The sequence below is a fragment of the Coffea arabica genome, chromosome 10e, assembly GCF_036785885.1.
Source record: "Coffea arabica cultivar ET-39 chromosome 10e, Coffea Arabica ET-39 HiFi, whole genome shotgun sequence".
NCBI classification, from domain to species: Eukaryota; Viridiplantae; Streptophyta; class Magnoliopsida; order Gentianales; family Rubiaceae; genus Coffea; species Coffea arabica.
The window spans coordinates 44,899,931-44,972,019 of record NC_092328.1 but is presented as its reverse complement, the minus strand read 5'-3'; the positions used below and the strand labels follow the sequence as shown (position 1 = coordinate 44,972,019).

Sequence of the window (72,089 nt, the reverse complement as noted above, 5' to 3'; positions counted from 1 at the left end):
TCAATAGGCCTGCAACAGCAACGTACCTCTTAACTTGCTCCACGTGCAAATTCTCCACTAGCATCCCCATTGCAACCTTCATTGCTTCTTTCTCATCCTTCAATCCCTTCAACTCTTCCTTCAACTTGTGCAGCACACTCAACCGTGTCTTTAATCCGCGATATGACTCAAGTAGGGTAGTAGCAGCCACTACCAAACCATAAATACCACACAAGACGGTACAATACGTAGCCGCCCGGTTGGAGAATATGAAATCATGTGCTGTCCAAAGTCACCAATAGATCTAAATCCATTTCAAAATCAATTATTACCTACATAACAAAAAAAATAAATTTTGTTTACCGGACTTCAACCACGTGGCTCTATTGCCATTGACTCCAGAATTTGATCCAGTGCTGCTAAAATGCCTTCTAGTAAAACGCCCACGCACACTTCAATCAAAGCATGAAGACATGCCATAAACGATTAATCCGTTTTTATACAAAGAAAAATGTTGATACATGTTAAGAAACTAATAAGCCGAGAAATGTCTTTTTTCCTTTTTCTAATCTAGTTCTTATTGCACATCATATCAAGCTTCAAGCTCTCAGCCTAAAGTCAACTTTAATTTGTTATTCAAGTGAAAAAACAGTGTTTGTGCATACTTACATTGAAAATGGAAAGATAAGTCCATATTTGAAAAGACAGACATAATAGATAAAGAGTTACAAAATACTCTTCTTTCTTCACCTTTTAAGCTGCAAAGACTTGTCCAAATTGAAAACCTGATGATAAAATGAGTGGTCTGAGTCTTTAGAGAACATGTCTATTACTCCACATAAGGAGCCATCCTAAGCCCTAAAAAGAATCTCTCATAGCAAATCTTGAACTCTCATTAGTCCCTAAAAAGAACCTTGAAGTGTTATTGATCAAATCAACCACGAAATTCACTATAGACACAAAAAAATCTTTAAAGTTAATGATTCTGTCCTAAGCTTGCTCCTTTCTTTTTTGAAACAATTTATAATGAAAAAACTTACATACACGTGGGGTTTAATAAAATTTACTGACCAACCAAGTGCTGGTTATGACATAAATGGAGTAACAAATTCTCATTACAAAAGTGGAAGGGGTGTTGGCTTTGGTTGGACACTAGTAGCATTCAGAAACTTCTTCAAAAGTGCCGCCAATGAATTTATCATTTGACCATTCGAGGGCGGAGTAGGTGAACAGACATTTTAATAGAGGGAAGAGGACTCTTGTCTTCAACATTATGAACTCCCGAATTTGCATCTCAAACTCCCAGCAATTAAAAAGATTGCTTTGTGAACTTTAATTTTTATTTGCTTGGCAGTTATGTATTCAAAAACATTCTTGTCAACTTTGGGATTGTTGTAGTACTGTCTTAATGTACGCCATGTTGCATTAATGTGGCATCTTTCTTGTTTTTTTTTATTTCTTTTATAATTCCCGCTGAACATGTAGTATTTGATTTCAAATAACAGGAAAAAGGAAAGAAGAAAAAAAAGATATCAAATGGAAGGAAAAGTTCTGTAAAGACAGAAGTCGAGGGGGTTAAGAAGGTTGGTTGATTTTGAAGACGATAAAGTTTTGTCCTCATTTTACTTATCGGGAATAAAACAATTTTTGATCTCATCCCAATTTTATATATAGGTGGATGTTTGGTATATGCCATACTTTTACATATGTTATTCTCCAAGAGTTAAAGTAGCGAATTAGACTGATGTCCAATCCAGTTGGCCTAGAGCAAGTTAAAACATTTAGTCAAACAAGGATCAGATAAAATAATCCAATGAGAAAAGAAAGCGAGTTTGGGAAATCAGTTTAGAACCCGAACGGTTTAGACTCCGTTGCTTTGACTCTAAAGTTGCTTCAGATTGGTGTCATGGTTCAAAGACTCGGCCGAGACAGAGACGACTCGGCCGAGTCGTCACTGGAACAGGGCTTCCCAATCTGATACCGAGACGAGATGATTCCGAGATAATGGATCGCCGAAAACTCGACCGAGTCACCGAGAACTCAGCCGATCCGTCCCCGGGACGGATAAAAACAGCCGAGTCTCCCCGAGTCAGCTCGAATTTTTATTATTTTTGCTAATTTTTTAGTTATTTTTTATCATATTTTTTTAATAATTTTTAGAATATTAAGTATTCCAAAAATTTGCGTCTCGCCGAGACCACGTGGCATGTGCAGCAGTCCTGTGGCTTAAAAAAATAATTTCTTTTTGCAGCCGCATCTTCCTAAAAAAATGAAAAAGCCCCTCCCCCCCAATTCCCCTATTTGTGCAACTTTTTTTTTAATTCAAAGAAATTTGCCCTGATATCATAGAGATTTATTTTTGTGTTTATTTGAAAATGAGTGGCATGCCAATCTTAAAGTGAAACCAATTTGAGCTTCCAATGCAGATTTTGGTACAAACATATACATGTTACTAATTGTCAACGTCAATGTGGCAAATGATTCTAGAGGAACAATATAGGGGCAATTGGCAATTTAGTTCTCAGAATTGAGGATTAGATCACACAATAATTGATCTTAATTTAGTATATTTTTTAAGTTCTGTATTAGGTTCATTATATCAAAAATTCATAGTTTTTCTTTCTAATTGAAAAAAAAAATTGAAATTTCGCCTCTATAAAAATCTAAGTATTTGATCATTCCTTTTAGAACTTTTCCCCCCTATTAAAATGACCGTCCAACACATCCATCAATCATCCATAGATATTTGCCCCACCTAACTCTTGCAACCCAAGTCCTTTCACATGCTCTAATATATAAAGTGGATTGCTTCATTTCATTTCAAGTCAACGAAAGAAAATATGTTAATTAATACCAGCATGCATAGAAATTCCTATCTGGCTTATATGTGAAAATAAAATCCTTCGTTCTTTTTAACTCCAAAAAATTGCTTCTAGCCTAATTCTATCAAATGTAAACCATTCTTTTTGGTGAGTAAGTTGCAACTTATTAAAGTCCTTTAACAATTTAGGAAAGAAATCATATCAACTAAAACTATCAAATTAAAAGAATAATATGAAAAATATATCTCTATTTTAGAAACAACTTCATCAACAAAAAATGGTTTCCCTCAACCAGCGTTCGATTTGCAAAAAATCAGCTATAAGGAGGTAAAAAACTTCTATTTCTACTAGAACGTTAAAATTTGTGTTGATATTTCTAGATACCTGACTGTAATACTTTCTATCTACACATCATGTAAAAAATATGAATAATCATCTACAAAAATTATTAGCTGTAATTATTCAAATTAACCAATACATTTTGATGGGTCACTTCAGAAGTTCCTTCAGTGCCGCAATCTGCCTCTTCAGACTTTCTTTTAGAGCTTCATTCTCAGCTGGGAGGGTGTCCACGACATCCTCCATCCTCAATAGGCCTGCAACAGCAACGTACCTCTTAACTTGCTCCACGTGCAAATTCTCCACTAGCATCCCCATTGCAACCTTCATTGCTTCTTTCTCATCCTTCAATCCCTTCAACTCTTCCTTCAACTTGTGCAGCACACTCAACCGTGTCTTTAATCCGCGATATGACTCAAGTAGGGTAGTAGCAGCCACTACCAAACCATAAATACCACACAAGACGGTACAATACGTAGCCGCCCGGTTGGAGAATATGAAATCATGTGCTGTCCAAAGTCACCAATAGATCTAAATCCATTTCAAAATCAATTATTACCTACATAACAAAAAAAATAAATTTTGTTTACCGGACTTCAACCACGTGGCTCTATTGCCATTGACTCCAGAATTTGATCCAGTGCTGCTAAAATGCCTTCTAGTAAAACGCCCACGCACACTTCAATCAAAGCATGAAGACATGCCATAAACGATTAATCCGTTTTTATACAAAGAAAAATGTTGATACATGTTAAGAAACTAATAAGCCGAGAAATGTCTTTTTTCCTTTTTCTAATCTAGTTCTTATTGCACATCATATCAAGCTTCAAGCTCTCAGCCTAAAGTCAACTTTAATTTGTTATTCAAGTGAAAAAACAGTGTTTGTGCATACTTACATTGAAAATGGAAAGATAAGTCCATATTTGAAAAGACAGACATAATAGATAAAGAGTTACAAAATACTCTTCTTTCTTCACCTTTTAAGCTGCAAAGACTTGTCCAAATTGAAAACCTGATGATAAAATGAGTGGTCTGAGTCTTTAGAGAACATGTCTATTACTCCACATAAGGAGCCATCCTAAGCCCTAAAAAGAATCTCTCATAGCAAATCTTGAACTCTCATTAGTCCCTAAAAAGAACCTTGAAGTGTTATTGATCAAATCAACCACGAAATTCACTATAGACACAAAAAAATCTTTAAAGTTAATGATTCTGTCCTAAGCTTGCTCCTTTCTTTTTTGAAACAATTTATAATGAAAAAACTTACATACACGTGGGGTTTAATAAAATTTACTGACCAACCAAGTGCTGGTTATGACATAAATGGAGTAACAAATTCTCATTACAAAAGTGGAAGGGGTGTTGGCTTTGGTTGGACACTAGTAGCATTCAGAAACTTCTTCAAAAGTGCCGCCAATGAATTTATCATTTGACCATTCGAGGGCGGAGTAGGTGAACAGACATTTTAATAGAGGGAAGAGGACTCTTGTCTTCAACATTATGAACTCCCGAATTTGCATCTCAAACTCCCAGCAATTAAAAAGATTGCTTTGTGAACTTTAATTTTTATTTGCTTGGCAGTTATGTATTCAAAAACATTCTTGTCAACTTTGGGATTGTTGTAGTACTGTCTTAATGTACGCCATGTTGCATTAATGTGGCATCTTTCTTGTTTTTTTTTATTTCTTTTATAATTCCCGCTGAACATGTAGTATTTGATTTCAAATAACAGGAAAAAGGAAAGAAGAAAAAAAAGATATCAAATGGAAGGAAAAGTTCTGTAAAGACAGAAGTCGAGGGGGTTAAGAAGGTTGGTTGATTTTGAAGACGATAAAGTTTTGTCCTCATTTTACTTATCGGGAATAAAACAATTTTTGATCTCATCCCAATTTTATATATAGGTGGATGTTTGGTATATGCCATACTTTTACATATGTTATTCTCCAAGAGTTAAAGTAGCGAATTAGACTGATGTCCAATCCAGTTGGCCTAGAGCAAGTTAAAACATTTAGTCAAACAAGGATCAGATAAAATAATCCAATGAGAAAAGAAAGCGAGTTTGGGAAATCAGTTTAGAACCCGAACGGTTTAGACTCCGTTGCTTTGACTCTAAAGTTGCTTCAGATTGGTGTCATGGTTCAAAGACTCGGCCGAGACAGAGACGACTCGGCCGAGTCGTCACTGGAACAGGGCTTCCCAATCTGATACCGAGACGAGATGATTCCGAGATAATGGATCGCCGAAAACTCGACCGAGTCACCGAGAACTCAGCCGATCCGTCCCCGGGACGGATAAAAACAGCCGAGTCTCCCCGAGTCAGCTCGAATTTTTATTATTTTTGCTAATTTTTTAGTTATTTTTTATCATATTTTTTAAATAATTTTTAGAATATTAAGTATTCCAAAAATTTGCGTCTCGCCGAGACCACGTGGCATGTGCAGCAGTCCTGTGGCTTAAAAAAATAATTTCTTTTTGCAGCCGCATCTTCCTAAAAAAATGAAAAAGCCCCTCCCCCCCAATTCCCCTATTTGTGCAACTTTTTTTTTAATTCAAAGAAATTTGCCCTGATATCATAGAGATTTATTTTTGTGTTTATTTGAAAATGAGTGGCATGCCAATCTTAAAGTGAAACCAATTTGAGCTTCCAATGCAGATTTTGGTACAAACATATACATGTTACTAATTGTCAACGTCAATGTGGCAAATGATTCTAGAGGAACAATATAGGGGCAATTGGCAATTTAGTTCTCAGAATTGAGGATTAGATCACACAATAATTGATCTTAATTTAGTATATTTTTTAAGTTCTGTATTAGGTTCATTATATCAAAAATTCATAGTTTTTCTTTCTAATTGAAAAAAAAAATTGAAATTTCGCCTCTATAAAAATCTAAGTATTTGATCATTCCTTTTAGAACTTTTCCCCCCTATTAAAATGACCGTCCAACACATCCATCAATCATCCATAGATATTTGCCCCACCTAACTCTTGCAACCCAAGTCCTTTCACATGCTCTAATATATAAAGTGGATTGCTTCATTTCATTTGAAGTCAACGAAAGAAAATATGTTAATTAATACAAGCATGCATAGAAATTCCTATCTGGCTTATATGTGAAAATAAAATCCTTCGTTCTTTTTAACTCCAAAAAATTGCTTCTAGCCTAATTCTATCAAATGTAAACCATTCTTTTTGGTGAGTAAGTTGCAACTTATTAAAGTCCTTTAACAATTTAGGAAAGAAATCATATCAACTAAAACTATCAAATTAAAAGAATAATATGAAAAATATATCTCTATTTTAGAAACAACTTCATCAACAAAAAATGGTTTCCCTCAACCAGCGTTCGATTTGCAAAAAATCAGCTATAAGGAGGTAAAAAACTTCTATTTCTACTAGAACGTTAAAATTTGTGTTGATATTTCTAGATACCTGACTGTAATACTTTCTATCTACACATCATGTAAAAAATATGAATAATCATCTACAAAAATTATTAGCTGTAATTATTCAAATTAACCAATACATTTTGATGGGTCACTTCAGAAGTTCCTTCAGTGCCGCAATCTGCCTCTTCAGACTTTCTTTTAGAGCTTCATTCTCAGCTGGGAGGGTGTCCACGACATCCTCCATCCTCAATAGGCCTGCAACAGCAACGTACCTCTTAACTTGCTCCACGTGCAAATTCTCCACTAGCATCCCCATTGCAACCTTCATTGCTTCTTTCTCATCCTTCAATCCCTTCAACTCTTCGTTCAACTTGTGCAGCACACTCAACCGTGTCTTTAATCCGCGATATGACTCAAGTAGGGTAGTAGCAGCCACTACCAAACCATAAATACCACACAAGACGGTACAATACGTAGCCGCCCGGTTGGAGAATATGAAATCATGTGCTGTCCAAAGTCACCAATAGATCTAAATCCATTTCAAAATCAATTATTACCTACATAACAAAAAAAATAAATTTTGTTTACCGGACTTCAACCACGTGGCTCTATTGCCATTGACTCCAGAATTTGATCCAGTGCTGCTAAAATGCCTTCTAGTAAAACGCCCACGCACACTTCAATCAAAGCATGAAGACATGCCATAAACGATTAATCCGTTTTTATACAAAGAAAAATGTTGATACATGTTAAGAAACTAATAAGTCGAGAAATGTCTTTTTTCCTTTTTCTAATCTAGTTCTTATTGCACATCATATCAAGCTTCAAGCTCTCAGCCTAAAGTCAACTTTAATTTGTTATTCAAGTGAAAAAACAGTGTTTGTGCATACTTACATTGAAAATGGAAAGATAAGTCCATATTTGAAAAGACAGACATAATAGATAAAGAGTTACAAAATACTCTTCTTCCTTCACCTTTTAAGCTGCAAAGACTTGTCCAAATTGAAAACCTGATGATAAAATGAGTGGTCTGAATCTTTAGAGAACATGTCTATTACTCCACCTGAGGAGCCATCCTGAGCCCTAAAAAGAATCTCTCGTAGCAAATCTTGAACTCTCATTAGTCCCTAAAAAGAACCTTGAAGTGTTATTGATCAAATCAACCACGAAATTCACTATAGACACAAAAAAATCTTTAAAGTTAATGATTCTGTCCTAAGCTTGCTCCTTTCTTTTTTGAAACAATTTATAATGAAAAAACTTACATACACGTGGGGTTTAATAAAATTTACTGACCAACCAAGTGCTGGTTATGACATAAATGGAGTAACAAATTCTCATTACAAAAGTGGAAGGGGTGTTGGCTTTGGTTGGACACTAGTAGCATTCAGAAACTTCTTCAAAAGTGCCGCCAATGAATTTATCATTTGACCATTCGAGGGCGGAGTAGGTGAACAGACATTTTAATAGAGGGAAGAGGACTCTTGTCTTCAACATTATGAACTCCCGAATTTGCATCTCAAACTCCCAGCAATTAAAAAGATTGCTTTGTGAACTTTAATTTTTATTTGCTTGGCAGTTATGTATTCAAAAACATTCTTGTCAACTTTGGGATTGTTGTAGTACTGTCTTAATGTACGCCATGTTGCATTAATGTGGCATCTTTCTTGTTTTTTTTTATTTCTTTTATAATTCCCGCTGAACATGTAGTATTTGATTTCAAATAACAGGAAAAAGGAAAGAAGAAAAAAAAGATATCAAATGGAAGGAAAAGTTCTGTAAAGACAGAAGTCGAGGGGGTTAAGAAGGTTGGTTGATTTTGAAGACGATAAAGTTTTGTCCTCATTTTACTTATCGGGAATAAAACAATTTTTGATCTCATCCCAATTTTATATATAGGTGGATGTTTGGTATATGCCATACTTTTACATATGTTATTCTCCAAGAGTTAAAGTAGCGAATTAGACTGATGTCCAATCCAGTTGGCCTAGAGCAAGTTAAAACATTTAGTCAAACAAGGATCAGATAAAATAATCCAATGAGAAAAGAAAGCGAGTTTGGGAAATCAGTTTAGAACCCGAACGGTTTAGACTCCGTTGCTTTGACTCTAAAGTTGCTTCAGATTGGCGTCATGGTTCAAAGACTCGGCCGAGACAGAGACGACTCGGCCGAGTCGTCACTGGAACAGGGCTTCCCAATCTGATACCGAGACGAGATGATTCCGAGATAATGGATCGCCGAAAACTCGACCGAGTCACCGAGAACTCAGCCGATCCGTCCCCGGGACGGATAAAAACAGCCGAGTCTCCCCGAGTCAGCTCGAATTTTTATTATTTTTGCTAATTTTTTAGTTATTTTTTGTCATATTTTTTTAATAATTTTTAGAATATTAAGTATTCCAAAAATTTGCGTCTCGCCGAGACCACGTGGCATGTGCAGCAGTCCTGTGGCTTAAAAAAATAATTTCTTTTTGCAGCCGCATCTTCCTAAAAAAATGAAAAAGCCCCTCCCCCCCAATTCCCCTATTTGTGCAACTTTTTTTTTAATTCAAAGAAATTTGCCCTGATATCATAGAGATTTATTTTTGTGTTTATTTGAAAATGAGTGGCATGCCAATCTTAAAGTGAAACCAATTTGAGCTTCCAATGCAGATTTTGGTACAAACATATACATGTTACTAATTGTCAACGTCAATGTGGCAAATGATTCTAGAGGAACAATATAGGGGCAATTGGCAATTTAGTTCTCAGAATTGAGGATTAGATCACACAATAATTGATCTTAATTTAGTATATTTTTTAAGTTCTGTATTAGGTTCATTATATCAAAAATTCATAGTTTTTCTTTCTAATTGAAAAAAAAAATTGAAATTTCGCCTCTATAAAAATCTAAGTATTTGATCATTCCTTTTAGAACTTTTCCCCCCTATTAAAATGACCGTCCAACACATCCATCAATCATCCATAGATATTTGCCCCACCTAACTCTTGCAACCCAAGTCCTTTCACATGCTCTAATATATAAAGTGGATTGCTTCATTTCATTTCAAGTCAACGAAAGAAAATATGTTAATTAATACCAGCATGCATAGAAATTCCTATCTGGCTTATATGTGAAAATAAAATCCTTCGTTCTTTTTAACTCCAAAAAATTGCTTCTAGCCTAATTCTATCAAATGTAAACCATTCTTTTTGGTGAGTAAGTTGCAACTTATTAAAGTCCTTTAACAATTTAGGAAAGAAATCATATCAACTAAAACTATCAAATTAAAAGAATAATATGAAAAATATATCTCTATTTTAGAAACAACTTCATCAACAAAAAATGGTTTCCCTCAACCAGCGTTCGATTTGCAAAAAATCAGCTATAAGGAGGTAAAAAACTTCTATTTCTACTAGAACGTTAAAATTTGTGTTGATATTTCTAGATACCTGACTGTAATACTTTCTATCTACACATCATGTAAAAAATATGAATAATCATCTACAAAAATTATTAGCTGTAATTTTTCAAATTAACCAATACATTTTGATGGGTCACTTCAGAAGTTCCTTCAGTGCCGCAATCTGCCTCTTCAGACTTTCTTTTAGAGCTTCATTCTCAGCTGGGAGGGTGTCCACGACATCCTCCATCCTCAATAGGCCTGCAACAGCAACGTACCTCTTAACTTGCTCCACGTGCAAATTCTCCACTAGCATCCCCATTGCAACCTTCATTGCTTCTTTCTCATCCTTCAATCCCTTCAACTCTTCGTTCAACTTGTGCAGCACACTCAACCGTGTCTTTAATCCGCGATATGACTCAAGTAGGGTAGTAGCAGCCACTACCAAACCATAAATACCACACAAGACGGTACAATACGTAGCCGCCCGGTTGGAGAATATGAAATCATGTGCTGTCCAAAGTCACCAATAGATCTAAATCCATTTCAAAATCAATTATTACCTACATAACAAAAAAAATAAATTTTGTTTACCGGACTTCAACCACGTGGCTCTATTGCCATTGACTCCAGAATTTGATCCAGTGCTGCTAAAATGCCTTCTAGTAAAACGCCCACGCACACTTCAATCAAAGCATGAAGACATGCCATAAACGATTAATCCGTTTTTATACAAAGAAAAATGTTGATACATGTTAAGAAACTAATAAGCCGAGAAATGTCTTTTTTCCTTTTTCTAATCTAGTTCTTATTGCACATCATATCAAGCTTCAAGCTCTCAGCCTAAAGTCAACTTTAATTTGTTATTCAAGTGAAAAAACAGTGTTTGTGCATACTTACATTGAAAATGGAAAGATAAGTCCATATTTGAAAAGACAGACATAATAGATAAAGAGTTACAAAATACTCTTCTTTCTTCACCTTTTAAGCTGCAAAGACTTGTCCAAATTGAAAACCTGATGATAAAATGAGTGGTCTGAGTCTTTAGAGAACATGTCTATTACTCCACATAAGGAGCCATCCTAAGCCCTAAAAAGAATCTCTCATAGCAAATCTTGAACTCTCATTAGTCCCTAAAAAGAACCTTGAAGTGTTATTGATCAAATCAACCACGAAATTCACTATAGACACAAAAAAATCTTTAAAGTTAATGATTCTGTCCTAAGCTTGCTCCTTTCTTTTTTGAAACAATTTATAATGAAAAAACTTACATACACGTGGGGTTTAATAAAATTTACTGACCAACCAAGTGCTGGTTATGACATAAATGGAGTAACAAATTCTCATTACAAAAGTGGAAGGGGTGTTGGCTTTGGTTGGACACTAGTAGCATTCAGAAACTTCTTCAAAAGTGCCGCCAATGAATTTATCATTTGACCATTCGAGGGCGGAGTAGGTGAACAGACATTTTAATAGAGGGAAGAGGACTCTTGTCTTCAACATTATGAACTCCCGAATTTGCATCTCAAACTCCCAGCAATTAAAAAGATTGCTTTGTGAACTTTAATTTTTATTTGCTTGGCAGTTATGTATTCAAAAACATTCTTGTCAACTTTGGGATTGTTGTAGTACTGTCTTAATGTACGCCATGTTGCATTAATGTGGCATCTTTCTTGTTTTTTTTTATTTCTTTTATAATTCCCGCTGAACATGTAGTATTTGATTTCAAATAACAGGAAAAAGGAAAGAAGAAAAAAAAGATATCAAATGGAAGGAAAAGTTCTGTAAAGACAGAAGTCGAGGGGGTTAAGAAGGTTGGTTGATTTTGAAGACGATAAAGTTTTGTCCTCATTTTACTTATCGGGAATAAAACAATTTTTGATCTCATCCCAATTTTATATATAGGTGGATGTTTGGTATATGCCATACTTTTACATATGTTATTCTCCAAGAGTTAAAGTAGCGAATTAGACTGATGTCCAATCCAGTTGGCCTAGAGCAAGTTAAAACATTTAGTCAAACAAGGATCAGATAAAATAATCCAATGAGAAAAGAAAGCGAGTTTGGGAAATCAGTTTAGAACCCGAACGGTTTAGACTCCGTTGCTTTGACTCTAAAGTTGCTTCAGATTGGTGTCATGGTTCAAAGACTCGGCCGAGACAGAGACGACTCGGCCGAGTCGTCACTGGAACAGGGCTTCCCAATCTGATACCGAGACGAGATGATTCCGAGATAATGGATCGCCGAAAACTCGACCGAGTCACCGAGAACTCAGCCGATCCGTCCCCGGGACGGATAAAAACAGCCGAGTCTCCCCGAGTCAGCTCGAATTTTTATTATTTTTGCTAATTTTTTAGTTATTTTTTATCATATTTTTTTAATAATTTTTAGAATATTAAGTATTCCAAAAATTTGCGTCTCGCCGAGACCACGTGGCATGTGCAGCAGTCCTGTGGCTTAAAAAAATAATTTCTTTTTGCAGCCGCATCTTCCTAAAAAAATGAAAAAGCCCCTCCCCCCCAATTCCCCTATTTGTGCAACTTTTTTTTTAATTCAAAGAAATTTGCCCTGATATCATAGAGATTTATTTTTGTGTTTATTTGAAAATGAGTGGCATGCCAATCTTAAAGTGAAACCAATTTGAGCTTCCAATGCAGATTTTGGTACAAACATATACATGTTACTAATTGTCAACGTCAATGTGGCAAATGATTCTAGAGGAACAATATAGGGGCAATTGGCAATTTAGTTCTCAGAATTGAGGATTAGATCACACAATAATTGATCTTAATTTAGTATATTTTTTAAGTTCTGTATTAGGTTCATTATATCAAAAATTCATAGTTTTTCTTTCTAATTGAAAAAAAAAATTGAAATTTCGCCTCTATAAAAATCTAAGTATTTGATCATTCCTTTTAGAACTTTTCCCCCCTATTAAAATGACCGTCCAACACATCCATCAATCATCCATAGATATTTGCCCCACCTAACTCTTGCAACCCAAGTCCTTTCACATGCTCTAATATATAAAGTGGATTGCTTCATTTCATTTGAAGTCAACGAAAGAAAATATGTTAATTAATACAAGCATGCATAGAAATTCCTATCTGGCTTATATGTGAAAATAAAATCCTTCGTTCTTTTTAACTCCAAAAAATTGCTTCTAGCCTAATTCTATCAAATGTAAACCATTCTTTTTGGTGAGTAAGTTGCAACTTATTAAAGTCCTTTAACAATTTAGGAAAGAAATCATATCAACTAAAACTATCAAATTAAAAGAATAATATGAAAAATATATCTCTATTTTAGAAACAACTTCATCAACAAAAAATGGTTTCCCTCAACCAGCGTTCGATTTGCAAAAAATCAGCTATAAGGAGGTAAAAAACTTCTATTTCTACTAGAACGTTAAAATTTGTGTTGATATTTCTAGATACCTGACTGTAATACTTTCTATCTACACATCATGTAAAAAATATGAATAATCATCTACAAAAATTATTAGCTGTAATTATTCAAATTAACCAATACATTTTGATGGGTCACTTCAGAAGTTCCTTCAGTGCCGCAATCTGCCTCTTCAGACTTTCTTTTAGAGCTTCATTCTCAGCTGGGAGGGTGTCCACGACATCCTCCATCCTCAATAGGCCTGCAACAGCAACGTACCTCTTAACTTGCTCCACGTGCAAATTCTCCACTAGCATCCCCATTGCAACCTTCATTGCTTCTTTCTCATCCTTCAATCCCTTCAACTCTTCGTTCAACTTGTGCAGCACACTCAACCGTGTCTTTAATCCGCGATATGACTCAAGTAGGGTAGTAGCAGCCACTACCAAACCATAAATACCACACAAGACGGTACAATACGTAGCCGCCCGGTTGGAGAATATGAAATCATGTGCTGTCCAAAGTCACCAATAGATCTAAATCCATTTCAAAATCAATTATTACCTACATAACAAAAAAAATAAATTTTGTTTACCGGACTTCAACCACGTGGCTCTATTGCCATTGACTCCAGAATTTGATCCAGTGCTGCTAAAATGCCTTCTAGTAAAACGCCCACGCACACTTCAATCAAAGCATGAAGACATGCCATAAACGATTAATCCGTTTTTATACAAAGAAAAATGTTGATACATGTTAAGAAACTAATAAGTCGAGAAATGTCTTTTTTCCTTTTTCTAATCTAGTTCTTATTGCACATCATATCAAGCTTCAAGCTCTCAGCCTAAAGTCAACTTTAATTTGTTATTCAAGTGAAAAAACAGTGTTTGTGCATACTTACATTGAAAATGGAAAGATAAGTCCATATTTGAAAAGACAGACATAATAGATAAAGAGTTACAAAATACTCTTCTTCCTTCACCTTTTAAGCTGCAAAGACTTGTCCAAATTGAAAACCTGATGATAAAATGAGTGGTCTGAATCTTTAGAGAACATGTCTATTACTCCACCTGAGGAGCCATCCTGAGCCCTAAAAAGAATCTCTCGTAGCAAATCTTGAACTCTCATTAGTCCCTAAAAAGAACCTTGAAGTGTTATTGATCAAATCAACCACGAAATTCACTATAGACACAAAAAAATCTTTAAAGTTAATGATTCTGTCCTAAGCTTGCTCCTTTCTTTTTTGAAACAATTTATAATGAAAAAACTTACATACACGTGAGGTTTAATAAAATTTACTGACCAACCAAGTGCTGGTTATGACATAAATGGAGTAACAAATTCTCATTACAAAAGTGGAAGGGGTGTTGGCTTTGGTTGGACACTAGTAGCATTCAGAAACTTCTTCAAAAGTGCCGCCAATGAATTTATCATTTGACCATTCGAGGGCGGAGTAGGTGAACAGACATTTTAATAGAGGGAAGAGAACTCTTGTCTTCAACATTATGAACTCCCGAATTTGCATCTCAAACTCCCAGCAATTAAAAAGATTGCTTTGTGAACTTTAATTTTTATTTGCTTGGCAGTTATGTATTCAAAAACATTCTTGTCAACTTTGGGATTGTTGTAGTACTGTCTTAATGTACGCCATGTTGCATTAATGTGGCATCTTTCTTGTTTTTTTTTATTTCTTTTATAATTCCCGCTGAACATGTAGTATTTGATTTCAAATAACAGGAAAAAGGAAAGAAGAAAAAAAAGATATCAAATGGAAGGAAAAGTTCTGTAAAGACAGAAGTCGAGGGGGTTAAGAAGGTTGGTTGATTTTGAAGACGATAAAGTTTTGTCCTCATTTTACTTATCGGGAATAAAACAATTTTTGATCTCATCCCAATTTTATATATAGGTGGATGTTTGGTATATGCCATACTTTTACATATGTTATTCTCCAAGAGTTAAAGTAGCGAATTAGACTGATGTCCAATCAAGTTGGCCTAGAGCAAGTTAAAACATTTAGTCAAACAAGGATCAGATAAAATAATCCAATGAGAAAAGAAAGCGAGTTTGGGAAATCAGTTTAGAACCCGAACGGTTTAGACTCCGTTGCTTTGACTCTAAAGTTGCTTCAGATTGGTGTCATGGTTCAAAGACTCGGCCGAGACAGAGACGACTCGGCCGAGTCGTCACTGGAACAGGGCTTCCCAATCTGATACCGAGACGAGATGATTCCGAGATAATGGATCGCCGAAAACTCGACCGAGTCACCGAGAACTCAGCCGATCCGTCTCCGGGACGGATAAAAACAGCCGAGTCTCCCCGAGTCAGCTCGAATTTTTATTATTTTTGCTAATTTTTTAGTTATTTTTTATCATATTTTTTAAATAATTTTTAGAATATTAAGTATTCCAAAAATTTGCGTCTCGCCGAGACCACGTGGCATGTGCAGCAGTCCTGTGGCTTAAAAAAATAATTTCTTTTTGCAGCCGCATCTTCCTAAAAAAATGAAAAAGCCCCTCCCCCCCAATTCCCCTATTTGTGCAACTTTTTTTTTAATTCAAAGAAATTTGCCCTGATATCATAGAGATTTATTTTTGTGTTTATTTGAAAATGAGTGGCATGCCAATCTTAAAGTGAAACCAATTTGAGCTTCCAATGCAGATTTTGGTACAAACATATACATGTTACTAATTGTCAACGTCAATGTGGCAAATGATTCTAGAGGAACAATATAGGGGCAATTGGCAATTTAGTTCTCAGAATTGAGGATTAGATCACACAATAATTGATCTTAATTTAGTATATTTTTTAAGTTCTGTATTAGGTTCATTATATCAAAAATTCATAGTTTTTCTTTCTAATTGAAAAAAAAAATTGAAATTTCGCCTCTATAAAAATCTAAGTATTTGATCATTCCTTTTAGAACTTTTCCCCCCTATTAAAATGACCGTCCAACACATCCATCAATCATCCATAGATATTTGCCCCACCTAACTCTTGCAACCCAAGTCCTTTCACATGCTCTAATATATAAAGTGGATTGCTTCATTTCATTTGAAGTCAACGAAAGAAAATATGTTAATTAATACAAGCATGCATAGAAATTCCTATCTGGCTTATATGTGAAAATAAAATCCTTCGTTCTTTTTAACTCCAAAAAATTGCTTCTAGCCTAATTCTATCAAATGTAAACCATTCTTTTTGGTGAGTAAGTTGCAACTTATTAAAGTCCTTTAACAATTTAGGAAAGAAATCATATCAACTAAAACTATCAAATTAAAAGAATAATATGAAAAATATATCTCTATTTTAGAAACAACTTCATCAACAAAAAATGGTTTCCCTCAACCAGCGTTCGATTTGCAAAAAATCAGCTATAAGGAGGTAAAAAACTTCTATTTCTACTAGAACGTTAAAATTTGTGTTGATATTTCTAGATACCTGACTGTAATACTTTCTATCTACACATCATGTAAAAAATATGAATAATCATCTACAAAAATTATTAGCTGTAATTATTCAAATTAACCAATACATTTTGATGGGTCACTTCAGAAGTTCCTTCAGTGCCGCAATCTGCCTCTTCAGACTTTCTTTTAGAGCTTCATTCTCAGCTGGGAGGGTGTCCACGACATCCTCCATCCTCAATAGGCCTGCAACAGCAACGTACCTCTTAACTTGCTCCACGTGCAAATTCTCCACTAGCATCCCCATTGCAACCTTCATTGCTTCTTTCTCATCCTTCAATCCCTTCAACTCTTCGTTCAACTTGTGCAGCACACTCAACCGTGTCTTTAATCCGCGATATGACTCAAGTAGGGTAGTAGCAGCCACTACCAAACCATAAATACCACACAAGACGGTACAATACGTAGCCGCCCGGTTGGAGAATATGAAATCATGTGCTGTCCAAAGTCACCAATAGATCTAAATCCATTTCAAAATCAATTATTACCTACATAACAAAAAAAATAAATTTTGTTTACCGGACTTCAACCACGTGGCTCTATTGCCATTGACTCCAGAATTTGATCCAGTGCTGCTAAAATGCCTTCTAGTAAAACGCCCACGCACACTTCAATCAAAGCATGAAGACATGCCATAAACGATTAATCCGTTTTTATACAAAGAAAAATGTTGATACATGTTAAGAAACTAATAAGTCGAGAAATGTCTTTTTTCCTTTTTCTAATCTAGTTCTTATTGCACATCATATCAAGCTTCAAGCTCTCAGCCTAAAGTCAACTTTAATTTGTTATTCAAGTGAAAAAACAGTGTTTGTGCATACTTACATTGAAAATGGAAAGATAAGTCCATATTTGAAAAGACAGACATAATAGATAAAGAGTTACAAAATACTCTTCTTCCTTCACCTTTTAAGCTGCAAAGACTTGTCCAAATTGAAAACCTGATGATAAAATGAGTGGTCTGAATCTTTAGAGAACATGTCTATTACTCCACCTGAGGAGCCATCCTGAGCCCTAAAAAGAATCTCTCGTAGCAAATCTTGAACTCTCATTAGTCCCTAAAAAGAACCTTGAAGTGTTATTGATCAAATCAACCACGAAATTCACTATAGACACAAAAAAATCTTTAAAGTTAATGATTCTGTCCTAAGCTTGCTCCTTTCTTTTTTGAAACAATTTATAATGAAAAAACTTACATACACGTGGGGTTTAATAAAATTTACTGACCAACCAAGTGCTGGTTATGACATAAATGGAGTAACAAATTCTCATTACAAAAGTGGAAGGGGTGTTGGCTTTGGTTGGACACTAGTAGCATTCAGAAACTTCTTCAAAAGTGCCGCCAATGAATTTATCATTTGACCATTCGAGGGCGGAGTAGGTGAACAGACATTTTAATAGAGGGAAGAGGACTCTTGTCTTCAACATTATGAACTCCCGAATTTGCATCTCAAACTCCCAGCAATTAAAAAGATTGCTTTGTGAACTTTAATTTTTATTTGCTTGGCAGTTATGTATTCAAAAACATTCTTGTCAACTTTGGGATTGTTGTAGTACTGTCTTAATGTACGCCATGTTGCATTAATGTGGCATCTTTCTTGTTTTTTTTTATTTCTTTTATAATTCCCGCTGAACATGTAGTATTTGATTTCAAATAACAGGAAAAAGGAAAGAAGAAAAAAAAGATATCAAATGGAAGGAAAAGTTCTGTAAAGACAGAAGTCGAGGGGGTTAAGAAGGTTGGTTGATTTTGAAGACGATAAAGTTTTGTCCTCATTTTACTTATCGGGAATAAAACAATTTTTGATCTCATCCCAATTTTATATATAGGTGGATGTTTGGTATATGCCATACTTTTACATATGTTATTCTCCAAGAGTTAAAGTAGCGAATTAGACTGATGTCCAATCCAGTTGGCCTAGAGCAAGTTAAAACATTTAGTCAAACAAGGATCAGATAAAATAATCCAATGAGAAAAGAAAGCGAGTTTGGGAAATCAGTTTAGAACCCGAACGGTTTAGACTCCGTTGCTTTGACTCTAAAGTTGCTTCAGATTGGCGTCATGGTTCAAAGACTCGGCCGAGACAGAGACGACTCGGCCGAGTCGTCACTGGAACAGGGCTTCCCAATCTGATACCGAGACGAGATGATTCCGAGATAATGGATCGCCGAAAACTCGACCGAGTCACCGAGAACTCAGCCGATCCGTCCCCGGGACGGATAAAAACAGCCGAGTCTCCCCGAGTCAGCTCGAATTTTTATTATTTTTGCTAATTTTTTAGTTATTTTTTGTCATATTTTTTTAATAATTTTTAGAATATTAAGTATTCCAAAAATTTGCGTCTCGCCGAGACCACGTGGCATGTGCAGCAGTCCTGTGGCTTAAAAAAATAATTTCTTTTTGCAGCCGCATCTTCCTAAAAAAATGAAAAAGCCCCTCCCCCCCAATTCCCCTATTTGTGCAACTTTTTTTTTAATTCAAAGAAATTTGCCCTGATATCATAGAGATTTATTTTTGTGTTTATTTGAAAATGAGTGGCATGCCAATCTTAAAGTGAAACCAATTTGAGCTTCCAATGCAGATTTTGGTACAAACATATACATGTTACTAATTGTCAACGTCAATGTGGCAAATGATTCTAGAGGAACAATATAGGGGCAATTGGCAATTTAGTTCTCAGAATTGAGGATTAGATCACACAATAATTGATCTTAATTTAGTATATTTTTTAAGTTCTGTATTAGGTTCATTATATCAAAAATTCATAGTTTTTCTTTCTAATTGAAAAAAAAAATTGAAATTTCGCCTCTATAAAAATCTAAGTATTTGATCATTCCTTTTAGAACTTTTCCCCCCTATTAAAATGACCGTCCAACACATCCATCAATCATCCATAGATATTTGCCCCACCTAACTCTTGCAACCCAAGTCCTTTCACATGCTCTAATATATAAAGTGGATTGCTTCATTTCATTTCAAGTCAACGAAAGAAAATATGTTAATTAATACCAGCATGCATAGAAATTCCTATCTGGCTTATATGTGAAAATAAAATCCTTCGTTCTTTTTAACTCCAAAAAATTGCTTCTAGCCTAATTCTATCAAATGTAAACCATTCTTTTTGGTGAGTAAGTTGCAACTTATTAAAGTCCTTTAACAATTTAGGAAAGAAATCATATCAACTAAAACTATCAAATTAAAAGAATAATATGAAAAATATATCTCTATTTTAGAAACAACTTCATCAACAAAAAATGGTTTCCCTCAACCAGCGTTCGATTTGCAAAAAATCAGCTATAAGGAGGTAAAAAACTTCTATTTCTACTAGAACGTTAAAATTTGTGTTGATATTTCTAGATACCTGACTGTAATACTTTCTATCTACACATCATGTAAAAAATATGAATAATCATCTACAAAAATTATTAGCTGTAATTTTTCAAATTAACCAATACATTTTGATGGGTCACTTCAGAAGTTCCTTCAGTGCCGCAATCTGCCTCTTCAGACTTTCTTTTAGAGCTTCATTCTCAGCTGGGAGGGTGTCCACGACATCCTCCATCCTCAATAGGCCTGCAACAGCAACGTACCTCTTAACTTGCTCCACGTGCAAATTCTCCACTAGCATCCCCATTGCAACCTTCATTGCTTCTTTCTCATCCTTCAATCCCTTCAACTCTTCGTTCAACTTGTGCAGCACACTCAACCGTGTCTTTAATCCGCGATATGACTCAAGTAGGGTAGTAGCAGCCACTACCAAACCATAAATACCACACAAGACGGTACAATACGTAGCCGCCCGGTTGGAGAATATGAAATCATGTGCTGTCCAAAGTCACCAATAGATCTAAATCCATTTCAAAATCAATTATTACCTACATAACAAAAAAAATAAATTTTGTTTACCGGACTTCAACCACGTGGCTCTATTGCCATTGACTCCAGAATTTGATCCAGTGCTGCTAAAATGCCTTCTAGTAAAACGCCCACGCACACTTCAATCAAAGCATGAAGACATGCCATAAACGATTAATCCGTTTTTATACAAAGAAAAATGTTGATACATGTTAAGAAACTAATAAGCCGAGAAATGTCTTTTTTCCTTTTTCTAATCTAGTTCTTATTGCACATCATATCAAGCTTCAAGCTCTCAGCCTAAAGTCAACTTTAATTTGTTATTCAAGTGAAAAAACAGTGTTTGTGCATACTTACATTGAAAATGGAAAGATAAGTCCATATTTGAAAAGACAGACATAATAGATAAAGAGTTACAAAATACTCTTTTTTCTTCACCTTTTAAGCTGCAAAGACTTGTCCAAATTGAAAACCTGATGATAAAATGAGTGGTCTGAGTCTTTAGAGAACATGTCTATTACTCCACATAAGGAGCCATCCTAAGCCCTAAAAAGAATCTCTCATAGCAAATCTTGAACTCTCATTAGTCCCTAAAAAGAACCTTGAAGTGTTATTGATCAAATCAACCACGAAATTCACTATAGACACAAAAAAATCTTTAAAGTTAATGATTCTGTCCTAAGCTTGCTCCTTTCTTTTTTGAAACAATTTATAATGAAAAAACTTACATACACGTGGGGTTTAATAAAATTTACTGACCAACCAAGTGCTGGTTATGACATAAATGGAGTAACAAATTCTCATTACAAAAGTGGAAGGGGTGTTGGCTTTGGTTGGACACTAGTAGCATTCAGAAACTTCTTCAAAAGTGCCGCCAATGAATTTATCATTTGACCATTCGAGGGCGGAGTAGGTGAACAGACATTTTAATAGAGGGAAGAGGACTCTTGTCTTCAACATTATGAACTCCCGAATTTGCATCTCAAACTCCCAGCAATTAAAAAGATTGCTTTGTGAACTTTAATTTTTATTTGCTTGGCAGTTATGTATTCAAAAACATTCTTGTCAACTTTGGGATTGTTGTAGTACTCTCTTAATGTACGCCATGTTGCATTAATGTGGCATCTTTCTTGTTTTTTTTTATTTCTTTTATAATTCCCGCTGAACATGTAGTATTTGATTTCAAATAACAGGAAAAAGGAAAGAAGAAAAAAAAGATATCAAATGGAAGGAAAAGTTCTGTAAAGACAGAAGTCGAGGGGGTTAAGAAGGTTGGTTGATTTTGAAGACGATAAATTTTTGTCCTCATTTTACTTATCGGGAATAAAACAATTTTTGATCTCATCCCAATTTTATATATAGGTGGATGTTTGGTATATGCCATACTTTTACATATGTTATTCTCCAAGAGTTAAAGTAGCGAATTAGACTGATGTCCAATCAAGTTGGCCTAGAGCAAGTTAAAACATTTAGTCAAACAAGGATCAGATAAAATAATCCAATGAGAAAAGAAAGCGAGTTTGGGAAATCAGTTTAGAACCCGAACGGTTTAGACTCCGTTGCTTTGACTCTAAAGTTGCTTCAGATTGGTGTCATGGTTCAAAGACTCGGCCGAGACAGAGACGACTCGGCCGAGTCGTCACTGGAACAGGGCTTCCCAATCTGATACCGAGACGAGATGATTCCGAGATAATGGATCGCCGAAAACTCGACCGAGTCACCGAGAACTCAGCCGATCCGTCTCCGGGACGGATAAAAACAGCCGAGTCTCCCCGAGTCAGCTCGAATTTTTATTATTTTTGCTAATTTTTTAGTTATTTTTTATCATATTTTTTAAATAATTTTTAGAATATTAAGTATTCCAAAAATTTGCGTCTCGCCGAGACCACGTGGCATGTGCAGCAGTCCTGTGGCTTAAAAAAATAATTTCTTTTTGCAGCCGCATCTTCCTAAAAAAATGAAAAAGCCCCTCCCCCCCAATTCCCCTATTTGTGCAACTTTTTTTTTAATTCAAAGAAATTTGCCCTGATATCATAGAGATTTATTTTTGTGTTTATTTGAAAATGAGTGGCATGCCAATCTTAAAGTGAAACCAATTTGAGCTTCCAATGCAGATTTTGGTACAAACATATACATGTTACTAATTGTCAACGTCAATGTGGCAAATGATTCTAGAGGAACAATATAGGGGCAATTGGCAATTTAGTTCTCAGAATTGAGGATTAGATCACACAATAATTGATCTTAATTTAGTATATTTTTTAAGTTCTGTATTAGGTTCATTATATCAAAAATTCATAGTTTTTCTTTCTAATTGAAAAAAAAAATTGAAATTTCGCCTCTATAAAAATCTAAGTATTTGATCATTCCTTTTAGAACTTTTCCCCCCTATTAAAATGACCGTCCAACACATCCATCAATCATCCATAGATATTTGCCCCACCTAACTCTTGCAACCCAAGTCCTTTCACATGCTCTAATATATAAAGTGGATTGCTTCATTTCATTTGAAGTCAACGAAAGAAAATATGTTAATTAATACAAGCATGCATAGAAATTCCTATCTGGCTTATATGTGAAAATAAAATCCTTCGTTCTTTTTAACTCCAAAAAATTGCTTCTAGCCTAATTCTATCAAATGTAAACCATTCTTTTTGGTGAGTAAGTTGCAACTTATTAAAGTCCTTTAACAATTTAGGAAAGAAATCATATCAACTAAAACTATCAAATTAAAAGAATAATATGAAAAATATATCTCTATTTTAGAAACAACTTCATCAACAAAAAATGGTTTCCCTCAACCAGCGTTCGATTTGCAAAAAATCAGCTATAAGGAGGTAAAAAACTTCTATTTCTACTAGAACGTTAAAATTTGTGTTGATATTTCTAGATACCTGACTGTAATACTTTCTATCTACACATCATGTAAAAAATATGAATAATCATCTACAAAAATTATTAGCTGTAATTATTCAAATTAACCAATACATTTTGATGGGTCACTTCAGAAGTTCCTTCAGTGCCGCAATCTGCCTCTTCAGACTTTCTTTTAGAGCTTCATTCTCAGCTGGGAGGGTGTCCACGACATCCTCCATCCTCAATAGGCCTGCAACAGCAACGTACCTCTTAACTTGCTCCACGTGCAAATTCTCCACTAGCATCCCCATTGCAACCTTCATTGCTTCTTTCTCATCCTTCAATCCCTTCAACTCTTCGTTCAACTTGTGCAGCACACTCAACAGTGTCTTTAATCCGCGATATGACTCAAGTAGGGTAGTAGCAGCCACTACCAAACCATAAATACCACACAAGACGGTACAATACGTAGCCGCCCGGTTGGAGAATATGAAATCATGTGCTGTCCAAAGTCACCAATAGATCTAAATCCATTTCAAAATCAATTATTACCTACATAACAAAAAAAATAAATTTTGTTTACCGGACTTCAACCACGTGGCTCTATTGCCATTGACTCCAGAATTTGATCCAGTGCTGCTAAAATGCCTTCTAGTAAAACGCCCACGCACACTTCAATCAACGCATGAAGACATGCCATAAACGATTAATCCGTTTTTATACAAAGAAAAATGTTGATACATGTTAAGAAACTAATAAGTCGAGAAATGTCTTTTTTCCTTTTTCTAATCTAGTTCTTATTGCACATCATATCAAGCTTCAAGCTCTCAGCCTAAAGTCAACTTTAATTTGTTATTCAAGTGAAAAAACAGTGTTTGTGCATACTTACATTGAAAATGGAAAGATAAGTCCATATTTGAAAAGACAGACATAATAGATAAAGAGTTACAAAATACTCTTCTTCCTTCACCTTTTAAGCTGCAAAGACTTGTCCAAATTGAAAACCTGATGATAAAATGAGTGGTCTGAGTCTTTAGAGAACATGTCTATTACTCCACCTGAGGAGCCATCCTGAGCCCTAAAAAGAATCTCTCGTAGCAAATCTTGAACTCTCATTAGTCCCTAAAAAGAACCTTGAAGTGTTATTGATCAAATCAACCACGAAATTCACTATAGACACAAAAAAATCTTTAAAGTTAATGATTCTGTCCTAAGCTTGCTCCTTTCTTTTTTGAAACAATTTATAATGAAAAAACTTACATACACGTGAGGTTTAATAAAATTTACTGACCAACCAAGTGCTGGTTATGACATAAATGGAGTAACAAATTCTCATTACAAAAGTGGAAGGGGTGTTGGCTTTGGTTGGACACTAGTAGCATTCAGAAACTTCTTCAAAAGTGCCGCCAATGAATTTATCATTTGACCATTCGAGGGCGGAGTAGGTGAACAGACATTTTAATAGAGGGAAGAGAACTCTTGTCTTCAACATTATGAACTCCCGAATTTGCATCTCAAACTCCCAGCAATTAAAAAGATTGCTTTGTGAACTTTAATTTTTATTTGCTTGGCAGTTATGTATTCAAAAACATTCTTGTCAACTTTGGGATTGTTGTAGTACTCTCTTAATGTACGCCATGTTGCATTAATGTGGCATCTTTCTTGTTTTTTTTTATTTCTTTTATAATTCCCGCTGAACATGTAGTATTTGATTTCAAATAACAGGAAAAAGGAAAGAAGAAAAAAAAGATATCAAATGGAAGGAAAAGTTCTGTAAAGACAGAAGTCGAGGGGGTTAAGAAGGTTGGTTGATTTTGAAGACGATAAAGTTTTGTCCTCATTTTACTTATCGGGAATAAAACAATTTTTGATCTCATCCCAATTTTATATATAGGTGGATGTTTGGTATATGCCATACTTTTACATATGTTATTCTCCAAGAGTTAAAGTAGCGAATTAGACTGATGTCCAATCAAGTTGGCCTAGAGCAAGTTAAAACATTTAGTCAAACAAGGATCAGATAAAATAATCCAATGAGAAAAGAAAGCGAGTTTGGGAAATCAGTTTAGAACCCGAACGGTTTAGACTCCGTTGCTTTGACTCTAAAGTTGCTTCAGATTGGTGTCATGGTTCAAAGACTCGGCCGAGACAGAGACGACTCGGCCGAGTCGTCACTGGAACAGGGCTTCCCAATCTGATACCGAGACGAGATGATTCCGAGATAATGGATCGCCGAAAACTCGACCGAGTCACCGAGAACTCAGCCGATCCGTCTCCGGGACGGATAAAAACAGCCGAGTCTCCCCGAGTCAGCTCGAATTTTTATTATTTTTGCTAATTTTTTAGTTATTTTTTATCATATTTTTTTAATAATTTTTAGAAATTAAGTATTCCAAAAATTTGCGTCTCGCCGAGACCACGTGGCATGTGCAGCAGTCCTGTGGCTTAAAAAAATAATTTCTTTTTGCAGCCGCATCTTCCTAAAAAAATGAAAAAGCCCCTCCCCCCCAATTCCCCTATTTGTGCAACTTTTTTTTTAATTCAAAGAAATTTGCCCTGATATCATAGAGATTTATTTTTGTGTTTATTTGAAAATGAGTGGCATGCCAATCTTAAAGGGAAACCAATTTGAGCTTCCAATGCAGATTTTGGTACAAACATATACATGTTACTAATTGTCAACGTCAATGTGGCAAATGATTCTAGAGGAACAATATAGGGGCAATTGGCAATTTAGTTCTCAGAATTGAGGATTAGATCACACAATAATTGATCTTAATTTAATATATTTTTTAAGTTCTGTATTAGGTTCATTATATCAAAAATTCATAGTTTTTCTTTCTAATTGAAAAAAAAAATTGAAATTTCGCCTCTATAAAAATCTAAGTATTTGATCATTCCTTTTAGAACTTTTCCCCCCTATTAAAATGACCGTCCAACACATCCATCAATCATCCATAGATATTTGCCCCACCTAACTCTTGCAACCCAAGTCCTTTCACATGCTCTAATATATAAAGTGGATTGCTTCATTTCATTTCAAGTCAACGAAAGAAAATATGTTAATTAATACAAGCATGCATAGAAATTCCTATCTGGCTTATATGTGAAAATAAAATCCTTCGTTCTTTTTAACTCCAAAAAATTGCTTCTAGCCTAATTCTATCAAATGTAAACCATTCTTTTTGGTGAGTAAGTTGCAACTTATTAAAGTCCTTTAACAATTTAGGAAAGAAATCATATCAACTAAAACTATCAAATTAAAAGAATAATATGAAAAATATATCTCTATTTTAGAAACAACTTCATCAACAAAAAATGGTTTCCCTCAACCAGCGTTCGATTTGCAAAAAATCAGCTATAAGGAGGTAAAAAACTTCTATTTCTACTAGAACGTTAAAATTTGTGTTGATATTTCTAGATACCTGACTGTAATACTTTCTATCTACACATCATGTAAAAAATATGAATAATCATCTACAAAAATTATTAGCTGTAATTATTCAAATTAACCAATACATTTTGATGGGTCACTTCAGAAGTTCCTTCAGTGCCGCAATCTGCCTCTTCAGACTTTCTTTTAGAGCTTCATTCTCAGTTGGGAGGGTGTCCACGACATCCTCCATCCTCAATAGGCCTGCAACAGCAACGTACCTCTTAACTTGCTCCACGTGCAAATTCTCCACTAGCATCCCCATTGCAACCTTCATTGCTTCTTTCTCATCCTTCAATCCCTTCAACTCTTCGTTCAACTTGTGCAGCACACTCAACCGTGTCTTTAATCCGCGATATGACTCAAGTAGGGTAGTAGCAGCCACTACCAAACCATAAATACCACACAAGACGGTACAATACGTAGCCGCCCGGTTGGAGAATATGAAATCATGTGCTGTCCAAAGTCACCAATAGATCTAAATCCATTTCAAAATCAATTATTACCTACATAACAAAAAAAATAAATTTTGTTTACCGGACTTCAACCACGTGGCTCTATTGCCATTGACTCCAGAATTTGATCCAGTGCTGCTAAAATGCCTTCTAGTAAAATGCCCACGCACACTTCAATCAAAGCATGAAGACATGCCATAAACGATTAATCCGTTTTTATACAAAGAAAAATGTTGATACATGTTAAGAAACTAATAAGTCGAGAAATATCTTTTTTCCTTTTTCTAATCTAGTTCTTATTGCACATCATATCAAGCTTCAAGCTCTCAGCCTAAAGTCAACTTTAATTTGTTATTCAAGTGAAAAAACAGTGTTTGTGCATACTTACATTGAAAATGGAAAGATAAGTCCATATTTGAAAAGACAGACATAATAGATAAAGAGTTACAAAATACTCTTCTTCCTTCACCTTTTAAGCTGCAAAGACTTGTCCAAATTGAAAACCTGATGATAAAATGAGTGGTCTGAATCTTTAGAGAACATGTCTATTACTCCACCTGAGGAGCCATCCTGAGCCCTAAAAAGTACCTCTCGTAGCAAATCTTGAACTCTCATGAGTCCCTAAAAAAACCCTGAAGTGTTATTGATCAAATCAACCACGAAATTCACTATAGACACAAAAAAATCTTTAAAGTTAATGATTTTGTCCTAAGCTTGCTCCTTTCTTTTTTAAAACAATTTATAATGAAAAAATTTACATACATGTGAGGTTTAATAAAATTTACTGACCAACCAAGTGCTGGTTATGACATAAATGGAGTAACAAATTCTCATTACAAAAGTGGAAGGGGTGTTGGCTTTGGTTGTACACTAGTAGCATGCAGAAACTTCTTCAAAAGTGTCCCCAAATGAATTTATCATTTGACCTTTCAAGGGCAGAGTAGGTGAACAGACATTTTCATAGAGGGAAGAGGACTCTTGTCTTCAACATTGTGAACTCCCGAATTTGCATCTCAAACTCCCAGCAATTAAAAATATTGCTTTGTGAACTTTAATTTTTATCTGCTTTGCTGTTATGTATTCAAAGGCAAACTCTTGTCAACTTTGGGATTGTTGTAGTACTGTCATAATGTATGCCATGTTGCATAAATGGCTCACCAACTCGTCCGAATCCGAGACGACTCTGCCGAGTCATAACCGGAACGGTCCTTACCGTTCCGATACCGATACCCGGAACACCGATTATACCATATCCGATTTGAATCGCTTCGAATTAGTCGATAGTGACCGAGTTAGAGCCGTGTAGAAGAATACCAACCAAAATCTCGGATTCGACTCGGATATGAACCGGTCAAATCATAAACAGCAACAAGAGCACTTAATAATGCACCTCTTTATTTTTCACTTTTATCGGAACCAAACAAAACATGAACACAGAGAGTCAGCCACCCATGTTTTCTTGTTTTCTTTTTCAGCCGCAAAGACAAGATTTAGGGGAAAGGAAGGATAAGGGGAGAAACATACCGTCAATTTCTGTGTGCCTTTTGCAGAGAGGGAAGGAGAAAACAGAGAGAAAGGAAAAAGGAAAAGAAAGAACAAGGGTCACAACAATATCTGGAGTGATTATTTGGAGAAGCGAGCTGAAGGGATTCTTCAATTTCTTCATCGTCTGGCTATGAAGGAAGGAGAGAAGAAAAATAGAAGGTGACGGCAGAGAGGGAAGGAGACAACAGAGGAAAAGAGAAAGCGAAAGAAAGAATGAAGGTGACTGCTGAATATCACATCTGGAGCTGAAGGGGTCTTCAATTTCTTCGTCATCTGTACCGGGCGAAGGGGTCTTCAATCTAGCCGTGAAGGAGGAGAAAAAGTGCGAAAAGGAAATTGAAAAAAAAATGAAGAAAGGGACAGCTAAATCTGAGAGGAACAACACTAGTTGCAATGATCGTATACTCTCTTTGGCTGCTGAAGAAGTGGAAAGACGGGGTTGCTGAGTTGGATTCTGCATCATCTGTTCCTACACCTTGGTATTTTTTTGTTCTCTTGTCCTTTCTCATTTATGGGTCTCTGCTTTGTAGAAAATCTGGAAAGATTTAAAAAAGGACAATTGTACAAAAATGTTGTTGTTGCATGTTTCGTTTTGGAAGTAACATGCAATTAATGAATTATGCTAAGAGAAGCTGGGCTTTTGTACCGGATCCAGAGATAGGGAAAAAAATAGAAGAAAAAATTGGAAACACTTAAAGTCCAAGTTTGGCCCAAATACTTAAGTGAAAATGCTTGTTTCTTTATGTCTTTGTATTTCATAATATTATTTGATAAATATTTGTTTCTTTTATTGTATTGAACTGAATATCGCTATTTCCTTTGTGTACAGAGATTTGTATTGTATTATGTAAGATATGATGATTTTATTCTTATATATAATTTTTTATCTCATATATAATAGAATTAGAACGCACATTTGATTCTAAAATCATTTATTGCTAATGCTATAGGCCCTTATGGTAATGACAGCATTATTTTATTTAATAATCAGTAATTATATACGATAATGTAGGCATTTAGCAAATTTAATTTGATAATTGTGTTTTTAATGGTATTTTCTATTTTTAGTAATTTTTAATATTTTTTGAAAATTTTTATATACCATAATGTGCGTATCACCCGATATTCAACCGATATGCCGCGACGGATGTGGAACAACCGAAACAGCGATGCGATCGCGACCCGCGACAGCGAACCATGGTTGCATTAATGTGGCATCTTTCTTTTTTTTATATTTCTTTTATAAATTCCCGTTGAACACGTGGTATTTGATGTCAAATAACAGGAAAAATGAAAGAAGGAAAAAAAGATATCAAATGGGAGGAACGTTCTGTAAAGACAGAAGTCGAGGGGGTTAAGAAGGTTGGCTGATTTCGAAAATGATAAAGTTTTGTCCTCGTTTTACTTATCGGGAATAAAACATTTTTGATCTCATCCCAATTTGATATATAGGTGGATGTTTGGTATATGCCATACTTTTATATATTTTATTCTCCAAGAGTTAAAGTAGCGAATTGGATTGATGTCCAATCAAGTTGGCCTAGAGCAAGTTAAAACATTTAGTCAAACAAGGATCAGATAAAATAACCCAATGAGAAAAGAAAGTGAGTTTGGGAAATCAGTTTAGAACCCGAACGGTTTAGGCACCGTTGCTTTGACTCTAAAGTTGCTTCAGATTGGTGTCATGGTTCAAAGACTCGGCCGAGACAGAGACGACTATGCCGAGTCGTCACCGAAGCGGGGCTTCCCGATCTGATACCGAGACAAGATGACTCCGAGATAATGAATCGCCGAAAACTTGATCGAGTCACCGAGAACTCGGCCGATCCGTCTCTGGGACGAATAAAAACGGCCGAGTCTCCCGAATCAGCTCGAATTTTTATTATTTTTACTAATTTTTTAATTATTTTTTATCTTATTTTTTCAATAATTTTTAGAATATTAAATATTTCAAAATTTTGCGTTTCGCCGAAACCGCGACTAATATGCCGAAATCAATACGGAACGGTCCGGGCCGCGACCGTTACCGCGACCATGACTTTGAACCATGATTAGTGTGGGGTATGGACAAAATCAGTGGGCATTAGATTTATTGCCTTTACTACTTATGAAGTGCTTTTGGGTTTTAGATTGATTATTCTTTTGTGAATCTCTCTTGTATTGGTGGATATGAGTTTCTCACTGTTTTAGTCTTTTCTCTTCTTCATGGGTTACAAGCTCTTTCCGGATTTTCTTGGAAGGTATAATCGAGCTTCTTCTCTCATTCAGTTGTGGCCCTGGAAGTATTTTTGGGGGACAACACAAAATAACGGACGAGTACAACATATCAGCCTTGCTAAAATGACTTGAGATTTTACGAATGCCCAAATTGAAATTTTACTCTGTGCTGCTTGGTTATTGTAAATGGTGTACGTCGATGGGTGTCAATGCTGGTGATGTTTGATGCTGGGACTCGTGTGAGTTTCCACCAGTATCAGGTTGTTGATAAGGAGTAGAAATTCTTCCTTTTGGGTACATTTCCTATTTGAAAAGGAAACAGAAATAGAGTGGTGAGTGAGCAGTTTTCTTGAAGAGGAGGAAGAAATAGTGGTTATTTTCTTTTCTGCATCTTTAAGCTTGTTTATATTTCACATGGTTGGATTGTCATTGTGGTTCATTAGCCTTTTGCCTTCTTATGTTAGTCTAGTGCGTTTTCCTGCATAGGAGCTTATTCTCTCAGTTGTGTCTTGATGATGACCTGAAATGGTTGCATTGACACGTTTGTGTGCACGTTATCAACCATTTGTTAAGGTGTTTCTATGATGTCTTTGAAAGTGTTTTGTGTTTGATTATTAATTATTACTCTTTCAGATTTTGTTTTAGTTTTTACTGTGCTAGGACAGATGGAGTAGAGCTGCTTGTCATTTCAACTTCTTTATATTTTAGGCTGATTTGCTCTTCCTTTGGATACAGGAATTGCTCGGCGAAATGCAGAAAAACGAGAACAGTATGAAATGGATAGAAAGTATGAGATTATGTCCTAAATTTTTCTCTTCAGTTTTTTCTCCTCAATTGTTGTATGAATTCCATTTAAAATGATAATAATGTATCTAACGGGTAATGATAATGTATAATTACTTCTTGGTGAATGGAACTTTTGGTGTACTAACGTGGGGTCTTATTTAGCTGCTTTTTTCCTCTGCAAGAAAGAAGATTGACTGTACTTTTTGAAAAAAAAAAAAAGGAATTTTTTTTGAAACATAAACAAGTTAGATACTGAGTTTAGGATGATGATAGGATTTTATGCTTCCTTAACCATTTAACATTGCTTGCGATTTTTCTTTACTCTAGTTGCAAACAGATTCCGTAATGAATTGCTGCCGTTGTAAACATCGTAGTTAATCTTGAAAATTGATAAATTATGTATGTTGCTTTCTGCAGATTGGCTGGTAATGTTCCTTTTCTGTATCCGTCTTAGCTTTGGCGGATGTTCGTACCTATTGTTTATCAGTGTCACATTTTGGGATACTTAATTGCTTTTACAAGCCACTATACTGTTTGATGCACAAGGTTTTCAAACTGCCTTACAAATTTATGTCTCTTTGTGCATGTTTAGTTCATGGTTAAAGGCAAACACTTTGATGGTTTATTGTTGTGTCACTGTTACAATTATTGAGGCAAATAATAAAAGAAGCAAAGGACAAGTGTTTATTTCTTTGTAAAACTGACACTACTCATAACATGAAATAACTCTATTTATAGAGTTTAAACCAACTCCACTAACTATCCCACTAACTCCACTAGCTACTCCACTAATTCCACTAGTTATTCCACTAACTCCACTAATTTCATTAATTAGGTAAAATAAACAAATATGATTAATTAACAACGGTAAATATTTCTAACAATGATATATCTCTAAATTTAAGGCATTTTGTTGGCAGGGCGTCCGTAGAAGACACAATAAAGGGACACTGCAGGATGAGGTAGATAATCCCTTTCAGAACTTTTGCTACCGAACTACTAGTTCATTTGCCCTTTTTTTTTTTTTTTTTTGCTACTGAGTTAGTAGTGTTTGCACACATGCAAGATCAAAAATAGAAAGTTTGCTTTTCTCATATAGTTAAAATGAGAGTGCTTTTCAGCCTCTGCACAGACACAAAGGATGATGGTTATTATACTGATGGTTTCCACTTTTTGCCCTTTGTGCCAGGGAATACTACAATCGCCGGATAGAAAGATTGCGGTATGACTTGCTTCAAAATCTTCTTTGCTGAACAGACTTGCTGCAAAACTTGAATTGCTAATTGAACTTCTAATGTTTTTTCATATTTTATTGGCATTTGCTAGAATTTTGACATGCTAGGAAATTATTTGAACTTTGCATCCTTTGGTTATTTCGTTGTTTGGTATTGAAAAAATCACTAACAACTTTTGCCTGTGGTGCAGTTCACGGATTGCTACCCTGGAAGAGCAGGATATCGCAACAAAGTTCAAGTGCTTTATTTGCTGCGAAGGGATTTAAGCGGGAAACTATTTAAACTTCACATCCTATTGATATTTTGTTGTATGCTATATAGAATATCACTAACAGCCTATGATTGTGGTGCAGTTCCCCGGTTACTGCCATGGAAACCAGGAAAGCACAAGGTTTTTTCTAAATTTCAATAACTATTTTTTATTACATTTATTTGCTGCAAAAGGGTTTTAACTGAATAGATCAATTGCTGGTTGTGGAACTACATGCAGCAATTGGCTATTGATGGTTGGATTATCTATTAGATGTTTCTTATCCATGTGTAAGTCTCTTTGTTTTTGGGAATTCTGTTTGGTTTGTTATATGACAGCTTCAGTGTATGCTTATTGTAGCATTTAAATCAACCAGATGGGTACTTTGCTTCTTTCCAAAATGGTCAGATGCATGTTCACTGCTTGAAATCGCATACAGGAAATCATGCTTTTTGTACACTACCTCAAAGTATTTGATGGACATTCAAATTTAGCAAGGGCCTTCTGGTCCTAGTGTCCTCTATCTCCTACCTGCTTACCCAACTGTATTGGGGTTTAGGACTTTTAGGTGTCTTTTGTGAACCAATTCATGATTTTGTTAGATTTTCTCTCTTTTTAAGATTCCACATATTATGGATCTCCTTATTGAAATGAAACGTTAAACGTGCATGTTTCCACCACACCTCATGTTTTTTTCCCCTTAAATGACACTTGGGTGTCGCTTAATAATTTTTTTTTTTGGTTCTATTTTTTTCGTATTTGTGTCAAAATATAGACAACTTTCATCAGCAACTTTGCTGACAAATAACCTTGAACATCTTTTGCATTTAAAAGAAATTTCACACTGGATTGGGATATATTTAAGCTTTGATGTGGTTGCATATTGCGCTGAAGCATAGGCATCACTTTGTTCAGAATCTTTTCTTACGAGTCACTTTTGTGTTAATGTGCATTACTCTCACTGGTGGGTGACATTTTAATTAGGTATAGGCTTATTCATTGAATTGTGATGATTTTCAAATTTTGTAGAGCTTGTCAAAGGTTCACTTTGGCATTTTTCCCTTGTGCCTATGCTGCACTGTCTTTTAGTGGATTCTTGAAGACCGAGTAGCCTGTAGTTTGGGTATGTTGTGGTGGCATGTGGAAGCTTTGGTCTCATTTTTCCTGTTTTCTTTTTTTTTTTTCCCTTTTCTCCCCTCAGGGATGTTGGAGGGGTTGGACAGGCCTGAAGTTGGACATCAGTGTCTGGAAATTATGCTCTGAATGGAAGGAGCCAAGCTTCCGTTGGTGTTTTGAGATTGTTCATGATATTTAAATCTCTGTCAGTCTGCTACATTTGGTTATGCTAGGTCACTTGGGTCAAGACAGACTCTACCGTGCTTTTGAGTTATGCTAGATGACTTTGGTCAAAGTCATCACACTGTACTGTGCTTTTAATGGTCCGAGTGCTACCTCGGTTAAGAGGTGCATTTTTATGCGAAGACATATAGATGTGTTTATGTGTACATATGTGTTTTCACCATACATTCTGGGCCAGTTTGTCAAATGGTTTTTTACCCAAATTTGTCTGCTACCAATTTTTTTTTAATTGATTTTAACTATAATAACTTTAAAAAAATTTTCAAAGTTTTTTAACCTACACACTTCAAAATATTCAAAACACAAAAAAAAAAAAAAAAATTCCCTTCCTACTCTCTTCTTCCACCTCAACCAACCACCACCTCCGTTACTGGCCAAGTCCTATACAACCTTAATTAAAGTTTTTAATTGTACTACTACTTTAGTTACTCTAGAAGCACGTTTAATTTTACTACTAATATAGCAACCCTAGAAACACGTTACTAGAAAACTTGATGATGTCAACAGAAAATAATGATGAGTGACAGTTTTTTTACTCAAAGCAGAAACGAATCATGAACATCATGGATCACTGCATTAAAGCCTATTTGTTTGCTGAGGCAGAATAAAGTTGGACGGAACTTAATAAGCGTTTATAGAAGGGATGTGAAACAGATCAGAGAAAATACTGACATTAGGAATAAATTTGAAAAAAATAAACCTTGATTATTCTTGAATTATTATTACTTCATCAATAACCACCTTACTATTGGGACGTCAGAATTCAGAGACAGTGCGGAGCAACGTATGAGATAAAAAATTGAGAGCTTTCATCAAACAGAAAATAGCTCAGGCAAGCATGCCGTGGCAGCTTCTTACATGCCTCGGTGAAAGATAAACTTGCTAACTAGCCGCCTATCTATACTTCTTGGCTTTTGCCAACTTTTTCTTTTTCTTCTTCACAGCTTTTGGAACTTTGTGTTTGCGAGCCTCCCTCTTCTCCTCTTTGACTCTCTTCTTGTTCTCCTTCCTAGCAGCTTTTCTATCAGCAGCAGTCGGCTGCTTGCCTCCACATGATGAATCTAATTCCTCTGTGTCAGTTGAATCACTTTCATCTTCATCCGTTCCACTTCTGGACCCACTGCTGGCTGATTCCGAGTTTTCATCTTGTAGTGAAACATCTTCCATAGGTTGCCCAACCTGCTCATGTGACTGTCTTTCTGCCAAGGAAGAGTCAGAAATAGAAAGGGCCTGCTTAAGACCCGTAATAGTTTGATAGTACATGTCTCCAGTGTCAGCACCACTAATCAGCCGCTGCACATCCTCCTCTGCATTTTTGACATGATCTAGTGTTTTTGGAATGTATGACTGGAATCACAGAAAAAAGATCCCAAAATTACAAAGACTTGTAGTTTTGCTGAGTTCTCAGTCTGATACTAAGGTGACAACTCTACATTCAAATGCATGCTAAAGAGCTTCTAATTATAAGAAAAAACAAAATTTCAGAAGGTTTTTAATGATTAACTAAACTTAATTGGGTTAATGAGTTGATGCATATTTGCAAAGCTCCTAATTCATTTATGAAGTCTGCCAAACACCAAAATAGATTCAGTACAGGGTTGGTCTCATGTATGATATATGCTCAACATGGATTTGTTTTTTGAAGTGTTCCTGGAAGTTATGTAAAATTCATTTCAACAAGAACTTCCTCAATATCAGGTATTGAAAAAACATCGTGAGAACTACGGACCTGCATAAATACAGATTCAGCAATTTCTTCTTCTGCAGAAATTACATGGCCTCTAGCCAAAATTTTTTGTTGCACCTACGAGATAGAATTACAGTTTAGGTTCAAATAGTCACAAGATGCAACAATAAATCATATATGCACTCATGTCCTACCTCTTCCAAGTAACTATCCACTGAATCATCATTAATAGAAGGATCAACTATAAAATCAAATAATTCTCGTATTGTCATAACGCCTACATCATGTTTCCTGAAGAAATCCTGCACCAAATCATTCCAACTATTTATCAATACAATTCAGGTGCTCATTCCCATTAATAATTCAGCTGAACCACAACCAAAGAAAGATAAGACTCACAGAAACATGAACACAATCCTCTCGAAGAAAATCAAGGGCATGAGGATGATCAAGATCAACTGATTGTGAGACATCAATGATATGCAAGTGCCCCTGCAAATCAAGAGGTTTTTGTTTGGTGTATAAAAGAACGAATTTGAAATAAAAGAAAGGGACGTGGCCTACCTCAAAATAAAGAATATTATATTCACTGAGGTCGCCATGCACCAGCTTGCATTTCTGGTACAGTGTGCGCATTACCATAATGATCTGCAAGACAAAGCAAAATACTGTAATAGCAAATCTTTTAGGTAATCCATCTTTTTGAAAAGCAACTGCAACACAAGAGACAAAGAAAGTTGAATCTTATCCTTAATGATATTTTTAGGACAAGTAGCTATTTGAACCACATCCATAATGAGAGCTAGAGAAAATAAAAAAATGAACCAATCTGGCATTTCAATGACTTGGCAAACAAGGACAAACAAGAGAAGTTTTAATTTGGCGCTACATGTCTATTCTAAGGCCCAACAATCACATTGGAAGATTGCATTGCATTATACGAGAACTGAAAGAAGACAGCAAAGCTACTTCAGAGTAAAGTGGACCAAAAATCCAAAAGAAAAAAGGGAGAAAAAAATCAGCCAGTGATCGCAACTTTCATTTCTTTCCTGTTAAACTTCCAGAAGAAGCTTCTTCCATGCAATTAAACCTTGAGGAAATGACTGGTTTTATATATGCTCAAGTTTCTTGTGCAGTGATGTGGATTCTCTCAGTTTTTTTTACTCACCCCACCCAACCCAATCCCCCTCCCTCCCCCCCCCCCCTCAAAAAAAAAGAATAAAAACCAAAAACCCCAATAAAAAAAGGGGAAAAAATTACAGCAATGTGGATTTTGATGACACTCACTACATCATGTATTTGCTATGATGTCTACGACCAAACTGAGGAACTCGTAACTTCAATTTACCAATGTGCAAGTGTTGAATCTAAGCTGAGATTCTAAATAGATAATAATGATAAATAAATGGTAAGAAACTAAGTTATCAGTGCATGGATTGGTTATACCTATAAGTTATATTCGAGAAATTGACAGCAATTTATTTAGTATGAAAGAACTTTAGCACATGAATCAGTTACATGCTTATATTGAGCAAGAATGCATCCGAGATACATGAATAAGCTGTGGACACGAAAGAATCCAATCATTTATTTAATGTAATAATATAAACGAATGTTGGGCCAACAGCCTATTTTGTTTGCACAGTACTTGGGCCATCTGAAACTAGCATGTCCACAGCACTTGTTATATTGCCATCATACTTTCTCATAGGCACCATCATCAGATATCCAAGATAGAAATAGAAACACATAATTACCTCCATGTAACATTCTCGAAACTTGTCCAGAGACAAAGCAGCGTCCTTGAGCCGAGGTGCAGCCCAACCTCCCTCACCTGCAAAACAGAATGTGATCATCAACTGAACCAATTTGAGAGAATATGCTTCCAGTGTCAAAAAGACTTATTCACCCACATACGGCAAAGGCTGCAGCCAAGTCAGCAGCAATGCAATAATACTCTTGAAAACACGGACATCAGCTAGAAATCAATTTTCTGCTTACGTATAAGACTTCCTTTCAATGAATATCTAATTAGTATTTTTATTAGATACTAAAACCATGCAATGACCATGAACACCCAAAACAGATCTACTTGAGTTCTATATGTGCAAAAGCATATCAGTAAGCAACTGGAGTTAGAACCCAGGGTTGAAGTTATAAACAAGAATCTGAAACCAAGGCACGTGCAGTATAGAAGGGAGGACATGCCTAGATTAGATCAAATAAGCTTTTATCCTGTTGCTTACTCTAATTAACCATTGTGCATTTCTCTCTTAAGCAGAACCAAAAACATCTAAAATTTTAGGATCCACCACTATTGATTATCAGAAACTTTATTTGCCATGCAATTTACAAGACACAACATATGAGTCCGCTTGTTAACAGCATAATTGACTGACATATAAGTCAGCTATGTGAACAGCATAATTGACATACAAAAGCATGAGTTGCAGCAAGCTTATACAATTTGGTGAAACTTTTTGTCTCCTTCATTGTCCTTATGAGTACCTTGCATGGTGAATCAGTACTTTTCTGTAGGAAGGTCTTTTTTATCAGTTTCTAACTGCATCTAACTTATTCTATCTTCCAGGTATTGGTACATAATCTTTCTATATCAGGAAGAGATGCACTTCATGCAGCTACAACTTTTTCCTAAATTTCATTCACCAAATGGTGAAAAAGACGAGTCGTTAGCATTACAAAAGTATGTAGAGTACCTATGAATTCCATAACCAGAACATGAAGTCTCAAGAGAATCGGAGTGGGGCACCTTATTCCTGCTGCCTTTAGCCTGTAGTTTACCATGATCATGTTCTATCAATTCTTCAAAAGAATAATTGGTTAAGTAAATATACCAATGCATGAAATGAAGGACTTCTTCCAAGCAATATCTGGTTAAGTAGATATAACAAATGCAAGAGGCTTAATGATATCAAATTCATTATAGACTTGGCTCCATGCCTTTGGGAAAAAACCATCATTAATAGCAAACATAATGGAGATTGAAATTAAGAAAAAAAAAAAAAGATTTTCAAGATAAATGGCACATGATACCAAGAGATAATAACTATTCTGAACTACATAATCCACAAAATATAAATCAATCACCGGAATTGACTAGCTAATAGATTCACAATGCACTTTGCATTAGCCACGATAGCCCTTCTCTTTTGATGCAATACCATAACTCCAGTGTTTCTTCACTTCAACAAAGGTTTAAAAGTTGAAAACGTGATTTCATCAAGATAAAGTGGGAACATGTGGAAACATTAGCTTCTCTTTGGATTGCTGAACTGTTAAAAGATTATGAATTGGTCTTAATCAACTTGATTTTATTGTTGGGGAAGAGAGAATCTTTGCATTCCAGAACAGTCCGCCACGTTCAAAAGCAGACAGTGCCGGAATATATGACACTTAACTTGCACTAGCTGGTGCATAAAATCCATCTTGTAGCCCAAACAAACTTATTACAAGGAGGAGCATTCAAAGCCAAAATTCTCTACCTTCTGTGGATAGTATGCAAAGAAAGAAATCTCAAAGATTTTTCACCATAACCTATATGGCATATGGGCACTGGTTAATCAGGACAAAAGATTTTCAACCAGATTAAGAAAAATAATAGCTGGAATAATTTGGACTAAAAGGGAACTTATTAAGTGGATTCCTACAAGGACATTCTCTGAAATATAAATTATATAATTTTGCGTATCAGTAGTAACTACCATCAGCCTAATGCGGTTTCTCAAATTTCATCCATCAGCTGTTGGTACACAGTGAATCTTCCATCTGATGCAATAAAGTGCTACTCAAAGAGTGACAAGGTCCAGGGGTAGATGGAGGAGGTCTGGGGACAACCAAAAAAAAGAAAAAAGAAAAAGAAATAGCAGAGCAAATAAATTCCTCTAAACAAAAGGCCAAAACAAATGGGGGAAGAAAACGTTTAGGTTCATTGACGAAAAGAAGAAGATGGGAGAACAAATAAAGATCTAGCAATCACTATAATCTGCCCTAAAAAATCTAAGCTAAATCAAATGGCATGACACACTGTAATGAGCTGCGGAGCCCAGAGATTATCATGTTAAGCAACTGCAAGTAATGAAAGCAAGAAAAAACTTCTATTGACATGCACATCACATGAAAAGAAAAGATGCATAGATGCTTAACGTTAACGACATGTAACATAAAAATAATACAACAAATTGGAATTACCTAAGTCCATCAATGTAAAAACAACTATCCATTGTGAAGGCTGACAAACTACATTCATATCAAATCCTAAATCTTCAAAGCACTCAAATAAAACATATATCACTTCAGCCACTAAATTATCCAACTTCATTTAAAAACTAGGAAGACAAATAGAAGGGTCAAAACATTTAATACCTCATAAGATTCCTCATTTCTTTCTCAGCCCAAGTCTTGACCATTTTTCTGGGATTGTGCTTGCAATATCCGTATCTGAAACGATAGTCACCTTGTACATACCGATCTCTATCCCTGTCATTCAGAATAGCACACTGCAAGATTAGCATGTCATAGATTTGTAAGGGACAGGAGAAATTACCAAAGAAATGTGATTTGTCAGAATTCAAAAGTAGAAAGAAGAAGAAAACCATATTTGATAAATAACTAGACTTCCAAAAATCCAAAAGAACAAAAAGCACAATAATAAGATCTTATTTATAGGAACACAGCAAGAGAATCTTTAATCCCATTTCAATTATACCAGAATTAAGGTATGTTCCTCCCCTTCACATAAAAAATTCATCATAAATTCAGTTGCTTTCATTTATGTCAGAATATTGCAACTATCTCACAGAATTGCAAAGACTTGTGTATCAATGCATGTATTATTAGCATGATAGAGACACTGCACAAGGAAAGCCAAGTAACATTTGCTAGAAACAAATTAATCTTGCCCACAAACCTGCCCAATTTTAATTTGATAAGAATTTCTAATAACTTAACAAATTATATGAACTTATACATCAGTTAAACAGAAACAAGGTTCACCATGCATACTTAAATACAAGAACTGAAGTTTTGTAGACTTTGATTGCAAGTTCTTGACCATCAGATTTTGTAGCATGATAAACATTGGCCTGTAGGGATAGAAAAGGAAAAGAAGATATGTCAACACAAGACCACAACCAGAAACGAAAATTTCTGGGAGAAAGTTCAAGTCTGATTGATAAACAAAGAAACAACATAATTGACTTTTAGATTCTCAGTGCTCAGTAGTAACATACTTCCTTTCCAGTAGAAATGCAGCCATTAATATCATTAAATATGCCCCGATTCAGCATTTTGAATAAAACCATGCGAGTTCTTGGGTCAATAGCCTGAAATTAAAGGAAAAGGCTAGTTCAATGAAAGGCTTGTTAAAGCTTCTGAACAGAATTAAGTATGAAAGAAAGTACAGTGCCTACCTGGATGAAAATTCACACTTAATACTGTAACTATTGTATATATCCAATCATAAAGCATGCGCAGAAATTTTTTGTATTTAAGTCACCAAGTCAGAAACACAAAATGGTGAAAGCATACTTCGATTTATAATGGAATTTTGCTCCCTTAGCATAAGAGTAAAGGAAAACCTAACAAAATGGCATTAACTGAGTAAACATAAGGTTCTCAACTCCAAAATAAATAAATAAATGAACAAACAAAACATTTGGTTAAGGCAACTGATCTTCTACCTACAAGCTAAAATGTTTTACCTGTTCAACAGTTGCACGGTCCGCTTTTTCTGTACTTTTGGTTTTTCCAATGGCCATGTCACGTACACTCTCACGAATTGCAGTTGTAACAGAGTTTGACATACCAACATTCACTCTTCCTTCCCATTCCTGTACCATCAAGACATTCTAATAACCAAAAATGCACACAACCACACAGGAAAATAAAATAAAATAAAATTCTAACTGCCAATTATCTCGAAATAGATGGAGGCAGCATGGACAATCAAGTCATGCTTCTAAAGTCCAAAGATTTCCATCTTAAGACTTGGTGAATACCTTTTTTGCATTGGCCCTTCTCAATTCCGACCGAAAGTGAATCTCAAGGTTTATTATATAACTAGGAAATTATAAAATTAGGAAAAAGAAATCATGCATTCTGATTTTTTGCTTATAATTTTGGTAGGCAACTCATCTCTTACTTTCAAGAAAACTATTAGAAACTTGGAAAACATTTTAAACCAAATACGAGAAAGAGCATGGAAAGAGTGTAGCATACATTCCCAGTATTTACTACCTCATTTCTTTTTTTTTTTAATGGACCAAAAAAATATTTCAAGACATTAACAAAACTGAAACAACGTGCCAGAGGAATGAGCAGAAGATTAATTTCATACAGTCAGCATGCCAAAAGAATACTGGATTCCAATTTCATCCATGGAAAACTCTTAATTGAAACAATAGCACATAGAGAAAACCAGTAAACAACCAAGAGAATGCTAGCATATTATTACCAAACATGTTACAGAATTACCTCCAGTGGTGAAGCTCTGATGTGACTGGTATACTTTTGGTTCCTGTTTGACAGAGGTTGAAGAGAAGATGCATTAGGGCGAGAGTGAAGCCCTCCATGAGCATTTGGACGCCTTGTGAGCAGTGTTACAGCTCCATCCATTATTTCTGAATCATCCTTCGAATCCAAATAATCCAAAGCCTCTCCAATTTCAGAATCTGAGGACCAAGATAATTCTTCCTCGTCATCTTCTTGATCTTCGGATTCATTTACTGCCTCTGCTTTCTCTACAGAAGAAGACATACTATATGGTACGAATGTCAAAATGCTGTATTTCAATTCCAAAGCCTCTGCTTTTTTTTTTCCTTTTTTTGCTCGGGTTGGATATTCAACCTGAAAGAAAATTTAATAATACAAATTACATTGCATAGTTAATCAAGGAGGAACAAGCAGAAACGATTCAACATAGAAAATAAGCTCCGATACACGAAATTCCCTCTCTACAACGCCATAATTAAGCTCTGATACACGAAATAATTTGTGCAAGAAAACGAATTTGATGCTCAAACAGACTAATGTTTACATAAATGTTGAGTGCAAGATATAGAAGAGAAAGAGGACCTGAAGATGGTGGAGGAAACTATAGTATTGATAAGTGGCGGCGGTGGCGGTGGCGGACTGTTGGTGCAGCAGAAGGAGAGGGAGGGGACTTAGATGAAAGAAGGCGGCGCCAGTCTTTGTTGTATTGGCATCGGGAGTTCTCTAAATTAATTGTGATAATTTGATAAACCTCCTCTGAGATTTTTAACAATTTCACTTAGCTCCTCTAAATTTTTAAAAATAGTAACTCATCTCCCTATCAACAATTTGGGACCTAATACTTACATCATTAACAGTGAAACAACACTAGTGTCTTAACAATTCAATATTATATCTTTACACATATTTGTAGAGAGAAACAAGTAAAATGCTTTGAACCAAATTAACCATATTTAGAATTTTTAGAAAACAACTAATTGGCTAAATAAAAAGGGAAACAATACTAGATGTGTTTAATGCACTTGACCGATAAAGGAATCATATATGATGTACCTAATAAATAAAAGGATTCAAACATGAGCAATAATTGAGCCATAATTAACCATAATTTTGTTATGCTAAAAAATTAATTTGACATTAGAAAAGGGTTCCAATATTATGCTTGCTTTTTTTATGTACTTGATGATTAAAAGGAATTAGACGTGAGGAGGCTTTGGTTCTATTGTTTCTTCTTATTACCATGGTGATAACTAATAACAAGAATCTTAAGGTAAGAAAAATTTTTTGTTTTATTAAATTTTAAAAGTTATTACATTTTAATTACATATGGTAAAAATTTTTGGTTAATCATGTGTAATAAATAATAAGTTAGATCAAGTCATTAAATTAACTATTATTACATGTGAGGGACATTTTTGAAGTCAAATGATCTTCTTACACCTAAAATTAAATTAGTTTTTTATTGTTACTTTTTTTAATTGGGATAAATTGTTACAAGATATGGGTTTAATGGAAGGTTAGTGATTATTTTCAAAATCTTAGGGGGATTATAGTGAAACTTTTAGAAACCTGAGGGGATGTTTTTTAAATTATCCCAATACCTAAAGAAGATGTTGACAAAAGCGTGGTCACTTAGACGTGAAAGGTTCGCGCCTCTATGAGACACTAGAAAGCCATGCACATATTCTCCTCTTTCTCCTCTTCCTCCCAATTAGTAGTATTGGAGGGTGGGCGGAGAGGAGGATCTTTTTCTCTTTTTTTTTCCCATTCTGGCTCTAATATTCGAATAATTTTTCCCCCAACCAGTTCAGATTAGGATGTTCAGTCTTAATTCCCATCTTTTTAACAGGTTGAATACTTTCCTACTGAAGGAGTCATAATTTACAGTAAAACTCGACCATTTGCGTGAAATCTTTGATCAAAAGCTATTTCTAATTTCTGAAATAAATTTCCTTTAACCTAGTGGATTGTTCTGCAAAAGACATTTCAAAAGTTTTAGTTAGCTTTCACCCTTATTTTTCTTCTTGTGCTTGCAGCATTATAAACATCTATATATTGAGACTAAACCCTTTTTTTTGGGTCTAAAGGGAGGAAAAATACTGGTTCTCCACTTTCTGTTCATCACCAAGTAAGTGTCCATGTTACTACCAATCCTTAGTACTGAACAATGTGAATTTACAACTGTCGCTGTGTTGCAACTCTAATCTTATGATGACAGATTTTCTTTTGAAGAAAAAATTTACTTGTTTATGTTCATGTCAGTATAGAAGACTTAGCTGTTGTTTGTAGAATCATCCGTTAATCTCAATTCCTTCACTTTCAGGTCCAGAAAGAGCGACTCAAGGCACTCTTGATGTTTGGAGCATTGTTTCCTCCTAAGCTTCGAGCTGCCCAACTTTAGTTTGAGACAGGTAGACAGAGAAGAATATGTATCACTTAATTACAATAGGTCAAAGGATATGATGCTTTTGTTTCTTCATGCAATATTTTTTTTCTTTTAAAAGTTATGTATATGAGCTTTATTTTACATCTGGGAATACTTTGCCTTTGTTTCTTTCAGTAGTCTATGACCCATGTAAACTTGCCTCAAACACCTGTACCCCTGGGGTGCAGTGAGGGTCCTTTTTCTGATTAATGCTTGACTCCTAGAGTTTGGATAAAAGTCTTTAGGATGACAGTCTACTCATTTAACCAAATGCAGTATGAAGTGCTCGTGCTGTATTAGTTGAATACATGGTTTTAAAAAAAATTTTCTCTTCCAATCATCAATGGACTCCTTGGATCTTTCTTGTGCTTTGCTATCCTGAAAAAATGTTGAACCAAGTCCCTCTTTGTCCAAGTGATGGATATGCAACTCACTGCTAGAACATGGACACTCTTCAACCAAGTGAGCTTTTAGTCCCTTCTCCTAAATCCCTTTGCATTTGATTTGGTATTATGTCCTTTTCATTTATGTGCAGCGCTGGAAACACTTGTAGATATAGCAAATGTGCGAGCATCAACGTGCTTATGATCAAGCGCAAAAAGAGATGGAGAGCCCATCCAGTGATGAAAAGTTGATTCACAACTAACTAAGCCGTGTGTTCGTTAAATACGTGTTCTTGACTGAAAGATTGTTTCATATATAGTTAATTGATTAGCCTATGGTATATCTTAGGCGAAAGAAACAATTAAAGGGTTCAATAAATATGGTCTCTTCCTGCAGGAGGCTTTTGATGGTAAGCCACTACTGTACGCTCTATCCAGTTTCCATTTTGTAAGGAAACTTAACACTGCAAATGTATTGTGTACATTCTTCTGTTTACCATCAAAGTATCAAATTTATGAGATAATGCCTCAAGGATGTTTGATAAGCATACCTAATTAGACATTGACTTTGTTCCATATTGATTGTATCATACTGATGTCAGTTCAGAAAATTTGACACTTGCTGTTTTCTCCTTGTAGGGAATTGCCCACTTGTTCTGGATTTGTGGCTTTAGGATGATCTGTTGTATAAAAATTATGGTGATTCTGGAGTTGGTAAGGGGGCTTCAACAACAGAGGATTCTGCTGATAGAGATGAAAGCTACCAACTAAATGTGTTTGCCTGCCAAAAACTGAGTTTAACTAAGCTAACTCTGCTGCAATCACATGTATCTAAATGCTTTCTCAACTTGAGATGATAGTATACAGTTCACAAAATGACAGAAGATCGATAGGAAAGAAATCTTCTAGCCATCCCATCAACATATGCCCCAGAGCATCTAAACTAGACTAGTTACAATTAACTTAGAGAAGGACCTTAAACATGTTTGCTTGAAAGTTTCATTTTCACTGACAAGATTTAGAGCTTATTGTCTATATACGCCAAATTGGATTATTTGGCAAAGAGGGTAAAATGTTTCGTACCTCCTCACCATATAGCTGCGGTCCAAAAAGTCAAAGAAGACAGTAGTGTTGTTGTAAATAAACGAGTATTTCAAAAGATTTTGTTCCACGTCGAAAATCTAACGAGACTTCCCATCATTTTATAATGCTTAGTTTCATATTGGATTTGTGTTAAATTAGTAATTAATGCAAATTTGCGCATATGAAAGGAAAGTTAAGTTGGATCTTTTCAATACAAATTGATGGATTTACCCCCCTTAAGCACGGCTTGGTCTAGTTTTGCTTCTACTTATTTCAAAGTTAAGTTTTATTACTAGATTTTATCTCTTAATGTTGTCTCTGTTACAAAAATTAGGCACAGTTAAGTTTTATTACTGGTTTATGACCAGATTTTATCTCTTAACGTTATTTCTGTTACAAAAATTAAGCATGTTGTTTAACGCTGTTACAAAAATTAGGCAAGTTGTTTGGCACAACCTTCTTCTTGTTATAGAAAGTTTTATCCCTTATCTTTCTCTAACGTATTCTTTTTCATGCCTATAAATATCAGGTGCTTCTAGGGGTGAGCATTCGGTGCAATTGCGGTAAATCGGTGCACTGAATTCGGTTTTTTCGGTTATTGCATATATAGAAATCTAAACCGTTTTCAATTTCGAATTGGGCATTACCGAATTCATGCGGTACCCGATTTCAAATTCGAAAACGGTAATGAATTCGGTCTAACCGAATTCATCTATTATTTAAAAAAAAAAACCTGAAGCAAATTAAGAGAATATATAAAACCAATCTTTATAGTTCAGCAACTACCAACCCCCGCAAGCCATTAGATGTTTCTTCTTTTACACATTGCAGAAAATTCATATCCAGAATCCTAGGTACAACTTCTGGAGCCGTACTTTCACTAGATGTGCACCAGAGATTGAGAATTTCCACGGACAAGGAGGTAAAATTTTCATTTTAGCAAGTTTTTTCCTTTTTAATTTTTCTAACGGGTAAAAGGTGGAATTTTTCCCCAAGGCCTTAAGTTTTAAAGGCTGCACAACTGGAGAGAGCTTCTTGTGTATAAAATACAAAGCTTATGTTAAATCACACCTAATCTAAACTACTACAACAGTTAGAGTTTGCAATTGGAAGCTCAGATTTCGTCCCCTTATCAATTCAGGATAACAAATTTCCTAGTCGATCTTGGCCCATTTTAATGCCAGAGACACAGAGCCAAAAACAGAGGAGCACTTACCTAAGTGAGCCAGAGATGAGCAGTGATGAACCAGCGATGAACTAGTGAGATCTTGGTGCTTCGTCTTCGACACTCGGCAGCAATGAACCAGCACGGCAGGACACAGCCGACAGGAGACGTAGAGCGCGGCGGACTGGCGGAGGCCGGAGAGGCAGAGAGCAGCTTCGATTTGGGAATTGGGACTTGGGACTTGGGACTTGGGAGTGTTAGTGCTGTGAAAGCCCTAGGTGACGGCAGTCACGGCACTATCCAAATATGCAATATTGCAAATTTGCAATGGTTGTTTTCTCACTTTTCAATTTTCATCAGCTGAAGATGAAATCCGACTTTTCCCAAATGAAGTGATTTTGTAATTTTTAATTTACAAATTGGGGCTCCTAAATTATAATACATTCATTATGCTCCTCAATGATTTAAAAATTATTACTGATTTGATGCCCAAATTTATTCATAATCCTTAGACTGTACAATGATTAGTAATAATTTATAAATTTATAATTTACAATGATTAATAATAAGTAATATTAGTTACAAACTTACAAATTACAATGATTAGTGATAAGTTATGTTAGTTACAAACTTATAATTTATTCAAATCAAAATTAAACTTATTTATTTACATATGTTATTGTGAAAGTCAATACACTAATACATTGTGAATTTTGAATGATGTATCAAATTATCAATATCTAAATTCTAATTACTAATTATGTTTATTGTTTAATATTTAGTATTATACATATATGTATTAATTATTATCTAATTCTAGTCATGTTACTTATGTTTATTGTTTAATATTTAGTATTATACATATATGTATTAATTATTATCTAATTCTAGTCATGTTACTTATGTATAAAATAATAAGTATTATAGTTATCTTATATTGTAATGTATTACTATGCATTATTGTAGTCATATAACAATTAATAAATACTAAAATAATATAAATATATTGTACATTATTATATATTATTAGTATTATAAGTACATGATATGATGATAATACCATATACTAATTATTATTAATAACATTTACCTATATAACATAATAAAGTATTAGTAGTATATACTAATACTAAATAGCATTTATCTATATATTATATAATTTTATATATCAATTCGGTATTCGAATGTGGTAATGCGGTACCCGATTTCAATTACCGAATTTTGAATTCGAAATCGGTTATTACCAAATTCATTATCTCATTACCTATTTTATACCATATTAGAATTCGGTGAATTCGGTATGCACCGAATTGGAACCGAATTACCAAATACCCGATTTCAAATTACCAAATTGAATTTGAAATCGATTATGAATTCGGTACGAACCGAATCTGCTCACCCCTAGGTGCTTCTACTTTAAAAAGTGCACTCAGAACTCCCAGCAGAAACCTTCCTGTCAGCTCACTTTCTCTCCTTCTTTCTCTCTATTGTCTCCTCCTCTTTGCTGGATTTATACAACTTTTGCTAGTTTTGTTCTTTCTTGTTTATAAGAAGAAGACTTGTTTAATTCTGGAGAAACATATCAATTTCATGAAATAATTTTTTAGTACAGTGCTATTAAGCACGACTCAAACTTCCTCAAATTATATCTACAATTTTGCTAGCATTGTTCGGTCTATTTTTTACAACAAGTGTGGCCAAATGGCATCAAGATGAGGGTATCGCAAGAAAAGTGCCAGAAGCTAATTTGACAGAGTGAAGTCCAGGAGAAGAGGAAAGCCTTTCACGTCCAGAAAGGAATTATGAGGAACATTATAATGCTATCTATTACTCTTCATTAAAGCTTGAAAGGGTGATAGGTGACTAGGGCCAGTGAGTGCCCGTGAATCAATGCTGTCAAAATTCTTAGTGCTGGTGGAGGGAAGCATGTCGACTATGAATGACCAAACAAACTCGTGAAGTAAAAGACTCCCAATGTCCCCCTCTCACTTGCAAAACTTGTGTCCTTTTGTCGTCATTTTTCTTCCCTTCTTTCTTCTTGTGCTGGAAAAGTATAGGACAGTTTTTGTCGGTATGGAGTCAGACAAATTATAGACATGAAAAATTATTTTTTTTCGCTTGGTTTTTCATTCATGTATGACTAAATGAATAATCCATTTGATAATTTAATTCAGCATTTAAAATTAATAGATTCAGATTTTAACTTGTTCAAATGCATTTGATAACAAAAATTAAAATATTTGAATTAATTAACTGACACTAATTTTTTTTTTTTGGCAAAAATTGTTCTAAATAAAAGTGGTAAACTATTCACTTATTACTTAATATGATATATAATCAAATGTATTAAATTTAGAACGTAACAATTCAGTAACTTACTGAATTTAAATTTCAAAATTTTAGTTTTTGAATTTCAATTTTATCAAACGCACCCTAAATCATGTTGTTCACGCTATAACTGATTTCATTTTTTTTCCCATTTAGAAGCAAAGTAGAGATTTTATAAGAGGAGTATCTTAAAAAGTGCTTAATTAACCATGGAGGGGGTGTGTGTGGAATTGATGGGTCAAAAGAATAAAGAAAGTTATTTTAGTTGAAAAATTGGACTATATTCGATTGTGAAAGAAAGTGTTTGAGGATACATGGAGAGAATTAGAGACGTAGGATCCACGTTAGATCCTAATACAAATCTTTTGACAAATTGTACATGATCATGAACCAATTTAATTAAAGGCGCAGCAGCACCCTTTTAAAGAAGACATACAAAAATTGCATGAACATGAAAATTTAAATAAGTTTGTTAATTTCTCTATTCTCTTAAAACTCAAATGTTAACCAGAACATACGTATATAATACTATTAATTTTTAATTTGTAGTATAAATACGATTTGATTGTAGAGTTTTCACGAAATAATTTACTTGAATAACAAAATACTATCTATGGCGCAAGCTGGAGAGTTAAAAACATACAATAATATTTTATTACTTCAATAGGAATGAGTACGACCAATACTTTTGTTGAAGCATATCGGTCCACTTGTTCTATTGTTCTAGAATATTACATAAATTTTTTTTTATAAAAGAAATTTTTATTAACTAATTATTGGAAATCGTCCAGCACATTTTTTTTTATATAAAATCATTCAGATTAAATATGCACTAAAAATTACATATCTGTCATTGAACATATACAACAGATTTGAAAAATTATCAACAAATCTAAAAAAATACAAGAAATTTCACAATTGTTAGATATTAGACAATCTAATATTAATTTGAAAGTAACCAAACAAAGATTTGCATCAATTTTTTTTTTTTTGATTTATGAGGTGTGCCTAGGCTGAAACAAACAAGAAAGAATCCCTAATTACATTATCCTATCAAAATTTTGTCTAAGTTCCAAACTTCACTGCTATCATTTACTTGTTTAGTAACCATACAAGAACTATTTTTTTGGGTCTATAAAGGTTAAAAACTACATTTCAAAGTTAAATTGCACGTCAAATTGTTGTTTACCAATTGATTTTTGGCGAATGTAAGTATGGAATATTTGGGTTTTGAAAATTGAATACATCAAAAAGCACGAAAAGTGGGGAATTAGTTTCTGGTCTTGAAGTGGCAGTCCAATTAATCAATTGTCATGGTCGCTGAAAGGTCAAAGTAGATGAACCTTAAAATTGGTCAACTGCACGAGCCATCGCCAGTTTCACACCATTCATTCAGGCATGGTCTGGATGGACGGCGGTTCAAAACGCGCAAACGACTTCTCTTATGCGCTCATCCGTCGCGTCATATAAAGGAAAAGTCAAAAGCTAAACTCGTGCTGCTGTTGTACCATTGAACACAAAAGCGTTCAGTGTGACAGCCCAAACAGTCTGGACGCCTCCCAGATGCCTAGTGAGGCAAAAGTCAGCGCAAGGCGTCATTTTCTTGCTCACCTTTGTACAGGACAGGCAATTCCAATTTCGGACACCCCAGCAGTGCCTTGTTGATTAATTAAGGTTTTGCCTAATCCTGAGTGTTGGAATTGGAAAATTATCTTAAGTACTAGATTAGTTAATAATGTGATTGTGTACATTTTGGGTGACAAAATCTTTTTGTACAAGTAAATTGTCCACTGCATATTTGGTAGAAAAATCTTCAAATTAATTGCAGGTAAGTGATTCTGCCATATACATTCTTATTAGGATTTTTCTAACAAGTACCCAATTATTATAGACATTTTGTTAATACATCTAAATTTCATCCAACCTATCACGTATATATTCACACTCACAATTGTTACCCTCCATTGTACCTATGCACTTTTTCTAATTAATTTTACATTTCTAAAAATCTGGCACTTGAAATATATCTTAATGAACGCCTAATAGGCACACTTTAGACAAACCATTTTATTATTTATAAGAGACTATTTTATTCGGTATGATAATACATAACTTAATGATGGCAAAACTAGTAAAATATTTATATTAATTGAACTTTTGAAATATTTTCTATAGATTTGTTATTAATACATATGAAACAAAACAAAGGTCATTGCTATTTTTTGGAAAAAAAATTCTTCTGAGATTCATTATTAAACATGATAAAACGCTATCTTATAAGCTTTTTTAATCTTATTGACATCTTTCCCTAAAAAAATATTAATGTAATATTTTTTCTGCAGTTTTTCTGATAAACTTTGTCCAACTTGATGTCATGTCACATTTAACTCATTTAATGAAGAATGCAGGACAACTATCTTGGTGAAAATCATGTTGCTCTTTCTTACGCAAGAAAGAAAAAAAAAACCATACAATTGAAAACCTTGAACAAATCAAAAATCATGTAAAAGAAAAACTATCAAGAACACATGGATTGTTCTTGTAGAAAGACAAAATTGATTACAACCCTCAGAGGCTTTAAACACAAAGTGAATGTAAACTATGAATTTTATTTAATTCATTTACAGTGTCTATAAGAAAAAAAGGAAAAAGAAAAAACACCATGAATTGTCCATGTATAATAATAATCACTCAAATTATCAAGTGTAACAAGGAGTGATGTACTTTTCTTTTGATTGTAAAAAAAAAAAAAAAAAACTCCACAATATGGGATTGTACACCTGCAATTTATAAGGTTAAATAAATACATAGTATGCAATTCGATTTACAATTGAGTTATTGTGCATTTTATTTTTAATTTGTGTACAACAAATACATATACCAAAAGAATAAAATATAATCGAAGGATGCTTTTAATTTTAATCCACAACTCCATTCACCTAAAACGGCGTTTTTTTTAATGTAATGAATTTCATATATCTCCAAAGTTTTATTTTCTACCTCTAAATAAAGTATAACAAATCCAAACAAGAAATACTTGGAAAAAGTAAAAGTCCATTCAACACCCAAGGAAAAAAGAGAGAAGGTTTTAGCAGCCCAAAAACTCTAAAAGCTGACGCGCATAAGGAAAGTAGCAAAAAACACACACATCACACAGTAACCGACCATCCTTAAATCTCTCTATTTCTTCTTCTTTTCTTTGCATAAACAGATAAAAGTATAATTGATGACATATTGGTAATTTTATATGCACTTGATTTATTAGTTTATCCTCAAAGACTAAGAAAAGAAGAGTAGGTACTCTGACAGGTAATCTGCTAAAGATCCTGACTTTTTCTTATTTGGGATTTTTCTCTGGGCTGAGCCTTTGCTTTATTTCTTCTGATTCTGCAAAATTAAATCTTTTTATGAACTGGGCTCTTCTCTTTTTTTTTTTTTTAATGTTTTTAACTTTATAAAGTATGATCTTTAAGATTTTATTATTTGGGCTTGCTTCACTTTTGTTGTGGAGTTTGGACTTTGAAGCTTTACTTCTTATAGGGTCTTGGTTTGCATTCTCCCATTGAGAAGTATAGTGTAATTATTCTAATTTCTGATGATTTATTTGTTTTTATTGTAATTGGTTCCGTAAATTCCTTGGTGGGTTTTTTGTTTCATGCTCTGAATTAGGTTCTGATTACTTTTAATTGTGTTTATGATGGTGTGGTTTATGATCATGAATTTGGAATCGTTGATCTTTTCTGTGTTGGGATTGTTGAACGTTTGGAGGGTTTTTACTTGTACGTCTTGAAAGACAGTTTGATCAGTTTTAGTCGGTTGTGATTCGAATGATCTATGGTTTATCAAAATCAGTTTTAATGTGGGATTTTTATGTTTTTCTTTTTTTGGGTGGGTGAAGTTTTGTGGGGCTTATGTTAAATTTTTTGGGTTTTGGTATTGCTTGTTGCCTTGTTTTGTAAAGGCCAGGCACAATGATAAAAGTTGCACCATTTTGACATGGGAGGTCTAGGTTAAATAGTTGTGGGTTTGAGTCTGTGTATACTTGGCCTTTATGATTTACTGTGTTGATTGGGAACTCCCTCGGTCAGATGAACTATGTGGTTGTAGAAATGTTGATATTCTTCCCATACGTGTTTTTAGAACTTTTCTGGACTGGATTGAGATAGTGATCCGGTTTTTTTTTCTTTTTTTCAGGAGATTAGAATTTTGGCATTTGAAGCAGGGTTAGAAAGTACAAAATTATGGCCAATAATGCAGCAGCTTGTGCTGAAAGAGCTACTAGTGAGATGCTGATTGGTCCAGACTGGGCAATAAATATTGAGCTATGTGATATCATTAACTCGAACCCTGGGTAGTGTATTTGTCGCCTTTCCGACGATACTGATATACTGCTTTTCTGTACTATATGCTAAAGATAGACGTTTTCTGCTTGGAGATCTGTTGTAGACAAAGGACATCTGTGGGTAGTATGGCTTTTTGTTCTAATGTACACTCAAGATGATAAGATGTTAAAGCTTAGCTTCTAGTCAGCTGAGTATGGTTGAAACTTTTTACAAGATGATAGTGTTAATTTTAGACAACCCAATAGACAATTCTTTGTAACTCTCGGGAAGAAAAAGATTTGTGAACATTAGTATTGTTTTGGTTATCATGCTTTTGTGTCCCTCAATAACATAAAATATGGTAGATAGGTGATAGTAGATATGAAAGAAAATCCACCATGCAGTTTTTGACTTTTGAAGCGCCTTTCTATTGATTTTGAATTTTATCAGAGCTGATTTTAGAAAATATCAAAACCAATATTCAAAAAATAGGTCTCTTGTAGCTTCTGCTTTTGGCTTATATTAGTTTTTGAAAAAGCCAAAAGCTAGAACAAAAAGTTTGAAAATTTTACATACTGGATTTTCCAAAATCAGAAGTGAGGTCCAAAAAGTCAGTTGAGAACAGGGCCAAAATGGCATGAGAAATCAAAGCATGGTGTAAGATTAAAATGACTTACAGACGTGGTCTAGATTGGTCTTCTCCCACTTTTAATTGGTTGTTTACTTTCTGAAATTTGAGTAACTGCTTCTGTATTGGCCAATATATATCAGTAAATGCAAGCAGGAAATGTTGTTGAACGACTTAACTACATAGAGTGCGTTTTTCTTTTACCTCACTCTTTAAGTTGAACTGCAGACAGGCAAAGGATGCTCTGAAGATACTGAAGAAACGTCTTGGGAGCAAAAATCCTAAGATACAGCTGCTTACGCTATTTGTAAGCTTTTCGTTGGCCTTTCTGTTTGATATTTTTTTTACTTGGCTCATTTCATATATCCAATCTACATTTGACCTGAGTTTATGGAATCATTTAATTTTCATAAACTACTGAAACTGTGACATTAGAAGTCTTAAATTCTTGCTGTATGTGTGGGAAGCAAATATCTACAGTTTGTTGCTAGCATATAAGAGTAGCATCTGATTGTTCTGCTGATGCTCGTGTAAGATGACTCTGATGCTTAACTTGATGTGCTAGAAGAATTTTTCTACTTCGCTTAGGATCATAGACATATTTATCTGCTTATGACTAAGATGAGTGTTGGCAGCGTTTGAATTATTAAAGGCAGCTACAGTGTCAAAAGAATATTTTTGTGATATTTATGAGCTTTAATTAAAATAATTAAGAAGTTGGGTACTGGTGTAGTGCCTTAACAGGCATCTGGTGATGTTGCAACTATCAGAATCGAAGAGGAGGGCAATCGGAATTCATTAAGCTTGAAATAAGTACATTAATACTTGCTCCCAAATCTTGAATATGTTATAGTTCGTCTGTGCATACAAGTCATTGCTTTTTGTAAGATATTCTTGGCAGAGACATGGTAGATTTTAAAAGAATTTTTGTGTTGCATATTAAGTATAAGCAACTATTATATGCTAATATCATTATTATAGCCTCTAAATGCTAAGGATAACACCTCATTATCTCAGACTTCATTAGTGCCATGATATTTTAGTATTGTGCTCTTCTAACTAGCATGATGTCAAGGAGTTACACAATAGTTTAATATGGAATAATAATAATTCTAGTAAGTACGATAATATTCTGATTTCTTGTACTCGGTTCAGGTGCTGGAGACTCTGAGCAAAAACTGTGGTGAGAATCTGTTTCAGCAGATTGTTGAGCGGGACGTTTTACATGACATGGTTAAAATTGTCAAGAAGAAGGTAAGCCGCTATCTTGTCATTCATGGCACTGTTTTGCATCTTCTCAAATGTAGTCCTCATATCTTGAAACATTTTGCCTTGGCTTACCTTGTCTTGTGCAGCCTGACTTAAATGTAAGAGAGAAGATTCTGATTTTGATTGATACATGGCAAGAAGCTTTGGGAGGTCCGAGGGGAAGATTTCCGCAATATCATGCTGCCTATAATGAACTGAAGGTATTTTTATCTCGTTATTCCATGTGTTTAGTGAATGTGCAAATCTCTTTAGGCTTGAATCTGTTTTTTATTCATGGAACTTTGGTATTCGGTGCTAACAAGGTAATTCTTTCTTGCAAAACCAAACTTGTCGTATAACCTTGGTTTAAGCTTATTCTTCCTATCAAAACATGAGGGTCTTATCCAAGATGAATAAGTATTCGGTATTGACAATTGAGAAGAAAGAGATACCTAGTAAATGTTGTAATTTACTCATTTTCTTAGTATATTGCCATAAAACTTGAGTACTGCTTGAAATTACTGTTTTGAAGTGTATTCAATGGTTTAATCTAGTAATTGAAACCAATTTATATGATTGATTTGGAATACGTTAGGTGAAATCTAGTCTGTGAATTTGTGTTTTTTGGACTTACTTTGCTTGGGATGTCTGGCACTGAGATTGGGATGAGAGGGGTTATGTCATTTATAGCATTCTGAAGCCTGCAGATGGGTTAGCCACGTGTCAAATCTACTTGCGAGCAGTTATTTATGTTGTTCTTAGTAATTAAACCTTTCTATTTATGTCGTTCTTACTTGCAAGCAGCTTCTCCCTGTCAATGGCAAAAGAATTATAGAAAGAGGATTTCTGAATACCTCAAATCAGCATTGATTTTGGTTTCCTGTATACTTGTGCTTATTTATTTATCTTTTAATTTACAAGTCTGCTGGAGTGGAATTTCCACCAAGAGAGGACAACAGTGTGCCACTTTTTACCCCACCACAGACCCATCCTATTGTGCAACCTACCGCAGAATATGAGGAAGCTGCAGTGCAGGCGTCTCTTCAGTCTGATCCTTCTGGACTCAGGTATTGTTCATTTCTATGCAGTTTTTCTTGCTGCTATCTCTTTTCTAGTTCTTAGTGTTGACTTATTCATGATAGCAATACTCTAAGACATCAAACTGGCAATTATGCCTGTTACTTGTTGCATTCTTATTCCAATCAATTTATTCTTCTGATTGCAAGTTTTCATTCTTCACTTATAAAAGAGTGTTGACTATATAATGTCTTTTACTAGTTGTTTTATGTCTTGATAGTCATGTATTGAGACTGCATATTAAATCTTCCGGGTGATTGTTCTTCATAATAGATGACAATGTTCAAAGTGGTTTCATTTCTGTAAATTCGGTGTGATTCTAATGCAGCTTGCCAGAGATTCAGAATGCTGAAGGACTTTCAGATGTGTTGATGGAGATGTTGGGCGCTCTGGATCCTCACAATCGTGAGGTTAAAATCCTTGTCTTTTGCTTGATTATTCTTTTCAGTTTTGTACTTTGGATATGCAAGTGTTTGTGCACTGCTTACTGAAATTTAGATGGTGACTCCACTAGGTTGAACTTTCTATTTATAGGAAATATGACCCTGTGCTTTTCTTTTCCCTCCCAAATTTTCCCTTTCAGTAACTTTTCCTACTCCCGTATATGTGATGATCCATTCATTAGAAGACACAATCTGCCAATCAAATTAAGGGCTAACACTTGTTTCCCACAATATGAGATTTGCTTTTCACATACTCCAACTGATCCTTTCCTCCTCGTTGAATCCTTGACAGACTTTCCTTGATTTTCAACTTGAGGTCAGAGAAATTTGTATTATTATTGTTGATTTCTTGATTAAGGGAAATTTTCTGAAGATCTTATGTACATTTTTCTATGTCATGGTGAGGTGGCATCTTTCATTCCTGGTTTGGCAATATATATCTGCCATTGTTATACCTTTCATGTATCGTAGCTTCTTTTTGGTGTGGTGTTTTATTGCATTTATGTAATGTCTTCTTATCAACTTCCTTTCTGCTTCTTTAGGTTTTACAACCCTAATTAATGGATATCTTTTCTTTTTTTTTTATTAATGGATATCTTGGCAAGTAAGATGCATGACGTGTTCCCCAACTCCAACAGTTTTTAATAAAATTCAAAACTACTTTGGGCAAGTAACATTTATGATAAATGTGTAACATTTATTCAGACTTTAGGAAAGTGCTTGCATATTCTATCCAAGATCAAACTATTTACTACATAGAATTGTGTTATCAGATTTAGAATGCTTTATTTTGTTTGAAGACAGAAAACATACTCCAGTGTGAAAAGGGGTTGGGCACTTATTAGAATAGGATGTTGATGTGCAGATGATTATGCAAAAAAAAGTTACATTTAAATTTACTGTTACTTGAAGCCTCTGAATAAACGAATATTAATAGATATAACTGGTGCTTTGCTAGTTCAGATTTTCTTAGGAGAAATTAGTATTGTTAGACTGATGTTGACCTGGAGGTTATGCTGTTCCATGTCTGGAGACAGTGTTTGATTATCTGTTTGGTCTTTAATTGTTCAGTATGTAGTGTGATGGATCAGGAATACTTGCTCAGACATATTATGGATTTAATGCAGGGAATAAAGGATGAGATTATTGTTGACCTTGTTGAACAATGCCGTAATTATCAAAAGCGTGTTATGGTTCTTGTTAACAACACTGCGTAAGTATATAACACAATTTCTTTTACATTTCCTTTTCCTCTCTGTTTTTGGTCTGTTTTTAAGCTAATGGTTGTTTGTGTTTTAATCTCCTTCAAGAGATGAGGAGCTTTTGTTGCAAGGATTGACACTTAACGACAAGTTGCAGCACGTTCTTCGCCGACACGATGACATAGCCAAAGGAAACCCTACTGCTGCAGTAAGGACTACAGAAACACCAGTTGCAGCTCTTATGAATGTCAATCATGAGGATGATGAGCCAGAAGATGATTTTTCTCAGTTGGCACACAGGTGATAATTAATTTTTCCTTGCATGGGGCATGACAATACCAGCATGCTTGCTGGCAGATGCATGAATGTTAAATTCATTATAAGATGAGACACTGCAGTTGATCTTTGAGTGATAAAGAAGTTGGTACTTCGATATGGAAAAAAATTTCTAAATAAGAATTTGTGGCACTTGAATCAGATAGACACAAATACTTGAATCAGATAGACACAAATGCTTATCTTTTACGTGATAAAAGTTCTAGCCTTGAGTTTGCAGCTATTTAGTACCGTATTGGAATCCAAAACAAATTTTGACTAATCACTTTCAGTCGAATTGCTTGTTTGATACCATGTCAATGTTTATGTTAAATAAAAATCTGGCCTGAGAGTTGATTGTTACTAAACACCTGCTCATGTTTATGAGGTAGGCGAAGTAGGAGGGCTTGTAGTGGACATTTTGAGTTTTTCTTTTCAACTTTTCTTTACCTTATTTTTTTTCCTTTGTCTTTCTTTTTTTCCCCTCTTGGGAAACGGGCAAGAGGGGAGTGTTGAAAGAAGGGCTGAACAAGTAATTTGTACTTGGGGAATCAGGAGAAGGAACTATGCACAAAAACTTTTAGTGGCTAAAGAGTATTGAAACCAAGCTTGTACCCTCCTTTGTGCAGAAATGAGTTTGCCCACAGTAATCCGCTATCTTTCAAGTTTTAATGTATGTATAAGTTGGAATTTACCAATCTGGCTTGCCTTGAATAACACGACAGGTACGTCTATGAGCAGAATTTACTATTAGATGTCATGCTTGCCCCAAGATTAGCAAAGCTAAACAAAATTTAGTACGAGTATAGATGTTTGCTTTTGTTGATGAAGCCACTTGATTGGACACTTAGAGGAATTAGTATAGATGTTTTCTTTTGTGCTCGAGGCCATGTCTTCAGAGGATAGAATTCATTGTCTTTACTTTTGATTTAGTTTCAAGGCAAAAGAAATGTTTACATGAATCAATCAGGTTTCTTCTAGGTCTCTGTTACTTGAGGAATTAATTTGCAGATCAATCCTTACCTTTTCTCCCCAAGTTTAGGCTTTGAAGGAGTTCCACTGATTCTCTCCTGTTCAATATACAGTATGTTTCCAATGTAAGAAAATAAATTTGTCTTACCATTTAAAATACAATGACTTTGGTGTTGTTCTTTTGATTCTCACTTGTAACTGTTTGGGTGTCGTGCTCGGGAAAGCCATGCTGTTAAACATCTGTTGTTTTTCTTCCTTGTTATGTTCTTGAGGATTATTTTTCCTTCTCATTTTCTTTCCCTCCCATGCTTCATTGAAGCTTTGTTGGAGCCTCACTAAGTTACATATCGACAGATCCACAAGGGATACATCACAAGGACAAGGACGAAAGCCCACAAATGCATATGGTGAACCTTCACGAATTAACCCAATTCTTCCTCCTCCTCCGCCTTCAACAAAATTTTCTACCCCTGATACTGGAATGGTTGATTATCTTAGTGGTGATGCTTACCAGTCTGAGAGATCTTCAGGAACATCAGCATCTGCGCCTGTTGCAGTAGCAACTCAGTCAAACAACAAAATCTCTGTTCGAACATCGAGCCCTTCCCAGCCCTTATCATCACCTCCTGATGAATTCATTAACCCCACAGCAACCATGTTCCCTCCAAAATCCACATATGATGAGCCAACTTCTTTGGCCAAATCTGCTGATCCTTTGCCATCTGCACCTTGGGACGTTCCTCCTCCAAGCAGCATTCCACCGCCACCATCGAGGCACAACCAGAGACAACAATTTTTTGAGCAAAAACAGAGTACTATTCCTGGTGGTTCCCCGCATTCGAGCAGTGGATCTGGTTCCTCTTACGACAGCTTAGTTGGGCAGACTCAGAACCTTTCCCTGAGAACATCAACCCCAACAAAACAAGACAAGCAGGAAGATGCCCTCTTCAAAGATCTGGTTGATTTTGCAAAAGCCAAGTCTTCATCATCCTCGAAAGCTAATAATAGGTCATATTGAGTGATGTCATTGATATTGTTATTCGTGGTGGTACAGATTTCGATATCTTAACTCTTATCAGCTTTTACTTCATTTAGAGTCTTTTATTTAGTCTTTAAATAAATGTGGATGGGAATTCGGCTGGTGCATTTTCCTGTGACATGGTATCTATAGTCTTTGCACTTGCTGCCCAGTGACATATAGTGTAGCTGAGATGATGTGAATTGTTTCCTACATTGAGTTTTTGTGAATACATATTTTTTTGTTTTTTGTTTTTCCTTTTTGGGTTTGGCTTGAAAGCTTTGATTTCTTTGTCTTTGAATGACTATTATTTTTTCAAATATATTTGCTTACATCATTATTACAATTTCTAATACACCTTTTTATCTTTCCAATTATCTTTTTATCTCACATACATCACATCACAAAAAATGCTACAGTAAAAATATTTCAAATAACTTAAAATCCAAACAAACCATATGTTTGTTAAAGCATTCTGTGTCAAGCTTTGGTAGTAAGAAAAATTTTGGGTAAATAAAGGCTTCGACATTCTCTTCCTCGCTGCTTTTCGTTTTCTTTTGTTTTGTTAATTTAGGGTTAATTCCAAAATGGCAATCAAATCATAGGGCACTGCATCCCACCAAATTCACTTTCTCAATTTAGTCGTTGGAGAGGTCAAAAAATTGTTTCAGTTTGCTTGAATTGTGTTTAATTTTATTTTGTAACATAACGAAATATTTGTGTGTACACAAACAAAGTAGGCATGCACACAATTTTTTGTTTGTGCGTGCCCAAATATATCCAATGTCGCTAAACAAGATAGTGTGTTATTTTAAAATGACGTATAAATTTAACTATTCCAGTAATAGATACTTAAAAAAAAGGCTAATAAAATCATATAGGTATACTAATTTAATTTATATTGCATAAAACTTATTAATATAATCTACATAATGTACTCAAAATGATTTTAAGTTAACGGAGAATTATCCTGTGTTACCAAAAAAAAAATTATGAACTACTAAAATGTAATATTACATTTAGTTATTAAATTGTAGTAATAAATTTAGAAAAAATATGCCTTCAAAATGAAATTTGATTTGAATGGATGACAAAACAAAATATGCACACATTTATAAATTTTGTTCTAATTCAAATTTATGTAACAATATAAAGTACATGTTTTCAGTATCTTTTTTTTTTTTTTTTTGTCATCACTGTGGGTATCTGGGTCTACACCCGACTAATCCCACAGCGCTCCAGCAGAGCGGGCCCAACCGATGCTGAAGAAGATAACAACTGGGTTGCTGCCCGGGATCGAACCCAGGTGGAACTCACCTAAGGAGGCTACTTCCACCAGCAGACCAACCCAGCGCGGACACATGTTTTCAGTATCCAATTTGCATAAATAAGCAAAAGAAAAAAAAAACACATAAAATTAAAGTGTTTTATATAAAAGTGTGCCCGTATTGTGGGCCCAATTGTTGGTGATGTGGCCGACCCATTATCAATGATGTGTGCATTCATGTCAATGTGGCATACACATCATCTGGTGATGTGTCATATCAACATGGTCTGTAATATTAATAATGTATCAATAAGTGGTGTTGACGCGTCTATCATGTCATTTAGGGGTCATAGATTGGTGATGTGTTGTCCACTTGACGTTACGCGTCATTGTGGGATTGGAATTTGGTAACGTGTTTGACATCCTCGATAATATGTGTACATTATTGATGTCGTGTACATATCATTTGTTTACATGTGAACTTGTGGCGACCATGTTATCATGAGCTCGTAATAATGATGACGTGCGTGCCAGTGTCATTGACGGGTCTGCTTTGACATTGTGACCAAAGAATGGGTGATGTGTTCTCCACGTGTCCTTATATGTCATTGTGTCAATGATGATATGTGCACATTTGTCGATTTGGGGTACACATCATTTGGTGATGTGTGCACACATGGTGGCCATGTCATCAGGGGCTCGCAATACTGATGACATACTTGCTAGGCATCATTAACGTGATTGCCATGTCATTGTGGGCTCCAAGAATGGGTGATGTGCTTTCCATGTGTTGTTATGTGTTATTGTAAGATCAAATTTTGATGATATGTGCACATATTTCAATGTGGTGTGCACTTCATTTGGTGACGTGTGCAGGTGTGGCGATCATGTCATTGTGGACTCAAAGTATTGATGTCCTGTTTAACAGGTGGCGTTGACACGTCTGTCATGTCATTATGAGTTCAAGATCGAGTGAAGTATTTTTTATGTGTCATTATATTTGTTTTCGGGACCAGCATATGGTGACGTGGTTAACAAGTCATCAGTGGCGTGTGCACTTAATTGCGGGACCAGCATACATGTCATTTAGTAACATGTGCACACGTGGCAGCCATGTCATCCTCATCCATGTGCTTGTGTTTGATATTTTTTTCTTCCGTGTTTAACATTGTTCCGCATTCTTTTTCTTTCCTTCTCATATTAATACGTTTAAACATATTTGAGCTGACCAAGTTACACACGGACAGAACCTTAAGGGATGCATCACAAGGACAGGATGAAGGCCACTGAACCTATATGAATTAACCCCATTTTTCCTTTTTGGCCTTCAACAAAATCTTTTACCATCAGCGTTGGAATGGTTGATCATCTTAGTGGGTGATGTTTACCAGTCTGAGAAATTTTTAAGGAGCGATAGCATCCATGCTTGCTGCAGTCCCGACTCATTGAAACAGCAAAAACTCTCTATTTCGGATGTCGAGTCCTTCCCAAACGTCATCATCACCTCCTGATCATGGTTCAATTATCCACCCAGCAGCTATGTTCACCCCAAAATCCACATATGATGAACCAACTTCTATGGCCAAATCTGTTGACCCTTTTGCCTTCTCACCCTGGAATATTCCTCCTCCGGGTAGCATTCCACTACCATCACCTTAAAGGTACAACCGGAGACAACATTTTTTGGGCAAAAGCATATTCTTGTTAGTTCCCCACCTTTGAGTGGTACTGGTTTGGGCAGACCCAGAACACTTGCCTGAGAGTGTCAACTACAACAAAACAAGAAAAACAGGAAGATGCCCTCTTCAAAGATCTGATTGATTTTGCAAAAGCCAAGTCTTCAAATAAAAACGGGTGCAATACCTTGGTTGAGTTCAATGTTTAATCTTTAAGCTTTCTAATGCTCAATCCTTCTTAATCTCGTAACCTCTTTTTTGGTTTATAAAGATTGGAAACAATAGTTTAACATTCCAAACTCAATGTATTACCTTCTCTCATGGTTTCACAACATTGCCTATATTTGTATGCAATTTTTAAAATTTGTTACACGTGCAAAATTTGTACCAAAATGAAATGAAAGTTTGATACATTTATACACATACACCTTTGTATTGTTTCTCATCCAATTTAAAAAATGCAGGATAATCATTTACCTAAAGGCATTTGTGAATGAAAATCCTAACTTAGAAGATAACCATAATTTGATAGATTAATGAACAAATATGACAAGTTGGGTCTTACTTTTATACCAATTAATAGTTGGGTATGATTTCAATTCTCACAGTGTAAATCGGTCGGTGAGAATAGTAATTCTAGATGCTTTCAACAGAATTTTGGAAGAAAAATTGATTCAAAAGCGTTTTTCCCCAAATTTTGCACGTAAGAAGCTTGGACTTTGATTAGTCATTTGAGTTGTTGTTTGGTCTCAGTTAACAATTTCCCGAGTTGTACTAAAAATTCCCATTTCGTGGAAGTATAAATGGAATTCCTTAATGCCAAGGACTATGTTTGAAATGCTTAAAATATACAAAAACAAAAGACTTATAAACAAACCAACAAAGTTTTCTTCCACAGGTATTCAAGTTTTTCCTTCATGAGACAGTGTCGATTAGGCCCTGTAGTTGTCACTTCCAATTGTTTCCATCATCAGCCCCTTGCACAATAACAGGAAAGGAGACACAATGCAATACCCTACTCCAATTGCTAGACCTGCTCATTGCTACATCTGGCAATTTTGTTGTCCGAAAACTTTATCAGTAAACTACCTTTGAAAATACTTGATCTTCTTGTTTTTGATCAATTCGCAATACAAATCAATTTGCAATTTATCAGCTATCAACATAACCAATCTATTAGTAGTACCATAGTAGTGTACTTATTTAGTTAGATTACAATATTAGATTAGCATTCAGTATTCATTACTTATAGTAATCTAATATATTATTAGTAGTAATTTGGAAATTTAGCTAGTAATTAGGAATTCAGGAATCTAACTTTCAAATTCATTCTAAACTCATTTTACCAAATAGTAGTAAAGTTTGGATATAAATCGTTTTTACAGAAACACAATTTATCTGAATCTTGAATCCCATTTAGATCGATTTTTTTTTTAATTTTTTCCGAGATATGAACACCCTGTGTAAATGTCAAAGCAAAATTAGATACTTTAGAGACAGCACTGTAATAAATAGGCAAAAGTCATGGTTTGACTTTGTAGAATACGTGGTAACTTCCGTGTAATGTGATGATATAAAGGTTGTCACGGAGAATATGCATGGTTCACAAAAAAAAATTCATATATTGGATTATTGTTCTTTTGTGCGATTGTTGTTTAGTAAAAGAAGGGGCATATGAGCTTGTGGAAATGGAAGGATGAATCATAGAAAACGTGCGTTTTTTTTTGGCTTGGAAAAGTTCCCTAGTAGCCTTTTCAAGAAAGAGGTGGAGAAATTTAGGCATTACCCAAGTCAATTTTGTTTTTCAGATTCTGATATATTCATATTCCTTTTCCCACATTATTAATCCTTCTATCAATGACTGTAGCAGATGCATCTTCTTGAGATTCTGCAGGCTGCAAAATGGTAGGGTTTGGATTTTGTATGACCAATTTTATGAGGAAAAGCTTTCCCCTTTTCTCTATTCTTAACCCTTCCATCAATGAATGTAGCAGATGAATCTTGAGATTCTGCAGGCTGCAAACTGGTAGGGTTAGGATTTTGGATGACCACTTCATGCGGGAAAGCTTGCACGAACTAAGTGTTTGGAGGAATAGCCCTAGTAACTGGTGAAATATCATTCTCAATTGTTGATAAAAGGTGGTGTTATTGGGATCTAGGGCCAAGATAAAGGTCAAAAAATTGAAAAATTGTCAAAATTAAACCATCTAAATTTTGTTTAGTTTTTTTATTTTTATTTTTTAGACACAGAAAATGAACAGTGATACTGCCAATCTCTCTTCTTCATATATCTACATACAAACTCTTGAAAAAAAAAATTGGGAAAAAGCAAGACATACTCATCTTCAATTGCCCATAATCAATCCAAGCCATCCTTTAATGTCCGTTGCCCCAAGTTGTCCAGTAGACCAGAAGCTTGGACCCCCTTCACAAAACAGGAGCAAGAGCAATAGGAGATACACAAAGTTAGAAGAGCTTAGCTACGTGTGGGATGTCAGAAGGGACTTAGGTGTATAGTTGAGGTTTTCACGCCCTTGTATTACTTACAGGATTTGGTGTACATTGATATAGTTTTGTCATATGTGCAAGTTTTGTTTTTATGTAACAACTAAATGTATGAACACAATTGCACATCTAATTAAACTATAGCAACCATAACTATTAATTGCATTTAGGATTACTATAATCATTGTATAGATTTTCACATATGACACAAAATGATGATCATGACACGTAGAATGTACCTATACCCTCAAGATTACTTGCTCATTTATTTGTTTTTGGAGTTGGATTTTTGTTCTTTTTGCATCATTGTCATGTGTAAACAACGGAAGGACATGTAAGGTTATGGAATTAGATTAACTATTTCCTGTCAAACCAATTTCTCAGTTGACTTTTTTCTAGGAACCAACATTGAGCACATCCACATTACACTCTAGCTCATTAACAAAACTAGTATGAGAGCACGTGCAATGTATGTTATAAGTGTGTTTGTTCTTATGATACATACTATAATAATCATATATCTAAAATTCATTACAAGAATAGAACTTTTAACTATTCGAATATGTGTGTGTATGTGTGTATTATCAGCAGATGAGGGATAGGATTTAAGAAATAGGAAGAGAGAAGGGGAGATTTGAATGCTTTAATTCTTGGATAGGTATGTATGTTTATCATCATGTATGTTGTCTTCTATTTCATATGGACCAAAAAAGGAACAAAATGGAGTGGTTTCTTGATTGTAAGGGAATTTTCTTTGCCATTGTTGTTTAATTTCCAAAAAAAAAAAAAAAAAATCCTCCAATAGTTTCCAAATTGAACTAATCCCAAAAGAAAATTTATTTCAATGAAATTGTTATTTTTATGTCAACGCACATTCTCTAACCTCATGGATGGTACTTATGTCAATAATAGTTCTTTACTGACTTGGTGAAATTCAAAGTCAGACTTTAGATTTTATGATTATTGAGTAAGTCCATGATTCTAATAACAACTTTAACATTCTAACTAGAGGTGGTAATTTGTCCCAAGTCCCAATGGATTACCCATGCCCATGGGGACTTTGGGCGGGATGGGTATTGGAATTTGATATTGGGTTTAAAATGGGACAAATCCCAATTGTACCCATTAATTGATGGGAAATTTTGGGAAATACTTGGGTACCCATTGGGCTCAAATAACAAGTAGATTAAAAAATTATCTTTAACAATTTTTTTAGTCATACGAGCGAATATAATCTAGCAGTCTTCCTAGTCATTATCCACAAGAATTTCCAGCATTTCAGTCAGTTTAGACCTATCATCCTTGGACAATGATGAGGATAAATATTCAACACCTTAAGTGCCTTGGCCATCTTGATATATGATAGAATATGGCCGTATATCTATCTTTTCCTTTATTTGTTAATCCAATTTTTGGTGGGAATCCTGAGTATAAAGCACTTGCATGTTTATTTAATAAAACTAAAAGAAATTTAATAAATAAAAAATATTAAAGTTATATAAAAAATAAAAAATGAATTAAAGAAAAAAAAATATAGAAAATAGATTTGGGTATTGGATGGGATCAATCTAAACCAATCCCAAAGTGATCCCGCCCAAGTTAGTCCCAAAACACATATGGGTAAGGTTGGGCCCAAACCCATATGACTCGGTTCCATCTCAAACCCAAGCAAATCCCGCCTATCCCGCCCATTTTGCCACCTCTAATTGTAACCATTGTACAATTGATCAATTGTAGCCCCTATCTTTTTTTTTTTCCCGAAACGATATATGGTTGTATTCCTTTTCAAAAGATGTACAAGTACGAGCAAAGGCTCGATGAAACTATACAAGCGGTCATTTAACCACTAAGGAAACAAAAGTTCCTCATAAAAAATAATGCCTAAAGCATAAGAACTAAGCTTGGAGCTTAGATGATAGTTATCATTTTGAACTAGACAAAAGGAGCACATATGAAACAAAAGTCTAAGTTGAACAATATCCTCCACCACAGTTGCTAATCTGATATCCCGTGCTTGTTTGGATTGAATAAGGTTGAGGAGCTGCTGATTCTGAACTTGGAATTGGACCACCCTGTGTTGCATTCCAGCAACTTTACACATTGCCAATTTTAGAGCTAATGCTTCATCCAGCAAAAAAGATCCTGAACTGGTTTCACGCATTGCCCAGCCTGTGTGTGTTCCCTGAGCTCCTCCTATTAGACAGATACCAATGCCAACCCATGGTTCGTGCTTGTCCCTTGTAATTGCAATGCTGAATTGCAGGACACCATGTTGTGAACAAAGCTGTGAATATTGCAGATGTAGAGCTTCTGTTTCGGTCGTACTCATCCTAGTTTCCAGTCTATCTACTTCCCCCAATTCTAACCATTCCTTTAATGCCTTCTGAATAGCCGTCCATGGCCTGTATTTCTTGCCATTGAATTCTACCCCATTCCTCCCTTTCCATATTTGCCAGAGTATATGGACCGATAGAGCAATATGTTGCCAACCTTGTGGTCTATGTCTAGCTTCAATGATGGATATCCACCATCTTCTAAAACAGCCATGTTGTTCCAATATGCCTTCCCACTGGATTGGGGCTAACTTCCATGTCATTTTTGCATCCACACAATTCAGAAATGTATGTTCAATCGTCTCCCTTTCCTCTCCACATCGCATACAAATAGGGTCTCCAGCTTTGATTCTACCATAGATGATATCTCTGACCGGTAAAGCATTGTTTAGACATTTCCAGAGAAATATTTTCTGTTTATGCTTAATCTTTAAGCTCCACAATTGCTTCCAAATCTTCTTAGACTGATGCTCCCAACTAGTAGAGCTGTCATTCTGATTTGTTTTCTGTTTGGTTTCCTTGCTAGCCATCAACACCTTATACCCTGAATTGACGGAGTAATTCCCATCCACACCATGTAACAAAAAATGAGAATCTTCCCTGCCAGCTAGACTGATTGGGATACTCAAAATTCTGTCCGCATCTTTGGTGTTAAAAGTTTGGAAAACCAAATTGCGGTTCCATCTTTTTTGGCAAATCAAATCTGCTACTTTCTGCAGTCCACCATCCGTAGCTCTGCAAGTAGTTACTCTCCCATTTGTTGTGTCCGGAAGCCAGCTATCTTCCCAGATATGTGTATTCTTTCCATTACCAATCCGTCTTCTAGTGCCTTGTTCCACCACGTGTCTCGCGCTCATCAGACTTCTCCATAACCATGAGGCATTATTGGGGACTTTACACCTGAATATTGAAGTTCTGGAGTAGTACTTAGCCCGCATTACTTGGCTAACTAACAGGTTGGGTTGAGAAATCAAACGCCATACCTGTTTACCCAGTAGAGCAGTGTTAAAGGCCTCCAAATCCTTGAATCCTAAACCCCCCTTGTCCTTCTCCTGAGTGATCTTTCTCCAGGAACACCAATGAATTTTATTATTTCCATTGATGTCTCCCCACCAAAAGTTTGACATGAGTGAGCTGATTTCCTTGCACAATCTGGATGGCACCTTGAAGCATGACATAGTATAAGTAGGCATAGCTTGAGCCACTGATTTAAGTAATATTTCCTTGCCTGCCGTACTTAGAAACTTGTTCTTCCACTGGAGCACTCTCTGTTGAATGTTCGACTTAACAAAACCAAAAAGTTGTTGTTTTGTTCTCGAAACTACCATTGGTAATCCGAGATACTTGCCTTGACAGACTCTTTGCATATCCCCCATGGTTCGGCAAATCAGGAGCATCAAACCTGGTTGCACGTTCTTGCTGAATAGAACGGAGGACTTTTCCAGGTTAATCACTTGACCAGATGCCAAGCCATAGACATCTAGCACTCTCATTAACTCCTTTGCTTGATCCTGATTTGCTTTGCAAAAAATTAAAGAATCATCCGCGAAGAAAAGGTGAGTTATACTAGGTCCCCTTCTGCTTATATTCATCCCTGACAACATCCTATTAGCCTTAGCCTTCCTAAGCAGATTGGATAAGCCCTCTGAACAAATTAGAAATAGATAAGGGGATAGAGGGTCCCCTTGTCTAATTCCTCTCTTGGGGATGACATACCCTTTAACCTCCCCATTAATATTAAAAGAGAAGGAAACAGAACTTAGGCACTGCATTATCCAATTTATCCATGTACTGTGAAATCCCATCTTATGCATCATAGCTTCCAAAAAGCTCCACTCCACACGGTCGTAGGCTTTAGACATGTCAAGCTTAACTGCCATAAACCCCTCCTTGCCATGTCGCATGTTTTTTAGATAATGCAAATATTCATGAGAAACCATAATGTTGTCAAGAATTTGCCTACCAGAAATGAAAGCAGATTGATTTTTGCAAATGCAACAATGCAAGACACTTTTAATCCTATTGGCTAAGATTTTAGCTATGATCTTGTACATGGTAGTACAGAGACTAATGGGTCTAAACTGCTTCAAGGATGTAGGGTTTAGCACTTTGGGAATAAGAGTAATCACTGTATGATTAACACTCTTTAAAAGGTAACCAGTATGGAAAAAAGTTTGGATGGCATTTACCACATCTTGTTTGATAGTAGTCCAGAATTTTTGAAAAAATAAAGGTGACATACCATCAATCCCAGGAGCTTTGTCCGGGTTCATAGAGAAAACAACAGATTTAATTTCGTCTTCCAAGACTGGTTTGAGCAAGTTTTCATTCATTTCATCCGTGATAGAGTGTGGTATACCATCCAGTACTTCAGTTAAGTCCCCTCCCTCATTCCCATTCAGAAGATTCCGGTAATAGTCCTCCATTTCTTTGCACAATTCCTCCTCACCTTCAGTCCATGTACCATTGTCTCGCTGTAATTTGTTCAGCCTATTTCGCCTTCGCCGACCTTGAACCAAGGCATGGAAATATTTTGTATTTTTATCTCCCTCCCTGAGCCATTGGATCCTTGATTTCTGCTGCCAGTATTGTTCTTCCTCTTGGTATGCGTCCTTCAATTGTCTCTTTAGAGATGCCTTAAAACCATTTCTGGTGCTCCCTGTTGACTTTTTCAGCTCACTCAATTGAAATTGAATATTCTCTATCTTCTGCCTAGAGTTTGTTTGGAGCCTGTTCTTCCATTTATT

General features: G+C 35.2%; 2 protein-coding genes and 1 long non-coding RNA gene across 14 annotated transcripts; 2 read left to right on the top strand and 1 right to left on the bottom strand.

Moving 5' to 3' along the window:
- Positions 1 to 31,066: 31,066 nt before the first annotated feature.
- LOC140015405 (uncharacterized) lies at positions 31,067 to 34,903 on the top strand. Of its 2 annotated transcripts, XR_011822058.1 has the most exons (6): positions 31,067 to 31,457; positions 31,861 to 31,912; positions 32,832 to 32,873; positions 33,101 to 33,133; positions 33,337 to 33,537; positions 34,598 to 34,903. It is a non-coding gene; the product is annotated as an uncharacterized lncRNA (long non-coding RNA). The 2 variants fall into 2 exon arrangements; XR_011822057.1 differs by lacking the exons at positions 31,067 to 31,457; positions 31,861 to 31,912; positions 32,832 to 32,873 and having other exon boundaries at positions 32,925 to 33,133.
- Positions 34,904 to 35,439: 536 nt separating this feature from the next.
- LOC113712961 (uncharacterized) lies at positions 35,440 to 48,333 on the bottom strand. Of its 9 annotated transcripts, XM_072068039.1 has the most exons (15): positions 48,060 to 48,333; positions 46,312 to 46,440; positions 43,535 to 45,339; positions 42,935 to 43,306; positions 42,163 to 42,291; positions 41,692 to 41,784; positions 41,465 to 41,544; positions 40,826 to 40,939; positions 39,160 to 39,233; positions 38,200 to 38,276; positions 37,007 to 37,090; positions 36,842 to 36,934; positions 36,637 to 36,744; positions 36,485 to 36,559; positions 35,440 to 36,102 (listed from the first exon to the last, which is right to left on the bottom strand). In XM_072068039.1, exons 4-15 carry the CDS (start codon positions 43,214 to 43,216, stop codon positions 35,650 to 35,652), a joined length of 1,662 nt encoding a protein of 553 aa, XP_071924140.1. In that variant the 5' UTR covers positions 43,217 to 43,306; positions 43,535 to 45,339; positions 46,312 to 46,440; positions 48,060 to 48,333; the 3' UTR covers positions 35,440 to 35,649. The 9 variants fall into 9 exon arrangements, with proteins under 9 accessions (XP_071924140.1, XP_071924139.1, XP_071924138.1 ...); XM_072068038.1 differs by lacking the exon at positions 46,312 to 46,440 and having other exon boundaries at positions 43,535 to 45,347; XM_072068037.1 differs by lacking the exon at positions 46,312 to 46,440.
- A 5,009-nt stretch (positions 48,334 to 53,342) lies between these two features.
- On the top strand, positions 53,343 to 61,818 carry LOC113712392 (TOM1-like protein 3). 3 transcript variants are annotated; one of them, XM_027235794.2, is made up of 10 exons: positions 53,343 to 53,492; positions 54,531 to 54,687; positions 55,515 to 55,593; positions 56,442 to 56,540; positions 56,642 to 56,755; positions 57,456 to 57,601; positions 57,940 to 58,021; positions 59,182 to 59,267; positions 59,365 to 59,556; positions 60,898 to 61,818. In XM_027235794.2, the coding sequence occupies exons 2-10, from the start codon at positions 54,578 to 54,580 to the stop codon at positions 61,559 to 61,561; spliced, it is 1,572 nt and encodes a 523-aa protein (XP_027091595.1). In that variant the 5' UTR covers positions 53,343 to 53,492; positions 54,531 to 54,577; the 3' UTR covers positions 61,562 to 61,818. The 3 variants fall into 3 exon arrangements, with proteins under 3 accessions (XP_027091595.1, XP_027091593.1, XP_027091594.1); XM_027235792.2 differs by having other exon boundaries at positions 53,385 to 53,645; XM_027235793.2 differs by lacking the exon at positions 53,343 to 53,492 and adding an exon at positions 53,656 to 53,912.
- Positions 61,819 to 72,089: the final 10,271 nt, after the last annotated feature.

Bases quoted from the DNA above. Each gene is read 5' to 3' on its own strand.
- LOC113712961 (XM_072068039.1), bottom strand. From the start codon at position 43,216: ATGTCTTCTTCTGTAGAGAAAGCAGAGGCAGTAAATGAATCCGAAGAT. The intron at 36,935-37,006 runs GTAGGCCACGTC...CTTGATTTGCAG, and splicing joins ATAATATTCTTTATTTTGAG to GGGCACTTGCATATCATTGA. The intron at 36,560-36,636 runs GTAGGACATGAG...TCTATCTCGTAG, and splicing joins TGGATAGTTACTTGGAAGAG to GTGCAACAAAAAATTTTGGC.
- LOC113712392 (XM_027235794.2), top strand. From the start codon at position 54,578: ATGGCCAATAATGCAGCAGCTTGTGCTGAAAGAGCTACTAGTGAGATG. The intron at 54,688-55,514 runs GTAGTGTATTTG...GTTGAACTGCAG, and splicing joins ATCATTAACTCGAACCCTGG to ACAGGCAAAGGATGCTCTGA. The intron at 58,022-59,181 runs GTTAAAATCCTT...GATTTAATGCAG, and splicing joins TGGATCCTCACAATCGTGAG to GGAATAAAGGATGAGATTAT.